The sequence below is a fragment of the Sorghum bicolor genome, chromosome 4, assembly GCF_000003195.3.
Source record: "Sorghum bicolor cultivar BTx623 chromosome 4, Sorghum_bicolor_NCBIv3, whole genome shotgun sequence".
In the NCBI taxonomy this organism is placed as follows: Eukaryota; Viridiplantae; Streptophyta; class Magnoliopsida; order Poales; family Poaceae; genus Sorghum; species Sorghum bicolor.
The window spans coordinates 60,063,439-60,124,992 of record NC_012873.2 but is presented as its reverse complement, the minus strand read 5'-3'; the positions used below and the strand labels follow the sequence as shown (position 1 = coordinate 60,124,992).

Genomic DNA, 61,554 nt, shown 5'->3' with positions numbered 1-61,554 from the left:
TAGCCCCACCATGTCTAAGACTGAATGACACTATGACAGACATTATGCATGTTCTGAAATGGATCTCCAGCATTTTTCTAGCCTTGTGACTAGTTCTTGCTGCCTCCTACAGTCCTACAGCAGTTTTCTTTGGCCAACCGTTTTTCTCAAGGAACTAAAAAAACAACTGAAAAAACGGCCGGTTGTTGGACAATTATTGCTTTAACTATCGAGACTGCAGCAACAAGCGTTCGGCCCTCCTAGATTGCTTAGCCGCCCTAGAGCAGTCAGGAGTTGACTGGATTGGTTTTGATGTACTTAGAATGTTGGGATGTCTAGCTGTAGCGATTAATGATGAAGAGATAGAATGTTGGGATGTCTAGCTTAGCCGCCTTTGTTGATGATACCCCGGTTCATAAATAATTGATGATTTTTTCAAAGTGAATGGGGAAATATATCAAAATTGCATATATATATATAGATCCCAAACTACACATGAAAAAAAATCTGAAATAAAAAAGATACAATATTCCTTCAGATTCTTTCATCTTCTTCTTCTTCCCAATGGGTTTCTCGATATGGCAAAGTGCAATCCTTATGTATGCTCCCAAAATATTTACATGTCGCAAGATCCGACATTGCATCAGTAGATGTAACATAGATTGCAGATTATCACTATCACCCTTGATTCGTCATGTATACCGGATTTTTTTCCATGACCATCGATGATGATATCAATGATCCGGAGTTCCTATCCTTGTGGGGAGTGTCGAGAAGCACCATCCCTTTGTTGATAATGGCTACAGATCAGATAATATCGACATTGTCGCGACAATGACCAAAGCCATCTCACAGGTAACAATATCTTGATAAAAAAATATTTGAATTCCTTCATAGATTTATTAGAGCTAAAAAGAAATTACAATAAAAGAGCGATGAGTCCCCTCTTTTTTTGATCACGGATAGATTCACCCTAGGAGGGGCCTAGGCGGCAGCAACAGTGGTGGCAAAGAGCAAAGGAGGGGCAGCAGCGGCTCTCTGGAACCTGCCCTCGCTTTTGTCGCTGCATATAGTTTCTAGCTTTTAACTGTCTAGATCTATATGATTGCAAATAATTGATGAATTTAGTAGTTCAAATCAACATTTGTTGTACGGACTAGATATTACAGTGTGCTGCATTTGGATAATAAATATGACAGGATAGAACTAACTCAAAAGTTTCATGCATAAAAGTACATTTTTCTATGTTCTATAAATATGTTGAAAAAAGTAATAGGCCAAGTTATATTTTGGAAGCCGTGACGATATCCAATATTTCTTCTATTTTTACAAACAGAATGGAGAGGAGCTTGCCGCCTTGCCCCATATATAGCCTAGAATATATGTTTCCAAATTCCGGCAAGGATTCAAAGTCAGAACTTGTTAAAATCTCTAAACATGTAGTCTAAACTTAGCTCTAAACTTTAGTTTACATTATATTAGAACTTTAGAGCTCAAAACTAAACTAAAGTGCTCTAGAATTTTTAGAGCTCTTGTTGCGTAGGTGTCGGGGCACCTGGGTTCACGTTGCTCCCTGCGGCCCTGCCTCCCTTGCTCTATATAAGCAGGCCGGGTGCATTCTGAAGCGGCAACTCACTGCATCTCTGATATCTCAGCTCCTGCAGCATTGCCTGGGAAAGTTGGCAAGCAAGGAGGAACCGCAAGCTGGCTAGCCATGACATCTGTTCCGAAGCTTCTTCTTCTCGTCCTCTTTTTTCTCAGCTATCGCTCTCCCATTGCTCACGCAGGTGATCATGGCAGCTACAAGGTTCTGTCCATTGGCTCTCTGAGGACCAAGTCCGTCTGTTCCGAGTCCAAAGGTGCAGTACTGTCCGTGCACGCACCAGCAGTTTCCTTTCCACGCATGGTTAATCATTTTGTGCACACTCTTGTAATGATATATGACAATCGTACGTTTCCCTTGCTTTGATGGTTTCAGCGGTTCGGTCATCGTCCGGTGCCACCACGGTGCCGTTGCATCACCGTCACGGCCCATGCTCGCCGTTGCCGACCAAGAAGATGCCAAGTTTGGAGGACAGGCTCCACCGCGACCAGCTCCGAGCTGCCTACATCAAGCGGAAGTTCTCCGGCGACGTCAAGAAGGACGGCCAAGGCGCTGGTGGCGTCGAGCAATCGCACGTGACCGTGCCAACGACCCTGGGCACCTCCCTGAACACGCTGGAGTACTTGATCACCGTACGCCTGGGCTCGCCGGCCAAGACCCAGACCGTGCTCATCGACAGCGGCAGCGACGTGTCATGGGTGCAGTGCAAGCCGTGCTTGCAGTGCCACTCCCAGGTGGACCCACTCTTCGACCCTAGCTTGTCGAGCACGTACTCCCCGTTCTCTTGCAGTTCCGCCGCCTGCGCGCAGCTCGGCCAGGATGGCAACGGCTGCTCCTCCAGCTCCCAGTGCCAGTACATTGTCAGGTACGCCGACGGCTCGAGCACGACCGGGACCTACAGCTCCGACACGCTCGCGCTGGGCTCCAACACCATCAGCAACTTCCAGTTCGGTTGCAGCCACGTGGAGTCGGGCTTTAACGACCTGACCGACGGGCTCATGGGGCTCGGCGGCGGCGCGCCATCGCTGGCGTCACAGACGGCGGGGACGTTCGGCACGGCCTTCTCGTACTGCCTCCCGCCGACGCCGAGCTCCTCCGGGTTCCTCACGCTCGGTGCCGGAACTTCGGGCTTCGTCAAGACGCCGATGCTCAGGAGCAGCCCGGTCCCCACGTTCTACGGCGTGCGCCTTGAGGCCATCAGGGTGGGCGGGACGCAGCTCAGCATACCCACCTCGGTCTTCTCCGCCGGGATGGTCATGGACTCCGGTACGATCATCACGCGGCTGCCGCGGACGGCGTACTCGGCGCTGTCGTCGGCGTTCAAGGCCGGGATGAAGCAGTATCGGCCGGCACCGCCAAGAAGCATCATGGACACTTGCTTTGACTTCAGCGGCCAGTCCAGCGTCAGGCTACCGAGCGTCGCACTAGTCTTCTCCGGGGGCGCCGTTGTCAACCTCGACGCCAACGGCATCATTTTGGGCAACTGCCTCGCCTTCGCGGCCAACAGCGACGACAGCTCCCCGGGCATCGTCGGCAACGTGCAGCAGCGGACGTTCGAGGTGCTGTACGACGTCGGCGGTGGTGCTGTGGGGTTCAAGGCTGGGGCGTGCTGATAATATCGTGATCGGCGTAAGGACGTTGACGATAGCCGCGTACTGCAACCGTTTGTGGTTGCGAGTGCGAGGTAACAGACATGGAAGTGCAGAACCATCAACTATACTGTACTTCGATTTTAACTATCTTTTTTTTTTTTGAGGAACAGGAGGGACTGAGGCCCCTACTGAAATTTGATTTTAATTATCTTTGCGATAGCAATGACGTGATGCAAGTGTGCAAACTACTACAACCCAAAAGGTAGTTGTAATTTCTCCTGATTGATAATTATAAATAAAAGATTAATGATATACAGTATTATGTTTGCTCTTGGCGTGATTGGCACCGACTATGGTCTATATGTCTATGGTATATACATCATACTTCATCATGTCTTTTGGGCGAGCTACTCCCTTATATATCTTATCTTATATCTTATCTATATCTATATATCCTATAAAGACAAACCCCACTAAGCTAATTCTCTTGCATCTCCTTGCACCACAACATCATCCACTTTTTCTGCTGCATGCAATTAAGTGTCCACTCACAAATGGTTTCAGTAATGGATACAGCTACCTACACATGACCATGCATGCATATTGCTAGCAATTATTCTCTCATGTGATCTTCTCTCTTCCTCTTTTAAAACTGACTACTAAAACTATATATAGATGACTTCATAGACTACAATGAGGCTCTATTTATATTCCCCCTTCGTATCCGCAGCAACGCGCGGGAAATCCTCCTAGTACTCTTATAAAGCAAAACTGTGTTATCTATTTCTCTCAACATATAAGCTATCCAACTAAACAATCCACTATAACACATAATTAAAGCAAGTTATTTCTCTTAACATACGAGCTGTCCAACAAAGCAATGCACTATTATACACAATTAAAATTTACTAGCTCATGTAATTCTTCTTTTTTTCGAAAGATACTAGCTCATGTAATTCTAATATCACGTCAGCAAGACACATATGTATTGTTGTTCATGTCATCATGCCACGCAGTCCACTAATCTCAACTCCCGCAGCAACACACGGGGTATTCTTCTAGCTACAATAAGCGAGACCACACATGTGTATCTGATGAATGCTCAAGATAGTTAATTAGTTAACATTCACACTAAATAATTATTTTTTAACCAAATAGTTTTGAACATTGACTCGAATTTGAAATTTCGTTCCGGTGAAGATCTAAACTTCCAACTCTTTTCACTTGTAACATTTAGCTCAACGATTCAAATGTTCACTAGTTAAATGACTGGCGAATACATATGTAATAGAGTAGAAGCTAGAACGTTGTCAGATGAATTTATCATCGACTGTAATTATGGAGCACTGCACGGATAGCAAATCTTGATGGTAGCATATGAGACATGATGTTTGTATTGGTTCAAAGAGAGGTGCGATATCTAGTATTTGTAGTTCTATTGCTGGTCTGCCAAGTAAGGGATGTATGATAAGATGATGATGTATGCCGACAAGGCTATATAGAATATGGACCATGGTGGACATTCGATAATTGTCTATGATGATTCGGTAATGATACAGATCGAGCGTTCGGAAGGTCGGACGTACTGATCCAGCACACCCCCTTCTTATTCTATCACATATGCACCCGATCCCACACTAACCGACCCATCCATGCCGCACGCTATCTCCCTCACTCCTTATCCTTTCCTCCATCGCTCACTCCCACGGTGCTCGTGCGCCCTCCCCTTGTTGTCTCACCTACTCGTCGAGACAGACACCACACGCTATAGCTGCACGCCACTTCGCTGTCGCCCTGCGCCGCTCATCGACGCTCCATCCCTCCTTTCCTCCTCCACAACCTCCATACGACCTCGCTCCCACTCTCTCTCCGGAGACGAGGACAACGACGGTGGCTTTGACAAGGTAGGTCGGTTTTCTCTAGATCTGAGCCATTCTTCTTCTCCTCCTCCTCCTCCTCCTTCTCCTCCTCCTCATCCTCTAGATCTGAGCCTCCTCCTCTTTTGGATCTGAGGGACACAACGGTGGCTAGGTGAAAGGTCCAAATGGCTAGAGGGGGGTGAATAGCCTAATTAAAAAAACTACAAACTTCAACTAGACAAGTTGATTAGTAAAACAAAAGGCGAAGCTATTCTAGCACTAGCACAACTAAGCTATGCAAGCCACCTACACAAGTCTAGCAAGAAAGCTAAACACTAGTTACAACAAGAAAGCACAACTAGAAGCTTGCTACACTCCTAAACGAGATAGCTAAGCTAAACAAGCTACACAACTAGCAAGGTATACACAAAGGTAAAGGAGAGAGGAGTGATTGTTATACCGACGTTGTAGAGTAGAAATATATCCAATCAATCACGTGCACAATCACAAGAGAAACCTCGGCAAGAGATGACACAATATTTTTTACCGAGGTTCACTTGCTTCCCGGCAAGCTACTCCTCGTTGTGGCGATACACCCACTTGATGGATCACGAGCTAATTGGCAATCCAAAGCCAAACCCTCAGCGGGTGCCGCACATCCACTCACAAGATGGGGATCCTCCAAGCCACGAGCAATCCACTAGAGTAGCCAATTGCGATCTTCCGCGGGGAAGGCTCAAGAACCCCTAACAAATCACTTGGTGAGGCTCGAAACAATCTCCAATCACGAGCTCAACACCACCGCTGCTCCAAGCCGTCTAGGGCGTCGGGAAACACCCAAGAGTAATAAGAAATCCGCAGCAAACTCAAGAATCAAGTGTCACTAAATGCAACTCTCAAAGCAATGCACTTGAATCTCACTCAATCTCACTAGGATTAGCAATCAAGCAAGGAGATGAGTGGAGGGAGTGTTCTCTAGCTTAATGTATGTCTCAAGTAATCCAATGTACCAGAGAGAACCTCCCAAAGCCGGCCACCTTCTATTTATAAGCCTCTCAAAGAAACTAGCCGTTTGCTGTTTTCACTGGGCTGAAAACGGAGGCACCGGACGCTACTAAGTGATCACCGGACGCTCGACCCCCAGCGTCCGGTGCTCAGGGGTAGGCCACGTGTCCTACTTGAATCCCGCGTGTCAGATTCTAACGGTCACCTGCGCACCACCGGACGCTCTGTAGATTCACACCGGACGCGTCCGGTGCACACCGGACCCATGCGTAGAGAGGGTTGCAAACTTGCAGGGTCACCGGATGCTAAGCACCGGTAGCGTCCGGTGCTCACCGGACCCATGCGCAGAGAGGGTCGCAAAACGCCCTCACACCGGACGCTAACCAGCGGACGCTCTCAGAGTGCGTCCGGTGCTCAACCCTAGCAGGGTCAAGCACACCGGACTCTGAGGCCAGCGTCCGGTGCCTCCGCACTCAGTGTCCGGTGAGTTTTTCTCAGTGAGAAAACACTTTTGCGACTTCTCCAAAATTCCCATCGGCGCAATAGAAAATATACACTTATTTTTCTCAAAAGCGCCGAATGTGCTAACACCTCCTTTGCAAATGTGCTAACACCAACAAGTGTCCACCACCAAAGTGCATGTGTGTTAGCTTTTCACAAACAATTCCCCAAAGGAGTTAAGTTAGCACTTTACTAGATCCTAATGCATATGCTCAAGATATAGACCTAGTAGCACTGGATTCGAGAGATGACCGTGATTTCCCCTCTTGATAGTCGGCTATCTATCCTAAACCCGGTCAATCACTTCTCTACTCATCTTAGACCGGCAAAAGTAAAACCCTATGTTTATACCTTTGCCTTGATAACTTTGCTCCTCGTCTATCACCATGATCTTCACTTCATGCTTCATCCCTTTGTGATCATGTGGCCACCTTTCCATGCCACCATGCACCTTCATCACATGTGTTGCTATGCGTAACTCAAATTACTTAAACATAAGGCATTAGCAACTTGGTGTCATTAATTACCAAAACCAAACTTGGGCTTTCACTAGGGTTCCAATGAGCTCTGAGTCTTATTTTCTCCTTCCTCCAGCGAGTTCGAAGGTGATGGGCCAAGGCTAGAGCATCCTGCACATCGAAACCCATCCTCTTGCTGTTTTATACGTTTTTTATATATATTTCTCCGTGTTGTAATAGATTTTTGGATATGTTGCAAAAAATAATTTTCAAATGTTGCAATAGGTGTGAATCATGTGTTGTAGAAAGAGAGTACTATTGCTGAGATTGTTGCAATAAGGGATTTCAATTATTGAAATTACCTTTTATAAATGTTGCAGCACTAAAAGGTGATTATTGAGTTGTTTCCATCTTTTCATGTTTCATGTTCGATTTTACCATATGCAGTACTACTGCATGAGATGTTGTAGTACTACCGTATGAGTGTTGCATTAGTTTTTTTTTCTGATGTTGCATCTTGCATTGTGTTTTTTTGTTTCTGTCGTTGTAGTAGCTTTAGTTTGATATTGCAACAAGTAAATTTCTCTAGACATGTTGCAAGCGTTTTGATCTAGATGATGCATGGTGTTTTTTGCAAGTTTTTTATTAGCATGTTTTGAGTGTTTCAACTATTTCGTACTAATATTGGAAGTGTTTCATCTAGACGTTTCAAAAGTATATCTGGTGTTGCATATAGTGTGTTTCAGATGCATATTTTATATGTTTCATCTGTCTTCAGACGTATGTTGTAAATGTTGCATCCGGATGTTTCAAAAGTAGATTGGTGTTGCATCTTTGTCTTTGCTTTTCTGCTTCCTTACCTTCACCTCATGTCTCTTTCTCCTCCTTTCGTCACAGACTGCGCATCCTTTTGCCTCTCCTCTTCTTCTGGATGCTGGCTTAGCCACCTTTCTGTAGTCACCTGTTGCAGTTGTTGGTCATGTGCATGCGCGTGAGCAGTGGAGGGTGTGCGAGCCGGGACTCTCCGGGTGCAGTCAAGGCAGCACGGGTAGGTCCAAGCGGTGTGAGCCTACGTGGATGGACACGAGATGCAGGTGCGCATGGCGAGACAGAGTGTAGGTCTAGGCGCCCGGATGTGCGCGTCCGTCCGGACGTCCGAGCGCTAGCAGTACCGATGATGATTGGGTTGTCCCAAATCTCAACCTAGAGACTCCTTATATTATATGGTCCAGGGGTAGGATTATAACTTACATAGCTGGTTTTCTTTCCTACTATGATGTTAAGTTACAATAAGATTTCCTAAGATATCGAGGATGATACCAACTATGTCTTTTCTTTGTATCGGTGAAGATACCTCTAGTAGATATAGGACTCCGAGTAGTCAGGCCCAGTTCACCCTATGTCCAGGCCTCCAAGAAAATGACTATGTCCTCCATAATAATATCCAGGGTCATGTTATTGTCAAGTATGAAGAAACACGAGCAAGTCCAAGACTTGTTGAGGTTGACATCTAAGCCATGGCCATGAACTACCAATTTAAGATTTATGTCTTTGAACTTGCTGATTTGCCTTCTTGGCATAAATACGGCATGTGTCACTTAGATTTGCCGACTTAGCATTTGTATTATTGTTTCACCCCACATTGCACTTAATAACAAAAAAAATCCAACAACACTCACAGAGGACCTAACTTTCTGGTATTGACAAGAGGAAGATATAAGTGAAATGGATAGGGGGTAGAATAAATATCACATTGGCATGTCAATTTGGTAAGTGAAATGCATCTAGGCTAGCCAGCCATAAGTGGGTTTTAGTGAATTAAATGACAACACGATTATAAGAACAACAGTGGTGGGTGAGCTGACTTTTGAAGGAGAGAGGGGACATAGATACAAAATAGAACCATTGAAAAGTCGACTCAAACTTCTCCAGCAATGTGGGACCTATACTCTTAGTCCATTCCCCTTTTCAATACCTACTGCAACCTTTCCCCTTTCTCTCACCCTATTCTTGCCTAAGCGCATGCGGCTGCGATCCATCTATAGACACGACGCCGTGGTGAGACCTTTCCCCTTTCTCTCACCCTATTCTTGCCTAAGCGCATGCGGCTGCGATCCATCTATAGACACGACGCCGTGGTGAGGTAGCGCCAGTCCATCCTTGCCGAAGGCCACGATTGGGTTGTCCTCCATGACGAGTCCGACGAGTGTCGTGCAAGGTCCCTTGAGCGGCGTGGGTCATGACCGGGCGAGCTCTTCAAAGCGGTGGCGCGGGTCGCGGTCGGGCACCGCGAGTGGAACATCGGTGGAGGAGGGGCCCAAGCAGCGCAGACGACAACACAAGTCATAGCTAGGTGAGGCCGAGGGCTCGTGCCACACATCCTCGAGCATCACATGCAAGACATCAATTCATTTTTTTATTCGGGTGAACTCATGCAAGATCTTGCATCAACTCCTCACTCTCTCTCCTCGACGAGTCGACATCTCTAGCGATGAAATAGACTCATCAAGATGAGCATGGGTTTTGTAAAAGCCACAGTAGAAACCCTAAGGATTAACAATTTTGATGAGATTATGTAATATTTTTTTTGAACTCGGCACAGTGGCATAGACACAAATAAGAATTAAGACAAATGATAAGCAAAGTTAAGTTCATATAAAAAAACTTTTCACTTCATCTTATCTTATCGAATGTTTGGCCACGTGCATAAACTATTAAATATAGATAAAAAATAATTAATTATATATTTGAATGTATTTTACATGACAAATCTTTTAAATCTGATTAGTTTATAATTAGATACTAAATAATTAGCCTAAAAAATTTTGTTTTCGCGAAGTAAACAAAGCCTTAATTAGCCTAGAAATGATAACTCCTCTGCTTCCCTATCGACTCTGCTTCCCATCACGCGGAGCAGGCAGGCCCGGCCACCCCGCCGGCGCGGCCTTGCTCTTCCAGGTGAGGCGCCTGGGTGCGCATCCTTCGCAGTTCGGATCCACCTCCATGGCTGCGGCTTCCCACCTCCTCTCCTTCTTCCTCCTCCTCCTTCTCCCCGCTTCTAACGCCATCTACTGCGACGAAGACGACTGCTACGACCTCCTAGGGTACCATCTCCCTCCTCTTCCCCTCCATTTGACTGGTTCCTTGTCCCGCTCAGCAATCGATGTGCCGCAGGCTTAAGCAGGACGCGAACGCGTCGGACATCAAGAAAGCGTACTACAAGCTCTCTCTCAAATAGTGAGTTCCTGGCTTCCTTCCTCGGTTCTTGCCCTCGATCCGACCCGACGCTGATCGTTTCTTGCAATTTCTGTGCTGTGCAGCCATCCGGACAAGAACCCGGATCCGGAGTCGCGGAAGCTCTTCGTCAAGATCGCCAATGCTTACGAGGTCTGGGGTGGAGACACCTGCCCATTTTGATCTTGCTTGCATATCTACTAATTTGTGGTGCCCAAGATCTCTTCTCTGCCTAGTAATTCCACGCTTTGGTGCCAATGGTGGAAGATTGCTCACGTCACGTGCACTGATATGTTAATGAATTCCATTCGTCTATTTTATTCAAATCGGTACAGTAACCACAGTATTTGGAATGCCACTCCAAAATGGTAGGCACTTATCAAGCTATGAAACCTGCAGTAGGAGCTAATTGAACTTCTTGGCATGGATACTTTTTATACTTTGGGTAAAGTCCATAGCACTAGATGTAATCTGAACAGACTACCATAATACCACAATTCTGAAGACATATACCATGGAGCTACATGTTTGTTATTGTATTTTAATGCAGAACCACAAATTTAAGAGTTCTCTTTCTTAAGTTCATTTCTGACAAGTGACAACTGTTATCTGAGGTATTTTAATGCAGAACCACAGATTTAAGAGTTCTCTTTCTTAGGTTCATTTCTGACAACTGTTGTTTGAGGTGACATAACACATCTTCTGTTACTTGAGGTGTCCTTAAGTATGTAATTCTGTGATAAAATGAGTTAGCAAATGCATGATTCCTTCTCCTTGATACATGTCCTTATATTTGCAAATTGTGACAATTTTTCATTCTTACTTTTTGAAATTTAATCTTCCTTAATTTATTTGACTCCTCTGAGTTTTAGTTTTTTCCTTTGAGGTTTGATCAAATAACTCATTTTTATGAGTGACCTCTGCTGACATGAAATTGGTAATTAATGATTTCGTTTGCTGGCTCAAGAACCATTCCCATGGCAAGAACAGAGCTGAGATTATTCTTAATTGCTGATCATATCGTTTGCTGGCTCAAGAACTTCTACCTCTGGATAAATAATTGAAATAACATTTGCAAATAGTTTGGCATATTTGCCAAGTTGTTCATGCAAGCAGGCTTGTTCACAAATAGGCCACCTTTTCTGGATTTCGCAGAATCCACAAAAATGGCCCATTTGTGGACCCGCGGACAAGCCTGCTTGCGTCAGAAGCTGTAACTTACAAAACCAACTTTCATTGCAGTTGGTCGAGGTGATTTGTGTGGATTTCTATCTCCTTTCTAAAATGGAACCATAATAAACATACTGATCTTGCACAATGAAATTAAATAGTTCTAGTTCCTTTGTATGGCATGTTGCTGCTGACTAATACTTGCATCTTGCCTTGCCCTTTGTTTGATTCTTAATTTTTTATATCTTTGAATTGGTAAACCCATCCCCTGTCCTAATTTGCCCTTCCAAATGTTTGGCTCCTGAGTTGTTATAATTGTTTTTTATCCATCAGATTCTGAAGGATGAATCCACTAGGGAGCAGTATGACTATGCCATTGAACATCCGGAGGAGGTAAACATGCATTCCCTCCCTGTCATGAAAATAATGTAACTATGATATTATCAACTCTTCATCATTCTATTAAATGCTTTTCTGCTTCCTGTCACTAGAAGCATTTTGACCTGTAAGAATGTACCCACCTTTTCACATTCCATGGTCACATAGTTTTATTTGTTTCAATGATTATTTGCAGTTAATTTCTATTATCTACCTATTTACATATTACTTACTGCTATATGCTTTTGCTTTAACATTATTAGATATGAATGATTGAGCTATGGTCCTGTTTGGATTCTAGGAGATTTTAAAAGCTAGCTTCTAGAATCCAGCTTGGAATCCAAACACACATAGCTTTTGGCCAGCTTCTACAAAGAAGACAAGTCAAGCTTACACAGTCTATATGGCATCCAAACATCTGCCAGATGTCCAAATCGATTTTTTATGAGTGAATTACACTTAACTAGATCTTTAGCCTTTTTAGACCTCAGTAAACACATATTAGATGACGAACATTATTTTTCCTTTAATCCCATCCGAATTTGCCATCATTTGTTTCATTATTACTTGCTAGATTTCTTGTTATGCCTTCATCTGAATTAAGAGGTCCACTGGAACCTTGTCGATTTTTTTAGCTGCTAAACATACCTTCCTATTACATTTTTCGAAGCAGCAATAGTCAATGATGTTTGTTCCATGTTGTAAATACTATTCTCAACTAGACCTTTAGCCTCTTAGGACTCAAGAAACACTTGTGCTTATAAAAGAATTGTGTTGTTTCTTTTGATTTGTTTCATGTTTCATGCTTATCTGGTTTTACATATCATTTCCCAAAACATATCTTTCTGGATTATTTTTTATGTGCTCCACGGAAGCTGATTAGTTATGTGGTTTACTCACTATTATATCTGTCATAGCTATTGTGGAAATACATGTCCAGTATAGCCTAGCAAGGGCAGCAAAACTAGCAGAAGTATGCTACATATGTACTATTTTAGCTTATATACATGCTATATCTGTTTTATTTGTTAACTTAATTACCTCAAGGCTTCATCCTGGGTTTAAGTTCGAATTTGAAAATACATAGAAATCATTTTTTCTGAAAAATAGTTACTTGCATTGAACAGACCTAACTTTACTTTTTTCTAAAAAAATGGATACCCAAAACCTGAAAACTGGAGCACTAATTCAGAAATCAATTATTTCTCTCAATTTATTTATTAAAATCTAAGAAATTTCAAATTTGTGTTTTCCACAAGATTTCATATTTAATAATTATGAAGGTAAAATCTAAGAGTGGTTCTGTGTTTTTTGTCTGTGACATTTGCGCACTGTTACTGATTGTGTCCCCCCTTCATTTCAGGTTTTTTATAACACAGCTCAGTACTATAGGGCATACTATGGACATAAAACGGTTTGATTTTTCCATCCATGAAAAGTTTGTGCAACAATGTTCCTTGATAGTACTACAACTAACTGCACTGCCTATGTGTAGGATCCTCGTGCTGTATTGATTGGTCTTCTTCTAATTGTTTCAGCATTTCAATACATAAATCAGCTAACAAGGTATAACCAGGTATGAACAGGGAATTAAAGGAAAATATAAAGTTGTCAACTTTCAACTTTTTAGCTGTGTTTCGTATTTGTTGTTTATGGACCAAACGCTCAACACATTCAGAATTTTAATGCTGACAGACAGCATGCTTTAAGAAATTTGTACATACCATCAGTTATATTGCTTCAAAAGAGTGGATGCAGTTTTTTTAGTTTATTGACTATTTTTTATTTATTTTCAGCGTTTCCACATAATTTCTGCTGAACTTTTTACTATACTATCTCAATGTTGCTGTCATCTAAAGTTTAAAATTAAAACTGTACACACAGTTTTGATCATGGCAAAACGTAGCAAGTAGGTTGAACTAGTTTTGTTGAATTAGATACGGTATTAAGCTTCATCTGTAATTTTTCTCTAATCAATATTGATTTTTATGTTTACATGGGAAAGCTTTGCAACTAGAGAACTATCTAATATCTAATGCATTATTCGTCTCTATATATGCTCTATTCTCATGAATTTCAACATAAAGCAAATGTGGTACTATATCTTTGCTCACTCACAAAGTGGAAACACAAACAAATGCTTGAGCATGGCCTCGTGCAAATGTTGAAAGTGTAATACCCCTATTGCAGGCCATGGAAAGTGTCAAGCAAACTCCTGCTTACAAAAATAGGTTAAAAGCTTTGGAGTTTGAGCGAACAGGAGGAATAGCTAGCAAAAAGAAGGGCCACAAGCAGGTGGATAAGTAAGAAAAAGACTTCTGATAAGCTTGTTTCTTTTTTGGCTTATTTTCTTAAGGCTCCTAGCTCTAGTTATGCTACTTTCAAGAGATCTAAAAGTTTAAAGATGTCTTGTATATTGTCAATTTGATGTTGGAAATTGTTTAACAGGCTTGATTGATTACTTTGCTTTTCAATTTCTTTGTGCTTTTAGAAATAGTATTTTCAGGAAGGTACATGCTGATATCATGATGGGTTCTGAATGTACATAAGTTTTCTTTCTACTGATGTTGTTTACATGCAATCTATCATAATCTGGAAGGTGTTCCTTACTGCTTAATTTTTCTGTCACTTATCAGTTTATGTTTAGTTTTTGATAGTGGGTATAATAGTATTGTTTCTTATAATTGTTTTATCTATAATGTAGGAAAGTTGAAGAAGAGCTAAGTAATGAGGTTGAATTGCAAATTCATGGGGTTGAAAAACCGTCTGTCTGGAGGCTGTATGGTGTCCAATTTATACTTTTGCCTTACTCCATTGGCAAGGTCAGTTCATAATCAAACCTTCTAAACCTGTCCATTTTGAGCTGAGCAAATTACAGGAGACCCACTTGCAACATCAACCGTTTTAACTTACTCGCCCTTCACTAGAAATTTGACATGAAGCATATTGACTGAACTTCATCTGTAACTTTTATTGTGTCAGGTGCTTTCTTGGAAGATTTGTTGGTTTTGGAGATACCGGGTAAAGAAATTACCATACACATGGGAGGATGCTTGCTACTTGACTTGTATTTCACTCCAGATACCTGTGAATACATGGAAAAATATTGGTAATTATACAAACTGAACTCATCTAACAAATTTGAGATTCAGTTTGCGAGGTTTATGGTGACAAAGGTTGTTCGATAGTGTAATCTAACTAGAACAAATGCTAACAAATAAATGTATAATAGAACCCTACTGCTGATGAGGCCCTGACTGACTGGGGTCGAGCTGTTGGGGACTTGGGCTGTCAGCTGTGCTTAGCATACCATGATGGAGTTTTGTTGTGCCAACTAGTTTAAACATGCCCTGTATTCCATGGGACATCATCAGGTACAACAATGATTTTTCTTTTTTATCTTGCTATTTTACATGGAAAGCTCTATTGTGCTGTTCATCAAAAGGCTTGGAAAAATACTTCATTGGTGTAGTGCATAATGTAGTCTTAATAGCTTAATATCAAAATACATTCACCATAAAATCATCTCAAAGGTACAAGAGAGAACTCTTGTAGACAACATTTTCCCACTGTAGAAATGTTGTTGGTTATTTGCGTTCTGCTTGTTATTCAATCATTAAATGCCATTTAGACTAATTGCAACCAACTCACACCATGGCGTGTTGTGTTATCTCTGAATTACATGGATCCGTATTATAGACATCAGTCAATGGGAGTTGTTGGTTGGAACTGTATGGTCAAGCGTGTGCTGCTTGTCAGTGTGGCCAAGCTTCATACTCTTAATAGAGATATTGAGCAAACTGGCCTAGTTATTGAGCTACACACTTATATTTGTATTACTGGAATGAGGATAGCCTGTATAATGTGATATGTTGTGTTTCAGATGAGTCTAGGAAGGAGGACCTTGTGAGAAGACACCTTTGGGAAAAGAGCAACATGGAGAGGTACACTGCAGAGACGAGAAAGGAATCAAAGCGTAGGAGGTAGCAGTGTATACCTGAGACTACAGCAACTTTCAACAATACAACATGTTGAACAACATATTCGAGTGAAAAAGTTACAGACCAGGTTGAGTTCACCGATAGCTAATTGCTAGGGGAAGAAGTCCAGATACTGTTGTTTTGTTAAGTGTCACGTCACCATGTTGAGGAATGAGGATCCCCCGGGAAGTGCCATGGTGGATGGTGCAGAACTAAGAAGCATAGCGATTTCGTAACTCGAAATAAGGAATCATGTTTGGACTTTATTTCTGCATAACAAACTTGTTTTGTCTAGGGAATGAACCATGAACCTATTATACACATGTGCACGGGAAGACACGATTGAGGTAATCAAGTGATCTGTTTTGAAGGCGACTTTTATAGGTGATTTAAACCAACTTGTTTCTTAATCTTGTTTTCTGAGTAATAGTAAAATCTCTGTCCGCGGGAGGATTCGCGCATGGAGAGGCAGCGCCTTCTGCGGTGCTCGCGAATGTCCAAGCGACGCGTGTCCAAAGTCGTCGATGCCTCGCAGGAAAGAAAAAGAGGTTGCTGCTCTTCCTTTGCCGTCAATATCACTCGGCATAGACGACTTTGGCCACGCGTCGCCTGCAACAACCGTTTTTTGCTGCCTCCGGCCATTCAATCATCGGTTGCTCGTCTCCGCTTCCTCCTCTCCCGAGTCCCGAATCTGGTACGCGAAGAACCCGCGGGCATCGAGGGTCGAGGCAGCCGTAGACCGGCGGCTCCTTGGCGTTCTCCGGCTGCGCCATCAGGGCCGTGTGCTGCCAGTACGTCGGTGCAGTCCGGCCGCCGTAGAACTCAATGCGCAGCGCCATGTACGTCTTGCCGCCGAGCCGTTCCAGCAGCTGAGCTCCGTGAAGGTGCGGCCGTGACGGCCATCTTGGACCGGCGCCTCGGTCGCTCTCTATCTGCCGCCGCGTCCCGGACCGGTCGCTCGTGTCGTGGAACACCGTCGTCGACGTGCTGGCGGGCAGCGGGCACCACCTTGCGGCGCTCGACCAGTTTTCCGGGAGATGCAGCGCGACCGGCCCGACCTCGCGCCTGACACCTACACCGCGCCGCGCAGAGCATGCTCGGCGGCGTGCTGGTTGACTGCACGAGCTCATCCCCTTCCCTCGCACGCGAGATCGCCGCACCTCGGCATGGGCGCGCCGAGCAGCGGCCAGAGGAGCAAGAATCTGTGCACCTTGACATGCATGCATCTGGACGTGCTCCATCGATCAGTGTTATGATCATCGGACTATCGTCCTCGTCCTAACTAGCAGTCGATTAGGCTTCTCGATTTGATCAGAGCGATCAAAAACCTGTCAGCACTAGGCTAGCTATGATTAGGCTAGAGCTAGGCCTATTATAATTCTTCTTTTATACCTCTTCTACTCTTTCTCTCACACCCCCCAGTCCTCACCCCAAGCAGCATGCACGATTTTCTCTCCGACTTTGATCTCTTGATATTTTGTTAACTATAGCTCCTGGATCTGGACTCTAATAAACAGGCTAGGAAAAATAACGCACAGAGATCAAAATCTCTTTTAACATACTTATTATAAATCATTAATATCTCAAAGATTGCTTTCTAAAAAGCAGAGGAATTCTCCTCCTTTTAAAAAATTAATATCTCAAAGGCGAACATGCGTTCCAACGTACTACATGAACAAAAGAATGCCCCCAACGTTCCGTTTCGTTTTTCGTATGCCTCCCCAACGACGGAGGTGGCTCGGGAGGTGTAATATGCAGTAGTACCTGTACCAACAAAACTGGAATTGAACAGTCCAATATCCCGTGATATTCCGAGGTGCAAATCTACGTCGCAGGTTGCACGACAAAATAAATTAAGCTGATGACAACCGTAGATAAATCATCATTTATTGCATTACACAAGTCTTTCACCCTGACAATAACAAGCATGCGACTGGCCAGTGGCCCCTACCAATTCTAACCGAGACGTACTTCACCTAGAGATCTCGAAAAGCTAACATTACTTCTTAAACCGATTAAGTATGGATCCGAAAACCAAACTAGACGTCTAATAACTTCAAGCAACCACGGACAGGGTGATGGAGCTGGCAACCAACACCACAAGCCCTACTGCAACGGATGACACGACGCCAAGCACGCGCCTAGACGACGCACCACTGGCCTGCGGCATCGGGCTCGGGCTCGGACTTGGGCTCGTGCTCGGGGTGGGAGCAGTGGAACCGGCACGGGAGCCGACGACCGGCGGCACGGCGGGTGAGGAGACCGGGCTGCGCCTGGGCGCGCCGCCGCCGCCTCTGCCACTGACGGCCGGCGGCATCCCCGGCGCCGCCGCGGGGGAGCCGTACAGTGCGGAGGGGGCCCTGACCCGCACGATCATCCGCTGTCCCGCCTCGCAGTGGCCGGCGGCGCCGCTGACGAAGTAGAGGGGCCCGTAGCTGTCGAGCTTGAACTTGGTGTCGCCGCTCGAGAACCGGCTCACCGGCGTCTCCGTGCTGCACTGCTTGTAGTCGTCGTGGGACACCAGCAGCACCGAGTCGTTGTTGGCGTACTTGAAACCTGCATGCACGCACCACGTCCGCGAACGCGCGCGACGACATGGATCGATCAAACACGCGCGATCATGCATATCGGAAAAAGGTAACCCAAATAACAAATTTCCTCGCTACAGACACGGTACAAGAATGAATGAATGAATAACCAAGTGCGCTTATATTAATTAAAATTATTACTCAGGACGTCGCCGACTTGGACGCGGTTCCTCTTGGCCCAGTGGTTGTACGTCTCGGTGCCATTCGCCGGCACCGCCCACCCACGCTCGTCGCCGACTTTGAACACCGCCGGTGGCGTCGACGACACGGACGCCACGAGGAGGGCGAAGGAGACGGCGAACACGGCGGCGAAGTGGAGGGTGGACGACGCCATTGGCATGCAGCGGATCGACGTACGGATCGGAGCCCTACGCGATCGGATCACAGCTTCGCCGAATGGGACGACGAATGCTGCAGCAGCTCTAGAGAGAAAGTGGAGACCTGAATTGGTGTTGCGCGGCGTGGTGAGGAGGACTGACCAGTGCGTAGGGTAGGGGTGTTTATATAGATCTAGATAGACGGATCGGAAGGGAGCGGCGGCGGCGAAAAGAGGAGGGTGGAGTGGAGTGCGTGGTGGACTGCGTGCGTGCGTGCGAAATGCACGGGTTTGTTGGAGTCGTGGAGAGAAGAGACGTTGCTTCTCCTGCAGCCGTTGATTGGCGGATCGGAGCTTCCCGGCGCCCGTTTGGACGGCCCGAGATCGCCGCTTGACTTGGTAAGAGCCGCGGCAGAGAGATTCGTGCGTGGCAGTTCAGGTTTCAGCCTCGGTTTTGTTACAGTTACAGCCGGCGCTTGGCTTTAAAAGCGACCCAGAACTCGGAGGTTAAGACCAGTCAATCGGTTTTGTTCACAGGGGCTCAACTTTCTTTTGGGCCGCTTTTACAAGGAAGTTTGGGCTGTTTTCCTTACTAGTGATCTGCTTCCTCCGATTCTTCTCTGACGAAAAAAAGTACAGTTATGCTTCCGGGATGATGAGATTCCATAATCTCCGCGAGAACACGGGTTTCCAGGAAACCGCCAAAGGTCATTTTGGTCAAGTCGCCTCTCTCAGTCGAAACCCACAGAAAAAAGAACCCTCTACGAACACAGAGGCTGCTCCGGCGGGCGGCGGCGGCGCGGCGAGATGGCTGACGAAGCGGAGACCGAGAAAGCCACGCTGGCAGCGGAAGACGGGGGCAATCCCCCGGAGCTCTCGAAGAGCGCGAGGAAGAAGCTGCAGAAGCAGGAGCGGCAGGCGGAACGTAAGGCAGCCCGGAAGGCGGCGGAGAAGGAGCGCCGGCGCGCCGACGTGGAGCGGCGGAGGCGTGAGTGGGAGGACGCTCTCGCCGCCGCGCCGTCGGATGAGGCCCGGGCCGAGATGGTGGCGGCGCGGCGGGAGACGCGGCGCGAGCGGGTGGGCCAGCGGGCGGAGGAGCGCGGCGCGCGAGCTGACCGGCTCAGGCGCGCGGCCGAGGGCGCGGGCCAGAAGGTGGTGCTGGACCTCGAGTTCGCGGACCTTATGCGGCCCAACGAGATTCATAGCCTCACGCAGCAGGTGAAATTGCCCTTCTCTTGTTAGTGTGTTCTGAACTCAATGAAACCGTAGTCTTTATGATTTTGAGGGAGCCTGTAATAACTGAGTAGTTTATGTGAAGAGACCTGACCAATAGATATATGGAATTACGGACTAAATGTGTTTGAAAGATCTCATAATTTGGTAAACCAGGTAACCAAGACTGATTGAACTGATGCCGTTTTGTTAAAATCATTATAGTTGAAGTGTCTGTGCAAAGACTGTAAAGTGTAAACTGATTACAAATTGCAGATTTGCTAGAGAAACTAATGGGCCGTTGATTTATAAAACCACACCTAATCTCATTTGTAGTAATTAAGTAAGCCTGTGGCCATATCCAACGCCATTCTTAGAGGTCTTGTGCCCATGTTTTGTTCCTTGAATGTTTTTAGAGGTGAGAAGGGCACTAGTACCTATGTCTGCATTGCGTGTAAAATATCTCTGTCAAGCTCCATTGCTCCATATCTTCTGCAAGCACAACATTTAATATTACCTTGAGAAAATTTTTTACATATTAACTGATGCGTGTTACAGATTATGTACTGCTATGCAGTGAATGGGAGATCTGCAAACCCAGCTCACCTGTGGTTGACAGGTTGCAGTGGAGAAATGGCGACCCATCTTCAGAGAATTCCTGGGTATGATAAGTGGATCATTGAAAAGGCGGCCAAGCCTTATATCGAAGCATTTGAAGATCGTAAAGAAAACCTTGTGTATCTTACAGCAGATGCTGAAACAGTGCTTGATGATCTAGACATGTCGAAAATATACATCATTGGTGGCCTGGTGGATCGAAACAGATGGAAGGGCATAACGCTGAAAAAGTCAGCTGAGCAGGGAATTCAATCTGCAAAGCTTCCTATTGGAAACTACCTAAAAATGTCAAGTTCTCAGGTATATCCATTTCTACATTTCACACAAAAAAATATTAACTCGACTTTCAATAATCTTGTGTCTGAATGCATCATCTTGTGTTTCAAATTTGTCTCTGTGCCCATTATATGGCTTGGCTTTGAAATGTTCCAACATGTCCATAGATTGTGGTTTTGTCTACAGAGTCCTTTGTCATGAGGCCTTGTCTCACAACACATTAAAATATGGAACATTTCGTTACCATGGCTGTGCCTTTTGCTAAAATTCTGAGTATTCAGGCTTGAATGCACACTGGAAAAATGAGACCAATGTATTTATATTTGTGCTTGTTATTATAAGGTACTGCACAAGTTGTCAGATTAGTTCCATTAAACTGGTCTGAATATCCAGCTATCTCAACTGTTACTTTTATTCATGGAAAAGCTGTTGGCATTAGAATATCTGATCTTTCTGAGTAGCTTGTACTAAGAGTATTGATCTCTTGTGTATCAATAATCATGCAGGTTCTTACAGTTAACCAAGTGTTTGAGATAATGTTAAAGTTTGTGGAAACAAGGGACTGGAAGACGGCATTCTTCCATGTGATTCCACAAAGGAAGAGGGGAGAAGCTGAAACTGGAGATGATGGGGACAAAGGTAGCTTGGATGACAATGATGCTGCCCCCAAAGGGGCTGCAGATGGAGACCATTCTGAAGAAGACATGAACAAGGGTTTGGATGAGGAGGTGGGCGATGATGGGGATGAAGAGCTGGAAGAGGAAGAAATGGATGCCTCCAACAAGAGGCAGTGTGTTAGACTTGAAAACGGGGAAGTTGGGGATCACTCCTCTGGCGCCGTAGCAGAGGCCATACCCATACCAGACGGGGACGCCACGCTCCAGGCTGAGCAAGCCAAGAATCAAACAACGTTGGCCGGGACTGATGAACAGTGAACAATACGTTTGCCACTATTTTCAGAACAGCATTGGTTTTGGATTTTTGAGCGTTCTCTCTGGTATTCCATGTATTTTAAATAATTTCTGTTGTACTCGTAACTGATTGTTCTAACGGTGGCGGGGACTGATGAACAATGAAACCCACGTTTGCCACTGTTTTGCATAACAGCATCGGTTTTGTATTTTTTGGGGGGGCGTTTTTTTCTGGTATTCATGTATTTTAAATAGTTTTTTTCCTTTTTTTTGGGAAAAAATAGCGGAGCAATGCTGTATCATATAAGACGGAAGCAAACTAGTTACAACAATTTGGTTCTTACATTATTAAGACTACTCAAACTCATAAACATGGAGATAAGAAAGAGGATACTTATGGTTGTAACTCTAATTTCCTCAAAGCTTTGCTGAAGAGAGCCAGCTCTTCCTTGATCATTCCTAGTACTTTTTTTTTATTACCCCCAATACTTGGACCGGTGTTCTCGTTGTCCCCTCGAAAGTTCCTCTTTCCAAAGTTCCTCTTTCCAGATATTCCAAGCCAAGTATAGCCTTGTTTAGTTCACTCAAAAACCAAAAACTTTTCAAGATTCTTGGTCACATCGAATATTGCGGTATATGCATGGAGTATTAAATATAGGCGAAAACAAAAATTAATTATCCAGTTTATCTGTAAATCGCGAGATAAATCTTTTGAGCCTAGTTAGTCCATGATTGAATAACATTTGTCAAATAAAAATAAAAATGCTACAGTACCTAAAACGAGAAAGGACGCGACGAGGAGAGAGGAGGGGAGGCGGAAGAGGCTGTCACTCTTTTTTTTATGGTGGGTGGGTTCTGGAGAAATCTAGAGAGCTATAGATCGATGAGAGGATGAAACACCAGCGTATAATATAGGATCAAACGGTCATAAAATATTTCTCTAACGTGGCCTAGCTGGGAGCGCGCCGTCGCGTTCCCAATTGTAGGAGTGAAAGTGAGGAGATTGGGCAAGACCAATGCCTCAAACAAGTTTATCAGCCATTAAGATTTTTGCCTCCACACCAACAGCCACACAAAGAATTTTAGTTTGCCTTCAACATGAGCCTACCAAATTGAATTCGCCACTATATCTAAGTAAGATCCGTCGAACTGAGTCAAGTATGCAGACTTTGTAGTATAGGTCTCATATGTTGTCCATCTCCATAAAATTTGATCATCTTGGTCGTTATTAAGCCTTTGTTTGGTTCAATGGTTGAAAAAGTTTTTTGGGTACTATAATACTTTCGTTTGTATTTGACAATTATTGTCTAATCATAGGCTAACTAAGTTCAAAAGATTTATCTCACAAATTATAGATAAATTGGTTATTTTTATAATCTATATTTAATGATGTATGCATTTGCCCTAAGATTCTATTTGATGAAGGATCACTTTTTTAAAAATTTAGGTACTAAATAAGACCTCAGTTGTTGGGCTACTGTCCATCCCTTAACTTCACAAATTCGGCTACCTGATGCACTTTTATCTCTCCGTGACCACTGTGTTGACGCTTGAAATAGCGGTCTATCCAACAGTCCCTGCTGAAGGCCTGTCTAGACTTCCCACTCCTGCCACAGCCATCTCGCCACAGTTCTCGGCTAAGGCCTTGTTTAGTTTACTCTAAAATTCTAAAAAAAATGTAAAATTTCTCATCAAATCAAATCTTTCAACGCATATATAAAATATTAAATATAGATAAAAAGTAATTAATTGCATAATTTATCTATAATTTACGAGATAATTTTTAAAATCTAATTAGTTTATAATTAAATAATAATTATCAAATTCAATAGTTAAATCTAAAAATTTTCACCAACTAAACCAGGACGGAAGCTTGGAGGCTATCCTATGGATTAGCGGCTGTTGGTCACAAGCTCTAGTGTGCAGCGGCAAGCCCAAATATTTAAGGAAAATCTTTGAATTCACAAGGAATTACGTTGTGCAGACCCCTCCATCTGTACAGTACAGGGGATTGCACCCTCGGCGAAATTTGTGACGTAGACCCGAATGTATTGAATCCATCTATTAGTGTCATTTCTGGTGACTGGCGTGGTGTCATTTCCCTTTTCAGAGTAGGAGCTTCCGTCCGCTTGTTGTCTCAAGGTTGTCTCAAAAAAGATAGAATGAACCACTCCGAGATTTGACAATCAAACGTACGTAGCGCACAATGTAGCCATACTGCGTGTAGTAACAATTGGCATGGGCGCTCGCCGCTCGGCGTAGGGTGCTGCCGCTGTAGTACCGCTGTAGTACTCCGTATGCATGGCTACAGGCAGATCTTTCGTCACGCACGCAGACGCAGGCTGTACGTGCAGCCGTGCCGCAACAAAAATAGACCTGACCTCACGCGGTCGTGCGTACAGTAGAGAGAGAGAGAGAGAGAGAGAGAGAGAGAGAGAGAGAGGAGCATGGCGAAAGAGCCACATGCAGAGTGTGAGCGAGAGGGGTGTGAGAGAGAGCTCAGAGCTCACAAAACAAGGCAAGCTGCGGTATTCAAGTTCCCGAAGCGCGGCAGCGAGCAGGGCATGCACTGGAGCAGGGGAAACGGAGCGAAGACCTGCCGATACATACATCCATGCATGCAGGATGCACAGCACAGGGTCAGCAACAGCCAGAATACATTAAAGTAGCCATCGAGCCTCCACGTAGGAATCAGATCCAAAGAAGATGGTGGTGGTGTATTGTTGGACAAGAGAGCATGGACATGCATGGCCGGCAGAATTAGAGCGGAAGCTGCGCGATTGCCGGCACTTGTCGCGCGCAGCGGCGCAAGCCAACCGCGCCCCACGCCCGCAAGGGTGTCCCAACCCATGGCGTTTTGACGTACTATAGACTATTGTACGTACTCTACGTTACATTAAGCGATAATCAACAATATATGGCCTCGTTTAGTTGCAAAGTTTTTGCAAAATTAATCTATGACACTTTCGTTTGTATTTGATAAATATTATCCAATAATAAACTAACTATACTCAAAAGATTTGTCTCACAAATTGTAGTCAAACTGTACAATTAGTTATTTTTGTATCTATATTTAATACTCCATGCATGTGTTGCAAAATCGAAAAATCTTTTACAAAAATTTAGAAAAGTAAACAAGGCCATAGTTGTGTGAATCCTGTTCTGCTGTATACTTTTTAGCAAATGAACAATATTTTCTTCCCCTCACAGAATTTTAATGTAAACACATCAGCATAAGCCAAATTTCAGTGAAACAAGAAAGAAGAAACACGAACAGTCAATAAGAAAATCATGCAGGAACTAATTTCATCGATGGTTACCCGAACACAATACTACATAGTGGCAAGCATTGAACAGTACTACTACTAAAAACTAGAGACTGACATTTTAAGGAAAATAATAAGCTGCTAGCCGGGGACAATTCAACTTAAATAGCAGTGCACACACTAGCTAGGACCTGCATGCGCCCGGCCGATACATGCATGCGTACGTGCAGATCCTCATCAGCAGATCGATGGCTTTATTTGCTGAGCGAACTCTACTTGTACGCGAACGGGTGCGGGTGCTCGAATCCGCCGCTGCCCTGCGGTGTGTGCGACGCGCTCCCGCCGCTGCTGCCACTGCCGTCGCCGCTCCCGCCGCCGTTGCCGGGCGCGTACGCGGCGGCTCCTCCGTAGTACGCGGCCATGGCGTGCTCGCCGCCGTACGTGGGCTCGTAGGGGTAAGGCAGGTAGTGGCTGCCGCCCTGTGGGTGTGGCATCAGGAACCCGTGGCCGTGGCCGTGGTGCGGAGGCCCCGGCGCCGGGGGCACGGTGCCCCCGTACATGGCGGCGTGCATCTGCATGTCGTGGTGGTGGTGGTGGTGCGGTAACATGGCGGCTCCGGAGCCGCCGCCGGGACCGCGGGACTTGAGGGGGTGGTGGTGGTGGTGGTCGCCGCCGCGCGAAGGGGCGGCCCCCGGGGCGAGCCCGACGCCCCGCGCCTCGCCCTCGAAATCGCGGTAGCGGTGGAGGTAGACGCTGAGCGGCTCGACGTAGTCGTCGAAGCCGAGGCGGCTCATGGCCCACAGCACGTCCTCGGCGGTGATGGTCTTGCGCTGCTCACGCTGGCACCGCTCGTTGGCTTCCCCCGTGATGAAGCTGATGTACTCGGACACGCACTCCTGGATCGTCTCCTTGGCGTCGTCCGAGATCTTGGCGTGCGCCGGCAGCACGCGACGCATGATGCGGATCACGTTCGCGATCGGCATCAGCCGGTCCTGCTCGCGGATCAGCGGCGGCGCCTGCTGCTGAGCCGCAGCGCCATTGTTGGCGCCGCCCGACACCACCGAGCCACTCTCCGCGCCGGCAGGGAGGAAGCTGGAGTCCATTGGCCGGCGCCCGGCTCGCGCTCTCGCTACCTGAAGCTAGCTAGGGTTATTGCTCGATCGTGGTGAATGGAGTGGTGTGGTGGCTACTGGCTGCGCTAGTGCGTGCCGTTCTTGTGATGTGTGAGGATACGTTAAATAGGAGGCTACGATGTGTTGACCAGGGTAGCAAGCACAGGCTACTATACTCTAGCTACCGTCTACCGAGGCACGGCATCGGCACTCAAGGGACGATGGCATGCATGCATGCACACCAGCGCCAGCGCGCGCCCTGTTGATGACAAGTGGCGGGGGATTCTGTGAAGTACTGCTCCGTCGTCGTCTGCGGGCGTGGCCGAGTTGTCACACGGGAAAGATGGAACGTGAAAATGGATGAATCGGGTACTACTGTTGTTGTTGTATCATCGTACGCCATTGTGTCACGGTGTCAGAGACATACTGTATCTGTATGTGCTTGGTACGTCGTAGTGGTACGCGCGGAGTACATTTCAAACGTGCGTGGCACGTGCGTGCCTAAATTTTCGCTTTTGACAACGTACGTTGATCACGGATATTATGGGATCGTCAGTATTTCAAAGAAAGTTACTTTTTGCATCACTACAAAAAGTTTCGATCTTTTGAAAATGGGACGTGTCCGTGTATATTCAGGGGGGAGGGGGGGATATGGGCACGCATGCATGGTGCATGAATCGTCGCTGGCGATTGAAAAGGCCAGTGACCAGCCAAGCAATTGTGCTGTTTCCCAACGCATACTTCTGACTTCCTGCTCTAGTGTGGCAGTGTTTCTACCTCAGTTAAAAAAGATGTAAATAATCTAGACCATTACTATTTTGGTTACTCTTGATGTGCGGTATATATGCAGTAGTATGCTGTATGCAGTATGGACGCTGACGTGGCAGACATGCTTCGTAGCAATAGCAGCATGCATGCGTGTGCATACTCAGAGCAAGCTACCGAGGTTAATAAAACACCAGCCTGTTTGTTAGCGGGCTGCCGGGCTGCATCCCAATGCCATATCACTTGCATAAAAAGGACCCGAAGTCCAAAGTTCAACCACATGCTAATACGATTATACGAATACAGTACACAGTTCTCATGAGGATCGTGCTCGCCTGCTTGTTCTACGCATTCCAGCGTTAATAATCTATCTATATACTGAATTTAGAGGAGCCGCTGTTGAGAAGCTTGCGTTGCATCTAGCAAATCTATGACCCTTTCGCTTGCGTCTTCTAAAACGAGCACGGCTGAAATCCTTCAGGCGGTCTAACTTCAGAGCTAGACGGGGCTGTACGCTGACAGACGGTTGCAATGCTCTCAGCAGCAGCTTCTCTCTTTTCTGAACTGATGGGGTGACGGGGCTGTTTGGCACATCAAAAGAAGAAGAACAAACTCCTTGCATCTCTAGCCATCACAGGATTGTAGTTGCATTATTTGCATTCATGTACTTAATAAAAAAGCATAATGGAAGTCTGAAAGGCACATCAATAGTGCCCTTTGGCATTTGTTATGCAATTCTGCAAGCATCAACTATTTTTTTTAATACTCCCTCCGTCCACGAAAGAATCAATTTCTAAGACCCGTGCCAGTCAAACTTTTTAAAGTTTGACTAACTTTATAGAAAAAAGTAACAACATCTATAATATAAAATACACATTATATGAAAATATATTCTATGATGAATCTAATAATACTAATTTGATACTATAAATCTTAGCATTTTTTTTCTAGAAATTTGGTCAAAGTTTAAAAAGTTTGACTTAGGACAACTCTAGAAATTGACTCTTTCGTGAACGGAGGGAGTAATAAGTTTCCCCTGCTTTACTACCATAAAGTGATATACATCGTTCGGTTAAGAGTATACTGTGCATCAAACGCAAAACCGCCTTACGGCCAAATGAGCAACACAAACCAGAGTCAAAGCACCACACTAAGCCCTATTACACAGGGAACTGATCACATTTCTTAAGCGTCAACTAATTATGAAATATACTCAAACTAAATCTAGAAGTGACTGCTGCCCTGTCATGCTACTAGCCACTTATTTTCATTAGACCTTGTTTAGTTGGAGTACGAAAATTTTTTGAATGTCACATCGAATGTTTCGTAGAATATCGGAAGGAGTATTGGGATACTAATAAAAAAACTAATTACATAACTTGCTTAGAAACTGCGAGACGAATTTATTAAGCCTAATTAATCAATCATTAGCACATGTAGGTTACTGTAGCACTTAAGGCTAATCATGAACTAACTAGGTTTAGGGCCTCTTTGGTATGGATTCGGTTGGCTCTAGCTTTGGCTGACACAGTCCCTGTAGCTTCACTACAGATAGAATATGTTTTTTTTCTCTCATCTTCTTCTCTTTCACTGACACACAAGAAGCTATTGGAGCCAAAATTTTTAGCTTTACCTTCTTCAATTAGCTCTGTGAGAAGAAGAGAGAAGAGAGAGGAATTCAGCTCCAATAAACAGTAAAGCAAAAGGAAAAATGGCAGTGAGAGCTGGAGCACCAGGATTCCTACCAAAGGGGCTCGTGATTTCCAACTAAACTTATAATTAGTTTATTTTTTATCTATATTTAATACTTTATGGATGTGTCCAAATATTTGATGTGATAAGTGAAAACTTTTCGTGGAAATGGCCTTGCTCAGAGGGTCTCTGGTACGTGTTTGCTGGTGAACTTTTCAGTGGAGAGCCTCTCAGGCCAGTAAAGTAGTTTGAGATGCTGGCCCAACAACTGCAGAGGGGTTCTCGATGGTTCCAAATAAAATCTCAGGAGGGGCCTGCTTGACTGAGAATCTGAGATTGTCACTGGATCGCTGAACAACACGGACTGCTGAAACCATTCACAAAATGATTCAACGGCACCCATGTACTACTAAGAAGTAAGAACCAATGAGTAAAAGGGCTTCCTTAATGCTTGGCACTGCGCTGTATGCCTCTGATCAGTTTAGCTTCTTCTAAACTTGAGTAAAAGGGCTGAAGCTCTTTTGGTGGTCTCACGAGACAACTAGTTGCAGGATCATTTTCAAGAAATGATTTGACTTGGTTATCCATAACGCTAAGAAAAGTATTTCCCTTCGATTGATTCATGGCTAGAAGCTTTGCTGTAATATTGCTTATTTTCTTTCTCACCTCTTTTTTTTTGTTTCTTAGCTTCTTAGCTGTACTTGTTTTGTTTTAACAATTCCAGTAGGCGAGCTCTCCCTCCTGTTTACCTAGAAAAATGGCAAAGCCCATTTTCAGCTAGCTTGCCTAGCATCTGTATTAGAATGAACGTGTGGTGAGTAGAGCTCATCTACATGCTCCTATTCTAATCTTCACGAGATGATTCTTCCCCCTGTATTCAGCTGCCTTACGACCGATCTGATGATCAACGGCAAGACTAATTCGCATTCGCTACACCACGGCCTCTTGTTGTCAATGGCTGCATCACCACATGATGATTCTTTTTGCAAAATCCCTGTTAGTAACGAATTGATGGCTACCTTATCTCTAAATTCTTGTGCAATGCTCTTTTCTAGCTGCTGCTCTGATATGAAAGAGAGATCCACACCAATTGTTTGGAGTCTCTCTCTCTCTCTCTCTCTCTTCTCTCTCTCTCTCTCATGTTGTGTGGCTCTCTTCTGAATTGATGGCTACCTTGTCTCTAAATTCTTGTGCAATGCTCTGTTTGGAGTGTGGATCTCTTCTGAAATTTTGATGCGGCCTCAATATTTCAAGCCAACTTGTAACTTCTTTTTCTCGAATATGCAAAAGATTTACGTATCTTTATATTAAGCAAGAGAAGTTTTACAAGATGCGCCACAAAGTGCGCTAAGGAGGACAAATAGATTACATTTAAGCATATCCTCTCCAGCAACATCACATCGCAACCGATCCCAGGATGCAACAGGATTTGGAAGACATGGGCTCCATGAGTGAAGATCTTTCTCAAGCTAGCCATTCGAGGAAGACACTGGACAGTGATAGGAGGCGACACCATGGTCACGCGGCCGACGTTTGCTATCTCTGCAACCAAGTGCCCGGGACGATCGACCACATCATCGCATCATGCTCCTTTGCGAACACAAGGTTGAAATGTGCCCTTGTGGTTCGATTTGTGATGAGGAGTGATTGTCAATATGGTCCATAACCTAGGTTGAGTTGGTGACTAACCATTGGCTTGAGTTGGATCGTGCGACATGCCCCTTGGCTTGTGTTGTATAGGCGTAGAGCTCGGAGGCGGTGGTCGACGGTAAGAAGGTCAAGTAGAGACGTGCGTGCCGATGGACCTAGAGCAGTAAAGGGCGGACGTGAGGCTTGGACTGACAAACCAGGAGGCCGGGTGACCAGCCGCAGTGGCTAACATCTGGGACATCGACAAGTGCAAGACTGTGAGTGTACATAGGAGTGACCATGTTGACCAAGTTAAGACAACGGACATGCGAGTCGAGCAAGGCTCAAGAAGACTTGGCGAGCCGGCTGGTCGAGGACAGCGGCGACACGCGTCGAGTGGTGGGAGAAGCGTATGGAGTATGCTACGCACAATGGATTTTGGGGATTTGGGCCTCAAAACCTAGGCGGGGGTTCCGAGGAACGGACGATACGTTGCAGCATCGAGGAGTTGGCGTCGAGGCTAAGCTACCTCATGAAGGGCGTGGTGGTCGTCGGATCTAGGTTATGTCGAGTTGGACTAGAATGCCCCTGTAGTTAGCTAGTTCGCTCAAAAATATCTAGAAGCAATTGAGGAACGTGTAATAGGCCTGTAAATAAGAGATGACTGCCTCCAACCCGTCTTACCTCCTCTATTTTTCATTTTCTGTCATCCTTTCTAGGTTTTCCCCCTTTCCTTAGTCTTCTATGTGTGTGAGAGAGGTGTCCACAAATCCAAGAATTTGTGTATACACTAAGATTTGCTACGAAAATGGAGGCCTTAACCTCCTCGTGTCCTCCGGAATTTGATTTGTGAGATGCTTTTGTGAATCGCGTTTGTATTCTTTGCATTTTTCCCCCTTCTCGTTCTAGCCTCGATTCGCTGTTCTGAGACCGATTTAATTTATTCTTTTTGCGTTGGCTTCAGCTATAACGTGAGTTGAGGCATTCTACTAAAGGAAATCAACTAATTCTTCACGAGCTCATAGATCTTGATTTTCTGGCTAAGTTTCAAGAAACCTCTTTTTTCTTCCCTTTTGATTTTCTATTGATTGGCTTCAAGTTGGGCGATGATCTTCTAGAGGTAGCTCACCTATTCCCTTGTGATCATATGGTTAAAATTTCGTGTCAATTGGTTCTAACTTGGTAGCCCAACAATCGGATTTTTGATTGGAGGCGATTTTCGGAGCTCTTTGTTCTTGCTGATTCGCGATTCGCGGACTATCCGCTAGTGAACTGCGGACAGTTATGGTGTTGGGGACAGTTTTGCGTGGTTTTTAGGCCTTGTTTAGTTCCGAAAAATTTTGCAAAATCGACACTGTAGCATTTTCGTTTGTATTTGACAAATATTGTCCAATCATAAACTAACTAGGCTCAAAAGATTCGTTTCGTCAATTTCAACCAAACTGTGCAATTAGTTTTTATTTTCGACTATATTTAATACTCCATGCATGCGTCTAAAGATTCGATGTGACGGGGAATGTGAAAAATTTTGCAAATTTTTCTAGGAACTAAACAAGGCCTTAGTGTTTCTAGGTGTTTGAACTGCAGACAGTTCGGGAATTATTCATGAATAGTCTACCGTTCATTTTTTCACCAAGACTCAGAACCGTGAAAGGATCAAGATGCCCAAGAGGGGGGGTGAATTGGGCTTCTCTAAAAATTTAAGCAACCTATAAGCTCCAATTTCACCCCTTGTGCCTAGAGTGTCCTAGAGAGCTACCGGATAAAAGTTTTGCAATCTAGTTCCAATCCTATTCTAGCATGGCAATTCTAAGAATGTAAAGGCACAAAGTAAATGCTAGAATGTAAAGGAGTAGTGGAAGAAAATGCTTGTCGATGTTTTGCCGAGGTATCGGAGAGTCGCCACTCTCCACTAGTCCTCGTTGGAGCACCCACGCAAGGGTCTTGCTCCCCCTTGGTCCGCACAAGGACCAAGTGCTCTCTACGGGCTGATTCTTCGACACTCCGTCGCGGTGAATCGCCCAAAACCGCTCACAAGCTTGACACGAGCCACCCACAAGAACTCCGGGCGGTCTTCGTGCCTCCAATCACCACCGAACCGTCTAGGTGATGGCGATCACCAAGAGTAACAAGCAACGAACTCTCACTTGACCCAAACAAGGCTCTAGAGAGTGGTGGATGCACACTTGACTCTTGGAACTCACTAGAGGAGGATTCTCTCAAGAAATCACTCAAATCCCAATCCTCTCTAGGCTCTTGCAATTCTCTTGCTCCACAACAAGTTTCACTGATGTTCAAATGGGCAAGAGAGCTCTTATGGATGAGGTGGAGGAGTATAAATACTATCCACGAAGTTCAAAGGGCGGCCAACCGTTTTCCACTGAAAACGGGGTCACCGGACGCACATTATGTTGCACCGGACGCACTGCACCGAGCGTCCGGTGCTTCATAACGGCTACCTGCGCTTGTCTCTGACAGGTCACCGGACGCTAACTCTCAGCGTCCGGTGCACCGTCCGGTGCTCGGGAAAACTTTACATGCTCCCTGCGCATGGGACCGGACGCTACCCGGCGCGTCCGGTGCTAGCGTCCGGTGCTTAGGGAAGGCATGCAACCTCCCTGGGTAAGAGACAGGACGCTACTCGGTGCGTCCGGTGCTAGCGTCCGGTGCTCAGGGAAGGCTTGCAACCTCCCTGGGTAAGGGACCGGACGCTACCCGGTGCGTCCGGTGCTAGCGTCCGGTGCTCAGGGAAGGCTTGCAACCTCCCTGGGTAAGGGACCGGACGCTACCCGGTGCATCCGGTGCTAGCGTCCGGTGCCTAACCCTAAGCACGGCACTGTTCTAACGGCTAAGGACCTCACCGGACGCACTCACAGAGCGTCCGGTGCAGCGTCCGGTGCCCCTTTGGGCACCCAAACTTCGTCGAAACGCGATCGCTCCAAAACGAAGTTGGTTCCTCTCGATCTAAGGACTATCTCTGAGCTGCCTAGTGCTAGGTTTACCAAGTGTGCACCACACCTAAACCTAAAGCCTTGCCTAAGTCAAGCTACTAGATCAAAGCCCCTCTTAATAGTACGGTCAAAGGAAAACAAAGTCCTAAACTACTCTAAGTGCCCTTCTTCACCATATGACACTTAGACCTAGTCTAGCCTTGATGATGTCCATCCATCCTTTGAAAACCGAAACGATTTCCACTATTAAGTAGGCATGTACGTCCCTGTCCATCGAGTACCTATTTACCATGACCTTACCTATGACTTTGCCTCTGCAAAACACACGTTAGTCATAGTAATCAACCATGTCATTAATCACCGAAACCACTAGGGGCCTAGATGCTCTTTCAATCTCCCCCTTTTTGGTGATTGATGACAACCTCGAGTATGAAAAGAGTTGAGGATTTTAAAGAGACTTGGTTTCAATAAGCATGATACAATAAGAGCAGAAAGGATTAGGCATGCTTATATCAACCAAGTCCAATACCCTGCATCCGAATATGTGAGTGAAATACAACAGGATATAAACATAAGGCTCATAGATACATCGGAGTAAAACGCGGAAGCAAAGGTAATATGAGCCAAAAAAAAACATGACATTAAGATATCACAATAACCACAAGTCATGTCTCACAACCATAGTATCTCACACAAGTGTAATGCATAAAAGTAAACGTGATGCATGATAAAGTAGCACACATAGCACACATAGAAAGTATCTCAAAAGAATAAACTCCCTCTCTAGCTCCCCCTAACTCCCTAACTCTCTCATACGCACTCTCTCCCCCTTTGGCATCAAGCGCCAAAAACCTAAGAAGACGGCGGAGGAGGCGGAGGAGAAGAGTCCCTCGGCGCGGCCACGAAACGAGCTGCAACATCTGAACTATCGGCCGTCGAGGCGGAGGAGGTGGAGTGACCCTCTGAAGCTGCAGGTGCTGGTGAAGCGGTCCGGGTCTGCTCTGGAGCTGTCACAGGCTGTGCTGGCTGCTCGAGTCCGGCTGACGAAGCTGGCACAGACTCGATCGCTGTAGCTGTCGTCTCTGGTACGGTAGTAGATGGTGCAAGCTGCTCGGACGACGCTACGGACGACGACAGAAGCTCTGTAGTGGTAACTGGCGCCGTAAAGACTGCAGGAGCCTGCAGAGGAGGAGGCGTAGGGTCACCAGTCAGAGCACTGTAGGTGAAGCTGAGGTGCGGATCTGTCTGCGAATCCCACACAAGCTGTGACGCTGACGCTGACTGAGGAGTGAAGCCTGAGCGGAGAGGAGTGAACTGAGGTACCTGCTCAAAGCCTGAAGAGATAGCACCCTGAGAGACCTGGTGCTGTGGCATCGAGAACGGCTGACTCTGAGCTGGTAACTGAAGCGGCTGCTGAGACGGGCTCTGAGTCTGGGGCACTGGAGTAGGTGGCCTGACAGTCGACGTGCCTGGGAGCTGGATCTGCGGTAGCTGAATCCCTGAGGCGGCCATGAGAGCGGCCATCATCGCTGTCTGCTGGGCCTGGAAAGCAAGCTGCTGCTCCTGAAAGGTGAGAAGCTGACGCTGGAGCTCATCCTGCCTGGCCTGCATGGCTGCATTGATGGCAGCCTGATCCCTGTCTCGCCTCGCCTGCTCCTCAGCTGCACAGCGCTGATCTGCCCTCATCCCCTCTAAGATAGCAAGCAGGGCGGGGTCTGAAGTACTCGAAGAACCGCCTGCCTCGTGGTCGTGAGCTCTGGGAGGAAGGTCAGTCACTGGCAGCTGATAGTCGTCGTCTGAACTGTCTGAGGCGAAGTCAAACTCGCCCTCTGCCTCTGCATCGGCGAACGCCCCAATAGCCAAGTCCTGCTGCTCCTCTGTCTCTGCAACAGCTGCTGTACTGCGGGTGCCCCTAGGAGAAGGTGGGGGCACTGGCCCACGTGGAGCACGAGGAGGAGGTGCACCTCTGAGGTCGTGGTGCGCTCTCAACATCTGCCTGGGGTCGTAGTGGGAAAAGACGGTGTCGGACTCTGTCAACTCCCTTTGCAAGTGGGCTGGCAGGGGCAGTGGCCTAGCACGAAGTATAAGCAGAGTGATCCAATGTGCATACGGCAACTGACGCCGTCCCCTGAAGCTCTCTGAGATGGTGTCCTCTATCTCTGAGACGATCAGATCCCACAAATCAAACTGCGCCTGGGAGATAAGGTGAGCGACGAGCCACTGCTGCATACGAGTGAAACCGTCTCTGTAGCCTGTCCTGGGGAGAAGAGTCTTCCTCAACACAAAGTCGAGGATCCTGGCTGGGCGTGTCAGATCTGCCACTGTCCGGCTGGAGCCCTCCCCAAAAGGTGCACGGAAACAGGGAGCCACGAAGTCAACCGGTGGGATCTCACCACCGTGAGGACGACGAGGGGGATCCACGTTCCCATAGCATAGCTGGTGAATCCTGGTGGGAGAGGCTTGCAGTCCAAGCACCTCTCTAGCTAACTGAGCTGTCACTCGGTAGTCCGTGCCTGCCAGTGCGTAGTGGATATAACTGTGATCTGGAGAAACCCACACTGACGCATAGAACTCTCTGACCCACTGCTCACAGTAAGTGCCGGGGAGTGCTAGTAACTCTGGAAGTCCGTGGAGGTAGGTAAAGTACTGACAAATATCTGCTCCAACCACGTTCCCCAGTATCTCTAGGTCGATCACTCTGTGCTCCCTGAACTGAGCCTGAGAGCGAACCAGTGCCTCGTAGATGTCCTCCTGGACGACTGTGTAGAACCTGGCACCGGCTCTAGGATCCCTGGCAGCTGGAAACCAGGTAGGAAACGGAACGAACCTCAGCTGCTGGATCTCTCTGGCTGACACAAGAGAGAGATCCCTGTGGATCCTGACTGGCCTCGGGCGTGAAGCTGGTGTGCCTCTCGCTGGTGTGGTACGAGCTGTGGAAGTGGACTGACCCGGCGTGCCGGTCCGAGGAACGGCCTGGGTACGAGCACGTGTCGACCTCCTGAGTGGCTGCTCCTGCTCCTGCTCCTGTGCTGGACCCTCTGCCTGGGTCGCTGTCTCAGTGTCTGGATCCTCCTGAGCTGGATCCCTGACCACAAGCCTAGCCCTCTATCCTCCAATCGTCACGGTGCCTGGAGGAGATCCATGGAATGCCTCTGCCTCAAGAACTACACGCCGCTGCCGTGGCGTGAGGTCATCACCTATCCTTAGAGCACCTGAGCGACCACCCCTCTCGGCTGCCTCAGCCGCTGCTGCAACTGCCTCTGTGACCTCTGCATCTCTGTCACTGGCCTTCCGCTTCTTGGTGGCCAGCTTCTTGTCTTTCCCCTTCTCTGCCGCTGACAGGCGACGGGGAGGATCACCTCCACCATCACCTCCTAGGGAACCTCCTGAGCCAGCTGTCGGACCACTGACATTCTTGGTATGAGCCATTGCAAAACAAGTGTCCGACAAACAACTGACTGACAATGGAGAACAACGCACTGCAGAGAATTGACAAGATAGGGTCTATATAAGCAAATATATCGACTAGAGATGAGATAAACCTATGGATCGCAAGAAGAGATAAGATACGGGCTTAAATGGCTTACGAACCACGGACGAGTCGCGTTCCGGATGATTTTTATCGATCGACAACCACCGGAGCACGCAAACCTTCTCCTCAAGATGCTGCAGCGAGAGGACGGTCGAGATTGGAATCAAAAACCTTAACTTAATCCATTGAAACATTAAATCAAGCACCTTGAGGGCATGGTTCAAGAACCTTACCCAAACCCTAGCTGCTTCGCAATGGAGAGAGGCTCAGGCGAGGAGAAAGAAGGGAAGACCTCCCTAAGCAGATCTGGCGCGGGGAAGACTCCAAAGGGCGCCGGGGATCTGAGGAGACCTGACTGCGGCGGCGGCTCGACGACTTAGGGCAAGGCGCGGGCTCGGGCAGAGAACGGGAGAAAGAAAGGAACGGCCGCGAGATGCCCCTGGGCGCGGGCTTTATGCGCCCGCCGCGGGGTCACCGGACGCTCTTAATGTGGCACCGGACGCGTCCGGTGACCACCGGACTCATGCGCAGAGAGGTTTGCATTTTGGCATTGCACCGGACGATGGGCACCGGACGCTGGCTTTAGCGTCCGGTGCTTCGAGTCACGCCAGGTGAGCACCGGACGCACCTCACCGGACGCTGCATGGACACTGTTCCTGCGTCCGGTGAGTGCAGTCTGGCACACTCACCGCACCGGACGCACAGAGGCAGCGTCCGGTGCATCGTCCGGTGCTCCTCTGAGCACTTTAACAACTATGCACCACGTCCGACTTTGACCCAACCAAGTTCCATCACCAAAAGCACACAAATAAACACCAAATGGAACTCGTATGAGTGACTTCTCTCAAACCCTCAAATTTTCACAAATATTTAGCCTTAGACTTAGTAGTTTTTATGAAAATAGTTCGAGAAAATCATCAAGGAGCATCGTATGGCCATAAAGCTAGGGGTTTGAATCACAATGAGCTTTGAATGCTCCCCCTATCTATGGACGAACACAGCGGATGCTCAACGAATAACCGAAAAGAAACGGTCAACTAACAAGCATGCAAATGATATGAGTTGAAATGCAATACTTGAAAGTAAACTAATGCTTGTCAAGTTTGATCCAAGGTTAAGCTTTTTCACACACACAAGGGGGTTATCTTAACCATGTTAGACAAGCCCTACATGCAAGTTATATTTTTAGTTTTAGTATGCATGCTATGCAAAGCAAGAGTTATTTACAAGATTCAACACACAACATTTATCTTTTAGTGAAGTTGGATAGGTCAAGCACATTAAGTTCATTTCTCAACATACAAAACCTAGCTTCATCTAGGGGTTTTGTGAAGATATCCGCCAATTGATTTTCCGTTCCCACATTCTCTAAGGATATATCACCTTTAGCAACATGATCCCTAAGAAAGTGGTGGCGGATGTCAATATGTTTTGTGCGGGTGTGTTGAACCGGGTTGTTTGCAAGTTTTACGGCACTTTCGTTGTCACACAACAAAGGTACTTTGTCTAGTACTACTTCATAGTCTAGCAAAGTTTGTTTCATGTAGAGTATTTGTGCACAACAAGCACCGGTGGCAATGTATTCCGCCTCGGCCGTTGACAAAGCAACACTATTTTTTTCTTTGACATCCAAGAGACAAGTGATCTACCTAGGAAGTGGCACCCTCCGGATGTGCTTTTTCTATCAATCCGGCACCCGGCATAATCCGAATCGGAATAGCCTACAAGTTGGAATCTTGCACCTTTGGGATACCACAAGCCTAGGCAAGGTGTGTATTTTAGATACCTAAGAATTCTCTTGACCGCAATCAAGTGAGATTCCATAGGCATTGCTTGATATCTTGCACACATACACACACTAAACATTATATCGGGCCTAGATGCGGTGAGGTAGAGTAGACTTCCTATCATGGAGCGATAGAGAGTCTTGTCAATTGGGTTATGCCCATTTGATGCCATGGGAGTCTTGATTGGCTTGCAATCCATCATCTTGAACCTCTTGAGAAGATCTTGAGTGTACTTCTCTTGTGAGATAAAGACTCCTTCCTTCATTTGCTTGACTTGAAATCCTAGGAAGAAGGATAGCTCGTCAATCATGGACATCTCAAACTCCTTGGACATTAAATCACCAAATTCCTTGCAAAAATCTTCATTAGTAGAGCCAAAAATAATATCATCAACATAAACTTGGCAAATGAAGATTTTCCCATTCATTTTCTTGGTGAAAAGTGTTGTGTCAACTTTCCCAATCTTGAAGCCCTTCTCAATGAGGAAGTCCCTAAGCCTCTCATACCAAGCTCTAGGAGCTTGCTTGAGACCATAGAGAGCCTTAGACAACCGGTAGACATGCTTGGGGCACCTAGGGTCTTCAAAACCGGGGGGTTGCTCAACATAGACAAGCTCATTAATATAACCATTTAAAAAAGCACTTTTCACATCCATTTGAAATAACTTGATATCATGACTAGATGCATATGCAAGTAGGATACGGATTGCTTCAAGTCTTGCCATCGGTGCAAAGGTTTCACCAAAGTCAAGACCTTCCACTTGTGAAAAGCCTTTTGCCACAAGTCTTGCCTTGTTGCGCACCACTTTGCCTTGATCATCCTTCTTGTTCCGGAAGACCCACTTTGTTCCAATCACTCTTGCATCTTTGGGTCGCTCTTCTAGTGTCCATACTTGGTTGCGAGTGAAGTTATTCAACTCCTCTTGCATGGCCATGATCCAATACACATCACGAAGAGCTTCCTCCATAGTCTTTGGTTCATCTTCAAGAGACACAAAAGTGTGATGTTCAATAAATAAAGCATGTTTAGAACGAGTAGTTACACCACGTGAAGGACTCCCGATGATGAGATCTTGAGAGTGATCTTGGAGGAGATGTGATGTTCTTCTTGGTGCCACTTGAGGGGTTGGTTGGGGAGCATCAACATCTTGTGCTTGTGCCACCGCTTGCTCACGAGTGACTTGGGTGTCCTCATGAGCATCTCTCACATCCTTGTCTTCATCTTGTGGTACATGTGAGGTGGATGATGGCTCAATGACTTGCACATCATCATCATCTTCTTTAGGCTTGATGTCTCCCACCGGCATGTTCTTCATGGCATCCCTCAATGGTTCACCACCTACATCATCAAGATTATCACTCGCTCCTTGGGAGCCATTAGTTTCATCAAATTCAACATCAGAGGTTTCTTCAACCATGTTTGTGGCATGGTTAAAGACTCTATATGCCTTGGACTTTGATGAATAGCCAACCAAGTAACCAATGTCACATCTTCTTTGGAACTTTCCCAAGTGTTGGCGCTTCTTGTATATGTAGCATTTGCATCCAAACACTCTAAAGAATGAGACATCGGGCTTCTTCCCATTGAGCAGCTCATATGGTGTCTTCTCTAGGAACTTGTGAGGAAAGAGCCGGTTTGAAGCATAGCATGCGGTGTTGATTGCCTCGGCCCACATCTTCTCCGAAGTGTTGTATTCATCTAGCATTGTTCTTGCCAAGGTGATCAATGTCCGGTTCTTTCTTTCTACAACCCCATTTTGTTGTGGTGTGTATGTTGAGGAGAACTCATGCTTGATTCCCACTTCATCACAATACTCTTCAATGTTGGTGTTGTCAAATTCTTGCCATTGTCACTTCTAATTTTCTTGATCTTCACATCAAATTGATTTTGGGCATTCTTTGCAAATTTCTTGAATATTGATGCAACTTCGGCTTTGTCTTGCAAGAAGAATGTCCAAGTGTACCGGGAGAAATCATCAACTATGACCAAGCAATATTTGTTGCCTCCAAGACTAGCATATGTGGTTGGTCCAAACAAATCCATGTGAAGTAGCTCAAGCACTCTTGAAGTAGAGAGATAGGCTTTAGTTGGATGAGTGTTTGCAACTTGTTTGCCCGCTTGACATGCACTACAAAGTTTGTCCTTTTCAAATGTCACATCCTTCAAGCCTCTAATCAATTCTTTCTTCATCAACTTCTTGGGTGTACCCATTCCAACATGTGCTAACCTTCTATGCCACAACCACCCAAGTGAAGTCTTGGTGAATAAGCAAGTCTTGACATCAACTTCATTTGATGAGGAATCAACTACATATAAGTTGTTGTGTCGGAAGCCTTTGAATATCACTTCATTGTCATCTTCCTTTGTCACAATTACTTCCTTTTTCTTGAATAGGCATTCAAATCCAAGATCACAAAGTTGTCCAACCGAGAGCAAGTTGAAACTCAAAGATTGCACATAGAGCACATTGGTGATGGAGTTGTCATTTGAAATAGCAACCTTTCCTAGTCCCTTGACTTTCCCTTTTGAATTGTCACCAAATGTGATCTTCTCTTGGTTGTCAATATCTTCATCAAGAGAGGTGAACATCCTGGGATCTCCGATCATATGTTGAGTGCAACCACTATCAATTACCCAATGTGATCCACCAGTCTTGTAGTTCACCTACACACAAGAGATCAAGCTTGAGATTTAGGGACCCACATTTTCTTAGGGCCCTTGACCTTCTCTACTAGTTGCTTTGGCACCCAAATCTTCTTTGGCCTTTGCTTGTTGGGCGGCCCCATGAAGCTAACCTTGACCTTGCCACTCTTGTCTTTCCTTACAATGTAGTGAGCATTGAAGGCAAATGGTCTTGCATGCTTGGGCAAGGGTGGTGGTAGTGGTACCTTACACTCATGAGCAAAGTGTCCTTCTTGACCACACTCAAAGCATCTCTTGGGCTTTGGCTTGCTTGGTTGATCATGAGTGGCTAGTGACTTGATGAGCTTTGTTTGATGAGCCTTATAGCCAATCCCACTCTTGTCCATCTTCATGACGGTATTCATGAAAAGCTCACTTTGAAGGTCCTTCCCCTTTGTGAACTTTGCTAACCCCATGGTTAGGTGTTCCTTCTCTTTCTTGAGCTTGTTGTTCTCCTGAGTTAGCTTCTTGATGATTGGGTCATTGTTGCTAGCTAACTCTTCCAAGATGAATGTCTCATCTTCTTCTTGCTTGTCATACATCAAACCAAGCTTGAGATATTGATTTTCTTCCTTGAGCAACTTGTTCTCATATGCAAGCTTCTTGTCTTGATCAAGTGACTCAATCACATTGGTCTTGTGCTTGGCTTGTTCTTGCAACTCTTTCTTGAGCATGACAATTTCATCCTTGAGCTTGATAGTGTCCTCATACCTCTCGGCCACTACCACTTTCTTGCCCTTGCAATCAACACATTTGCTTGTGCTCTCCACAAGTAAGTCATCACAAGATGTGGCTACATCAAGCTTAGCAACATTGTTAGTAGCAACATGTGTTTCATCAATTGCAAGTTCATAAGCAATCTCAAGGTTGTCATAGTTTGCTTTTAGAGTTGTTAGCTCTTCTTTCATTGCTCTATATCTAGTGATAAGCTCATCATGAACACTCTCAAGTTTATCATGTTTTTCTTTGAGCTCTTTTAGAGAGAGTTTGAGCTCCTTGAGCTTAGTGGTCATGATTTCATTTTGATCTCTAAGCTCATCACTAGACTTAAGCTTTGCTAGAAGTGTTTCATTTTCAAGTTCAAGCTTTTCATTTTCACTTCTAGATTTTCTTATGACTTTAGTGTACTTATTTAGCAATTTTACAAGTTCATCATAAGAAGGTGATTCATATTCACTATCACTTTCACTACTTTCATCCTCACTTTGTACCTTCCGGTCACCCTTAGCCATAAGGCATAGGTGTGTAGAGGATGTAGATGATGGTGAAGATGATGGTGATGGAGCATCGATGGCAATGGCGGCAACCTTCTCATCATCACTTTCATTGCCGGAGGAGTCACCACTTGAGCTCTCAATGTCAGTGAGCCAATCACCAACAATGTAAGCCTTGCCATTTTTCTTCTTGTAGTGCTCCTTCTTCTTGCCACCTTTCTTCTTGTATTGCTTCTTGTCATTCTTCTCATCATCACTTGAATCATCTTGCTCTTTGTTCTTCTTCTTGTACTTGTTCTTCTTGGGCTTTGGACATTGATGAGCAAGATGCCCAAGTTCACCACAATTGTAGCAATCCATCTTGGAGATGGGCTTCCTCTTGCTACTTGTGAAGAATTTCTTCTTCTTGGAGTCAAAGTTGACTCCATTCTTGTTGAGCTTCTTCAACATTTTTGTGGTTCTTCTCACCAAGAGAGCAATGGATGCATCATCATCACTTGAAGTTGATGACTCAACTTCTATCTTCTTGGCTTTGCCCTTGTGAGAGGCTTTGAGAGCCAAGTCCTTCTTTTCTTTCTTGGCCGACGAGGAGCCATCTTGAGGGTTCATGTGCATGTACATCTCATGAGCATTGATCTTTTCCCCAATATGGTGGTTGGTGTAGCGGTGGAAAGATCGCCTTGATGAAGCACGGTTACTATGTGCCCATATTTTTCAATGGGAAGCACACATAGTATCTTCCTTGCTACATCCGCCGTACTCATTTGTGTAAGCCCAAGTCCATTTAGCTCCTCTACAATGACATTCAAGCGAGAATACATTTCATTAGCATTTTCTTTAGGAAGCATTTCAAATGTATTAAGCTTGTTCATCACTAGGTGATAGCGTTCCTCGCGTTCACTCTTTGTTCCCTCATGGAGCGCACAAAGTTCCTTCCAAAGTTCATTGGCGGTTTTGTGGTTTCGAACGCGGTTGAACACCTCTTTGCAAAGACCTCTAAAGATGTGGTTTTTGGCCTTTGCATTCCACTTCTCGTTTTCTTGCTCTTGTGGAGTCAGAGCGATGGCTCTTTCCGGAGGGGCAAACCCTTCGGTCGCGGCTTTTAGGCATTTTACATCGCATGCCTCAAGGTATGACTCCATCCGTATTTTCCAATACGGGAAGTCATTCCCATCGAACATGGGTGGCGGTCCATCCCCGTTAGACATCTTTCTCTAGGCGGTGAAGCCTAAAAAATGAGCACTATGCTCCGATACCAATTGAAAGGATCAAGATGCCCAAGAGGGGGGGTGAATTGGGCTTCTCTAAAAATTTAAGCAACCTATAAGCTCCAATTTCACCCCTTGTGCCTAGAGTGTCCTAGAGAGCTACCGGATAAAAGTTTTGCAACCTAGTTCCAATCCTATTCTAGCATGGCAATTCTAAGAATGTAAAGGCACAAAGTAAATGCTAGAATGTAAAGGAGTAGTGGAAGAAAATGCTTGGCGATGTTTTGCCGAGGTATCGGAGAGTCGCCACTCTCCACTAGTCCTCGTTGGAGCACCCGCGCAAGGGTCTTGCTCCCCCTTGGTCCGCGCAAGGACCAAGTGCTCTCTACGGGCTGATTCTTCGACACTCCGTCGCGGTGAATCGCCCAAAACCGCTCACAAGCTTGACACGAGCCACCCACAAGAACTCCGGGCGGTCTTCGTGCCTCCAATCACCACCGAACCGTCTAGGTGATGGCGATCACCAAGAGTAACAAGCAACGAACTCTCACTTGACCCAAACAAGGCTCTAGAGTGGTGGATGCACACTTGACTCTTGGAACTCACTAGAGGAGGATTCTCTCAAGAAATCACTCAAATCTCAATCCTCTCTAGGCTCTTGCAATTCTCTTGCTCCACAACAAGTTTCACTGGTGTTCAAATGGGCAAGAGAGCTCTTATGGACGAGGTGGAGGAGTATAAATACTATCCACGAAGTCCAAAGGGCGGCCAACCGTTTTCCACTGAAAACGGGGTCACCGGACGCACATTATGTTGCACCGGACGCACTGCACCGAGCGTCCGGTGCTTCATAACGGCTACCTGCGCTTGTCTCTGACAGGTCACCGGACGCTAACTCTCAGCGTCCGGTGCACCGTCCGGTGCTCCGGAAAACTTTACATGCTCCCTGCGCATGGGACCGGACGCTACCCGGCGCGTCCGGTGCTAGCGTCCGGTGCTCAGGGAAGGCTTGCAACCTCCCTGGGTAAGGGACCGGACGCTACCCGGTGCGTCCGGTGCTCAGGGAAGGCTTGCAACCTCCCTGGGTAAGGGACCGGACGCTACCCGGTGCGTCCGGTGCTAGCGTCCGGTGCTCAGGGAAGGCTTGCAACCTCCCTGGGTAAGGGGCCGGACGCTACCCGGTGCGTCCGGTGCTAGCGTCCGGTGCCTAACCCTAAGCACGGCACTGTTCTAACGGCTAAGGACCTCATCGGACGCACTCACAGAGCGTCCGGTGCAGCGTCCGGTGCCCCTTTGGGCACCCAAACTTCGTCGAAACGCGATCGCTCCAAAACGAAGTTGGTTCCTCTCGATCTAAGGACTATCTCTGAGCTGCCTAGTGCTAGGTTTACCAAGTGTGCACCACACCTAAACCTAAAGCCTTGCCTAAGTCAAGCTACTAGATCAAAGCCCCTCTTAATAGTACGGTCAAAGGAAAACAAAGTCCTAAACTACTCTAAGTGCCCTTCTTCACCATAGGACACTTAGACCTAGTCTAGCCTTGACGATGTCCATCCATCCTTTGAAAACCGAAACGATTTCCACTATTAAGTAGGCATGTACATCCCTGTCCATCGAGTACCTATTGACCATGACCTTACCTATGACTTTGCCTCTGCAAAACACACGTTAGTCATAGTAATCAACCATGTCATTAATCACCGAAACCACTAGGGGCCTAGATGCTCAATCAAACCGGTCCTGCAAGTTCGCGTTTCTGATTTTTTAACTGCAAACAGTCCGCGATACTGTAGCACAAGGCGCGGTATTGTAGAGGAAAGTATGAGGTACTATAGCAGATGGTACAAGGTACTGTAGCGGACAGTCCGCCACCTCCAGTTTTGTACAATTCGATCCATTTCTTTGAGAGATTGTTTCCATCGGTGCTCGAGTACTTTTGGGTGTGCCTAAGACTTCACATGTGGTATATTGCTACCAGTTAGCACGTATATCTCACGGCTTTGGTGAGTGTTTGTTTTGGGTTGTTTGTGAGCCAAGGACCAAAAGTTTTGAAAGAAATTTAAGGCTCCCATTCACCCTCCTCTGGTCGTTGTTTCTGGTCCTTCATCCTTCTCCAGGCAGATTTGGTGGACCATCTTGGCGGTGCTAGGCGTCGATGCTTCACAAGTAGGTGGACCGTCCATACTTAGTTGGTGGGAGCATTGGCAACGAAGATGGCATGGGGATAAGAAGAGAGGCGCAGACACCCTATTCGCCTTAGTGGCTTAGAAAATTTAGAAGGAGAGGAACGCCAGGTGTTTCCGCGACACCCCTTCTACTACCAACCACCTTCTCTCCACCATCAAGCAAACCGTTGACCAATGGGTCGAAGTCGGGCATCTAAGCTATGTTGTCTCATGCGCGAGTAGTCTGTTTAGAGTTTTCATTTAGGGAGGACAAGCTTATTGTAATATCCCAACCTTCTAAATGCGCCACGGTGCATGATGTAAAAAAACTCTTCTTCTTAAATACAGAAATGCATAAACTTTTTGCATATTCGAAAATATGTGTTGTGTACTAGACAATCTAACTTGCACGCTCTAGTGTCAATGCATTAATTGTTTGGCAATGTGCTTGATGGTTGATAGCATTTGTTGTACTATGGAGGTGGTATTATGAAAGCATCTTGCATTTTGCTCTTTACTTCCATGCCACAAGAGTGAAGAGCGGGTCCGCTCTCTTTCTTCTGTCGCCATTCCAATGCAACCTCCATGTGCTCCACTATGCGAGTATGGACTCATCATCGATATACGTTGTGTCAGTCCCGAGCACCGCTAGGATGTTCCATCATGCCAGTTCAGCGAATGAACATCGTACTCACAATGGCGTCCCTTCCATACCCTATCACATTCTGGAATCGGGTGACTCCAAGTGAAGAGCTCTGTAGGCTGAGCGCGCAGAGTATACCCGATCAGGCGTCTACCGCCATACCAAACCATCCTCAGAACTTGTAACTTTTTCAGCACAACACATCAGACATGTGTGTTGTAAATTTGTGGTACAGACAAACTATACAATTAATTATTTTTTATTTATATTTAATGCTTTATGCATGTGCTATAATATTTGATGTGATGAAAAATCTAAAAACAAGGCTACTGCTTGGGCACATGCAGGCCCAGACGCAGGAAGCAACACATCAGACGGTGGGGTTCCGCGTCATGGTTGCGACTTGCGAGGCCCCCCGGCTCCCCGGCCCCCGCCACACCCGGTACATGGATCTATATGCCCGGCTCTTGCCCTAGCTGCACGGTCTACGTCGTTGCTGCTCGCCTCCCAACTACCGGCAATCCGACAGACACAACGCAGGGCAGGTCGACGAGCGGAGAGCACCGTTCATGGATTAATTAATGCCCATGTATCTCGATCCCCTGCCGATGTAGTCCTGGAGGGGCAACGTCCAAAAGTAGGCGCGACAACATTAACGGTGAGGCGGGCCGTGGGCGTGGGTGACGACGTCGTCGGGTGCGCTTGGCTTTCGCGTGTTGCGTGCGTCCGTTTTGCGCAGCCTACGGAGTTGACCCTATGGACTCGTGTAGTGCAACCGTGCTGTACTAACCGGAACATCTGTTCGCTTTCAGATCTCAGCAAGCCCTGTCCTCTTTTTCTTTTATTTTTTTAGAAAAACAGTTTGATGCCCCAAGTATTAATTGTAAGAGCTATTGTTTAGTGCACCTAAGTATTGAAATCCTCTCAAGTAGATACTCTATATTTTAAGTCTTGAATATATTATGTCACCTTCTATCCTAAATTATAGATAGCATTGGCTTTTCTAAGTACACAACTTTTGCTATGCACAATATGTCTAGATGTATAATGAAAGTTGTGTATTTAGAAAAGCTAAAACGATCTATAAATTTGAATGGAAGAAGTACCTTTGAACAAAATCTTACCTAAAGCTAAGTGTCGAATCCTGCCCAAAGATATCATACCTTGCAAGCAATAAATTCTATCAAGCAATTACAATCATTTAAAATATCATCACAACAAAAAAAGTAGTGTTTGAAGTATTATTAAAAGATAAGGTATTTTAGGAAAAAATGGATAGAATATTCAGCTACTACTATTTTAAAAAGAGGTGTGAGAGTCAACCCTCATCTCCCAAGCTACCTCGTCAAGCGCTTGCAACCAAGCTAGCATGACCACCACCTCTGAGTCCTAGAAAGCTCGCCCTAGTGAACTCCCACCTCAAGACGACAGCAAATCTCTCGCCACTGCATACTTTGGTTGTCTCGAACCTTTAGCTCTACCAATGGTAGCAGTGGCCACCAACCCGCTACGTGCTAGCAATTGGTTGCCCGCAACCTTGGCTCACCAAGCTCCATGCTGATTGTGTTGACAATGTGGAAGCCCATACCGAGGCAAAGGAAAGGACGCCAACTGTGTATCATCATTAACATGCCCAAGCTAGGGATCACCTTCTGCAACCCTATTCTCTATGGCACTGACTCTGATGCATTATCCTCCATTCTTCGCTCACCTCTAGGCGTTCATTGTGTTACTTCCCTGCCTAGCTCGATCATCTTACTTTTCAGTTGCTCTACATTTCTAGCATGCTCTCCTTCCACCTCTGCATGCCACCTATGCCTCTTCACACCACTTTGGCCTTATCTTGTCATTTTTGAACTACGTATCTTTAGCCGTAATGTTGCCAATCTTATCCTCGTGCATGATGTGCTCATCTTGGGTGTGAACCACTTTTGATTGCATCGTAACCTCAACGGTGCCCTACCAATGACTGAGAGTCTGAGACTCTAGAGGAGGAAGAAGTGCTTTCAATAGCCCCAAAATCCACCGCTCCTAATAGCCTTAGGAATCAACACTGGGAGTGTGGCTCGTGGAGACCAGTGATATTCCCAATCAATCTTGCCAGCTCAAAGATATCCTACCCTTGATTGAACCCTCTCCTCATGTCTAGTCTCCCTCAAGGAAGTCTGTCGCTTAGGAACACTACAAGCCACTGCCACACCAAATGGGACATTGTAGGGAGTCGACTTATCCTTTAGTCTACCCCAACTAACCGCAACGTCATACTTGGAAGCCCTCCTTCCTTTACCCACTTCCCAAGCTCAAATGTCGAAGCTTTTCCAGATGCCCCCTCCTTAGTCGGGAGCTTTTGCTACCTCTCGCAACTTAGTTTGTGCTAGACTATCACTTCATTGCCAACCCAAGTGCGTCAATGCCACCCTATAGGTAGATGCCCTACCTAAGGGTTGCTCCAACTGCCCCAATCGCCACCGCCCATGCCCTCCTCGCCGTGCCCCCATGGCCGGCCTCCGTGCTATGGCCCCCGCTGCAGCCGGTGCTTCCGGCAAGCTTGTTGGTCGGGGCCATGCTCGCTGACTGGGTCCAAGCTCGCTCTCGTCGGTCGGGGCTACACCCATGACAACTGGCTACTAGGTCCGCGCTTGCTCCCGACGAGGCCAGGGCCACGCTCTGTGCTCGCGCCCACCAACTGGTCAGCCCATGCCCGGCGAGGTCAGGGCTGCGCCCGACACTCTCATGTGTGTGTCGGAGGATTTGCGTTGGGAGGAAGAAGAGAGTTTGTCTTTTTTTTCTTTTTTTCTCATGTTGTCTCCTGACACATGGGTTCAAGTTGGTAGTGAGATAGAGGGAGGTGGAGTTGTATTAAGCACTTCGGTGCATCCGTGATTCACATTCACTTTTAGGGATGGTGGAGCTCTACCAAAGAGGTTCTTGTCTAAAATATAAGATTATTGTGAGTTTCTAGCTAGATGTCGTGTGATTTCTATATTTGATATGGGTTACCTATGTGGATTTTTGAATACCTACATTTTTTCTCATGTACGTCTAATGTAATGTGCGCATCCGCCGGCAGGCACACAATTTGCGACATGCTTTTTTTTTGTGGGCCCAATGTCATGAGCATCGGTCATTACTCATTACTCATTAGCATATGGTCGCGTGTTCACCTATAGGAGCACTGCTTTTTTCCGGCCTATGTCCTATGTCTTTCGAAAAAACAGAAAGTCAATTAGTTTATTTCGAAAAATAGAGTGGGTATCGAATCGTAGGTTTCCAGGAGCCAACGTTGTTGTACAATTCATAAGATAATATGGAACCAACAGGCTTTATAGCGTTTTGTAAGAATGTAAGATTTAGCGTATAATGAAAGAACCACAACATAAAGCAGGTTTAATGTCAATTAATGCCTTTCCTACGGGTTGGATAATGGTGTGAAGTGATCAGAAATCCAAAGGCCGAGAAAATGTTAAGATCACATCAGTGTTGCAATTAAATGCTATGAGATCCAACTTCTGCATATCAAGTACCAACAAGAAACGATATATAGGAACTCCAGAGAGGAGATATAATGGGAAGAAGCATAGAGAATGCATTAATCTGACTTAATATACTGTTGGTACTTTTCCATGATATACAGATGTGATTTTTTATTTTTTTAGATGTTGTATGATTTCTACTTCATCCGTTCCAAACTATAAATTATTTTATCTTTTCTAGATAAATAGCAAAAATAATAACTCTATATAGTGTTTATCTAGATGTATAGTAAAAGTTATCTATATACCTATTTATAAAGAGCCAAAATTTCAGTCTGCCCAATATTTTCTGTCTGCTCCTATCCGCCTTCGGTTTGCCGAATCGATCGCCTCCTCCGTCCAACGTTTGTAGAAGAGCAAAAAGAAAATAAAATTCTTGTTAGGGTTCCCAATACCCCTCCCGTCGATCGCCTCTGCCGTCGATCGGGCCAATCAACCCATCCAAAATCGGTACGGTGAAGAGAGAAAAAAGAATAAAAATTTTTCTACAATTCTCAATGTAAAATCTCTAATTTACTTTTCTTTTATTCTTTAAATCAGCTGAAAATTGATAAATACATAGTAATTCATAGAAAAATCTAAAAATTATAAAACAAATTTTGTTCAACTCCACATATGTAGATTCATGCAGTAAACAAAAAATATCACAAATTTTAGTACACTTTTTTTGTTGGAGATGCTTGCCTATGCTTTTTACATAGAATAAATTTTTTCTAGGGTTTCCAATGTAAAATCTCCAATTTATTTTTCTTTTATTCTTTAAATCGACTGAAAATTGATAAATGCGTAGCAATTCATAGAAAAATCTAAAAATTGTAAAACAAATTTTGTTCAGCTCCACATATGTAGATTCATGCAGTAAACAAAAAATATCACAAATTTTAGTATACTTTTTTTTGTTGGAGATGCTTGCCTATGCTTTTTAGTGTAAAAATTAAAATTATAGTTATCTTGCTCTAATTATTATAAAAAAAATATGGTAGCCTATTTAATGTGATGTTTGATTCATATTTCATAGCAATCCTAATCTAAATAAAAAAATAATGCTAGCAACAAACTTCTCATGTTTTAATAGAGGTATATTAAGAGGTAATATTAGAGTGAGATAAGGTTTAACTAATTTCTATTTTTATTATTTAATAAATATGTCTTCAAGCTACATATTATTGTAATTATTAACTATCTAATCCATAGATGTTATGGTTATCAATAAAATAAATTATGGACTTTAAATTTTATAAAAAAAAGATAAATATAAATAGATATATAACATTATGTCATCACTTTTTAGGGTCATTTGATGTTTTTCTTCCGTTGCAACGTACGGACATATTTGCTATTAATCTTAAAAAACCAAATGACTTTGAAACATAGAGAGTAGATCTGATATGAAAATATAGTAGTACATTAATACTTTTGGTAAAAGAAGACCTTTTCGTGTGGGACTAACATCATGAGCGGCCCTTGTTCGTGTGTGGTCGTGCATGCGCCGGTTAGTGTTCGTTTTTTTTCCCACGCGTTCGTTTTTTCAAAACCGGAAAGAACTTTTTTTTACAAAAGCAGAGTGGACAGTTAGATCACATTTTTCCTGCGCTGTAAAATAAGTTATAAGATAATATAGAAACATCATGTTTCACGTACTCTCTCCATTCTAACTTTTTTGAAGAGTTAATGAATCTCAAGTTTTACCAAAATTATAAAAAATTACAAAGATTTATAATATAATATAATATAATATAATATAATATAATATAATATAATATAATATAATATAATATAATATAATATAATATAATATGAAAGTATGGGCCTTTTCGCTTGGCTAAAAAGACATAATTAAAAATATTAATTGTTAATTTATTTTTTAAAAAATTCTGCTGAATGGCTGAGATAGGCTCAAGCGAATAAGCTCATAATTAATAAAAAATCTAATAATACTTTTTTGGTATCATAAATATTATTATTTTATTATATAAATTTTGATCAAACTTGATATAACTTTCAAAAAAATAAAATGAATTATAGTTTGAGATAGAGTCATAGAGAGCCTTTTATAAGACTCATCAGATAACTTTATATTTTCTCTGATATGATTAAAGAGTCACATTACATGACAACGAACATCGGCATACATACGGCGGTAGCCTATTTCTTCTATTTTATTTGCGATTGGCACTACCTATTCGTAGTGCATGAACGGCTCTAATCGCTATATATGCTCGCAAGCCGATCGTACAATCATGCATGATGCAACGGATCAAACTGTGAAGCTGTCACATGTTATCAGGTGAAGTGTGCGCACTCGGCGTGGGCGCGTGCACCGACGTGCTTCCGCCATCATCGTACTCTCCATGTCGGGGAACACGACGCTGCGTCTCCTCATCGGAAACGCATGGCGCCGCCGTGACGTCCGCCACCGTCGCAGGGGGAGGAGGAGGGCGGCGCGCGAACCCTCTGTAGCCGGCGGGGTTGACCTGCTCGCGGTAGCGGCTGATGTAGGTGTTCATGGGCTTGACGTAGTCGTCGAAGCCGAGCGCCTGGAGCGAGCACGTGAAGTCCTCGGGCGCCATGGTGCGGCGGTGCTGCGCGGTGGCCCGCTCGGACGCCTCGCCGGCGAGGAAGCCGACGAACTCGAGGGCGCAGTCGTGCGTGAGGTCCTTGGCGCGCGAGGAGATCTTGGCGCTCTTGGGGATCACTTGCCGCATGAGGCGCACGAGGTTAGCCATCGGCAGGACGCGGGTGCCGCCCGTGCCTCCCTCCCCGTCCGACGACGACGCGCCCTCTGCCGGCGGCGGCGGCGGCGCGGCGGCCTTCTCTTCACGGCCACCCTTCTTCTTCGCAGGACCTGCACGCACCCCAACCAACAAGAACGAAATTGTTAGCTGCATCACAGCGTGCTTCTAATTTGCAGCCATCACATTAAGTAGAGATATATACTATCACTTCCGTACATTGCTTCGCCTTGCGGCCCATCCTCTCTCCCTCTCTCGCACGAACCCCCGTGTGTGTTGTAGACTTGTGGTGGTGATGAGTCTCTTGCCATGGGATCCCCCCTATTTATAGCAGCCGTCGTGCCTGGTTTTTGAGTGTCTGCTACTGCTTGGGCACACACGCAGGCCCGGACGCAGGAAGCAACAGCACATCGGACGGACACGGTGGGGCGCCGCGGCGATGCGGCGTCACCGCGTCACGGTCGCGAGGCCCCTCGGCACCTGGATCCACGCACGGACGCGTTAACCCTGCCCTGCCCCGGCTCTTGCCGTGGCTGCACGACGGCACGGCCCGTGCTGTTGCTGCTCGCGTCGTCCCAACTACCGGCAGACGCAACGCAGGGCAGGTCGCCGAGCGGAGAGCGCCGCTCATGAATTAATGTCCATGCATCTCGACGGCCTGCCGATGTAGTCCTCCAAAAGTAGGCGCGACGACAGACATTAACGAGGAGGCGAGCCGCGGGCGTGGGTGACGACGTCGTCGAGCGCGCTTGGCTTTCGGCGTTCGCTTGCGTTGCGTGCGTCGTCCGTTAGGCGCAGCGCAGCCCACGGAGTTGACCCTGTGCAACCGTGCTGTATTAGCCGGAACATCTGTTCGCTTTCGGATCTCAGCAAGCCCTGCTCTCTTTTTTTTTCAGAAAATCAGTTCGGTGGCCCCAAATATTAATTGTAAGTGCTACTTATATTGTTTAGTGCACCCAAGTATTGAAATCCTCTCGAGTAGGATACTCTATCTTTCAAGTATTGAATATATTGTACCAGCTTCTATCTTAAATTATAGATCGTTTTGACTTTTCTGTATATAGCAAAAAAAAAATGCACCTAGACATACGATATATGTCTAGATATATAATTAAAGTTGTGTATTCAGAAAAGCTAAAACAGCCTATAACTTTGAACGGGAGAAGTAGCTTTGAAGAAAATCTTACTTCAAGCTAAGTGTTGAATCCTGCCAAAAGATATCATATCATGCGAGTAATACATTATGTCAAGCAATTACTATCATTTGAAATATCATCACAACAAAAAAAAGTATTATTTGAAGTATTATTAAATGATAAGGCATTTTAGGGAAAAATGGACTGGATATTCAGCTTCTATTATTGTAAAAAAACACTAGAGGGGTGAGAGTCAACCCTCACGTCCCTAGCTACCCCGTCAGGCGCCTGCGACCAAGCCAGCACAACCCTCGCCTTTGAGTCCTAGAAAGCTCGCCGAAATGAATTTCCACCTTAATACTGGAGCAAATTTCTCGCCACTACCTGCTTCGGTTATCTTGAACCCTTAGCTCCACCAATGGTGTAGTGGTAGCCACCAACCTACTATGTGCTATTGGTTGTTCACGACCATGGCTCACCACAAGCTCCACTGTTGGTCGTGATGACAATGTGGAAGCCCATACCAAGGAAAAGAAATTTAGGGCGCCAGCTGCGTATTGTCATCAACATGCCCAAGCCCAAGACAGGGATCACCTTCTACAACTCTACTCTATATGACCTTCACTTCGATATATTACCCTCAATATATCCTTCAGTCACCTCCAAGTGTTTTTTGGGTTACTTCCCTGCCTTGATCACCTTATTTTTCAGTCGCTTCCGTTTCTAGCACGTGCTCTCTTTCCACCTCCGCACGCCACCTATGCCGCTTCACGCCACTTTGGCCTATCTTGTCGTTTTTGAACTATGTATCTTTAGCTCTAATGTTGCCAATCCTATCCTCGTGCATGATGTGCTCATCTTAGGTGCGAATTGCTTCTTGCTACATCGTGACCTCAGCTGTGCCCTAGCCACGACAGAGAATCTGGAAGAGGAAGAAGAGCTTTCAATAGCCCCAACATCCACAACTCCTCATAGCCTTAGGAACCAACGCTTAGAGCGTGGCTCGTGGAGACCGGTGACATTCCCAACCAATCTTGCCAGCTCAAAGATGTCCTACCATTATTGCTCCCCCTTCCGTGTCTTGTCTCCCTCAAGGAAGCTTGTCGCTCAAGGACAAGGCATACCTCTACCCCACCAAATGCGGCATTGTAGGGAGTTGACTCATCCTTTACTCCACCCCCAACTAACCGCAATGCCATAATTGAAAGCCTTCCTTCCTCCACCCCCACTTTCAAAGCTCGACACCAAAGTTTTTTCAAATGTCGCCTCCTTAGTCGGGTGATTTCTATGCCTCTCCAAAACTCACATTGTGTGGGACTATCGTCACCCCGTGAACTGTTGTTGTTATGGGTGCCACATTCATTGCCAACCCAAATGTGTCATGTCGCCCTGTAGGTAGATGCCCTACCCAAGGGTTGGTCCCGCCGCCGCAATCGCCTCCACTTGCATGGCATTACGCCCTATTCCGTACACTACATGTCCCACCATAACCCTGCCCACACCATCGGTACTGACACCAACCCCCAATCACTCCATCCCACCTGTGACCACCAACTTCGATCCTCTCTATCCAGTCGGCTCTCTTGCTACCACATGAATCACCCCACCAACCGGCTCCTCCAGTTCCTGCTACCACATGAATCACCCCCACCAACATATGCTGTCTCTCCCCCTCAAACACACACCCCTCACCGCCGACTTTTGCTACCTTTTTCTTCTGGGCTTTTGTGACAACCCCTGTGAAAGGCCTATGACTTATACACTTTGAATGATTATATCTAGGCCGCTAGGCTAAAAGGAGGCAATAACTTGGGCCAACCATATATATGGGCCAAGGTACATGACCCTTGCGTCCATCATCCAAGCTGTAGCATGCTCATGAGTCTCCACTCTCCGGTGACTGAAATCACCATCTTTGTTCACATCAAACTGCACCCATTGGAGGTGCGGATGGCCAGTCAATTAGTACCAACTTAATCAATAACCATGGACCAGATTAAAAGCTGTTGTAGCAAGCAAAGCTAAAGCCGCTGCTGCACCAGAGGATAACGTACCAGACCTTCCGAAAAAAAAAACCCAACCCGGTAACATGGCCATTGGCCATTGCACAGGCCAGCTCAGTTTGCAGGAACCGCTTTGCTGCTCTTCGGCTCTCTTTAGTCTTTACCGCTAACACTTCAACAGAGCCGCGCAACTTCTTTGAACGGCAAAAGAGTACGTGTTCTGTCTACCATGTACGTATTCTGCACTCTTTCGGAAAGTTTCACAAGATCCTAAACGTACTAGGTAAGCAAAATGCAACCGCAGGCCTGCAAACTGAAAGGAGATTGCTTGGAGCTCTTCGCCCTTTGGGGGGTCTGTTTGATTAACGGCCACAGGTTTTGCCACGTCTAACCTGTACATGAAGGTATTTTATTTGGTTATTAGCTGCCACTCCTGAGTTAATCCATGGCAAATTGAGTGTTGATTGTGTGTTGGGTTTCCACAACAACAATATTTGTTTGAGAGGCATATGTGGCAACCGTTTGAACTTGGATATGCTACATGAGTACATGCAACATGCCTAGTTGTGATCTGTACAAACGAACCAATGCAATGAAGCCTTTAGTTAGTTTGAACAGAGGCTCAGAGCTTTGGTCCCGGCCAGCTTAGTTCGGGGTTGGCTACTTTGGACCAACGTCGCAAGAAAAGACAGGCAAAAATACAGAGAAAAGGGTCGTCGTAGGTTCGGCATGATTTCCCATCTTTCATTTTTCATGCTGAGCCTTGGAAACCATTTCCGCGCATATGCACAGCACAGCAAGGCTATAGCGAATTCCAAACCAGACATCTGCAACTGCCAGGAGATAATCTCTGATGATCATTGGTCACTTAACTCAAAAGCATAACAACAGTTTCAATGAGACTAACACAGAGTCGACGAAAAATTAAGCAGAGACGACATGATCACACCACACAGATGCACAAGCATACGCACACAATCACAACCTAGCAGTAACAATCGATGGTGAACCAGCCGACCCACTGATCGGTCAATCAACCAGACGCAAACGCCGCCAGAAGAGTGAACAGAAGCGCCGAAGTGGCGAACCATTCACGCGGTAGCCAGCACGGAGTCGGAGCCGAAGCCGTCGAGCCACTCGTCTGGTGACCACCTCCGCCGTCTTTCCCGCCCGAACGCCCATCGGAACCGGACGAGAGCTCGCCGTGCTCCGTTCCCCCTGTTCCTTGCGCCGCCGTGAGGTCACACGGCACCAGCACCGCGTCGATCATGTACACGGCGACGTCTTCCTCGTACGCGAGCGTGCGGGTGACCCTGGCCACGTTGTGCGTCGCGGACACCAGCGTCAGCTTGTCGCGGACGTTGCGCACCGCGAAGTCGAAGTTGGAATTCCCCCCGTCGAGCGAGGCCAGCGTGCCCAGGTCTTGGTCGCCCGCCTTGAGCGCCTGCATGGAGTAGTGCCCCAGCGCGCCGTGGTACAGCACCACGGCGAGCCGGGCGTCGGCGGAGAGCCTGTTGAACGTCGGCTGGAACGCCTCCACCGCCTTGTCCGCCGGGCAGAAGAACGTGAAGCCGCCGTCGTCGTGGGCCTTCTTCTCGAACGTCGCGGCCGCGTCGCCCGTGGTGGCCACGAGGCCCGCGAAGCGCCCGCACCCGTTCTTGGACATGACGTCCGAGACGTTGCGCCTGCTTGGATCGGCCGTCGCCGCGGGCGCCTCGGCCGCAGGGGACGAGATCACGCCGCTCACCTGAAGAACCGAGATGTTGTAGGGCGTCTCGTGGACGGACCTGACGTAGAAGACGGCGGTGCTCCCCGCGTCGTCGTCCTGGGGCACGAAGGCCACGCGCCCGCCCCGGCGCTCGGCGACCTTCACCATGCCGGCGCTCCCGGGCGCGTCGCCCGAGGCCTGGAACAGCGTGGACACGTCCGCGGAGCCGCCGGGGAGGCGGTGCAGCTTGGCGTCGTCGTAGTAGTCGACGAGGACGTGGAGGGAGAGCACGTGCCGCAGCGTCTCCCGCGGGAGGCCGCGCGCCTTCAGCGGCGCCATGTGGGCGTCGTCCACGGCGAGGACCGTGATCGTGTTCCGCCCGTTGATGTCGTCCGCGAGCCCCGTGGCCGCGAGCTCGCGGCTGAACTCGGCGAGGTCCCGGCGCCCGGAGAGGATGGCGGTGATATTGTGCGCGGCATAGCATGCCGGCGCCGAAGTGGCAGCTAGCACCACTGCGGTGACGAAGAGGGCGACGAGGGTGGACGGGGCGCCGGCGGTGACCGGCATTGCTGCGCTGGGACGTACGCCTCCGGCCTCCGGGCACTAGACTGTGTGGGGTTTCGCTTTCTCAGGTCTCAGCAGTGCAGGAGGTGCTGACGGACACTGGACATGGAGCGTTTCACAGAGCGTGGGATGCCTGTGTTTTTATGGGAACCAAGTGGCTCTCAAAACGAGCGCGCCGGCACGCCGCGCGCTGTCTTGTGCCTGGTGTAATAGTTCCGTGCAGCTAATAATTTGGCTTTGTTCAGCATTACATTGGTGCAATATATGGACATTCAAAATGTTCAGAGATCTAGCAATCTATACCTTCTAATTGGAATCATATATACAGTTATAGCATGGGACATGTTCCCTTCGCCATTTCATATGGTGGTCAATCGAGCTGAAGTGCAGAGTTTCAGGTTATGCTGGCATGGCTTGATCGGTAAAGAGTGGTGGTGCAGAAACGTCGCTACTCCTAACAGAAGATATTCATCCTAGTGTCCCGGTGCCCCCGTATTGTTTAGTGCTCTAGTCACCTAATATTTGCTCAGCATTAGTACATTACACTTGTACAATGAGCATCTAAAATTTTCAGAGACCTTTCTTTCAAAAAAACATTAAGAGACCTTATCAAAATTCGTATCATCATAAGTGACATCGTTATCATCACATATAACCCTTTCTTTATATTATTTATATGGACATCATATATAACCTTAAAACCGTTGCCCATCCACTGTTTGGAATTTCAGATATTCAATCGCTGTCAAGAGCAGAGTCTCATTAGGTGACGACAGCTCGTCACTCTGCTGCAGTGGTAGAGTGGTGTTGCAGAAAAGCCACCAATGTTTCTACAAGCAGGTTCTTTCCCTCTGAAACAATGAAATTGTTCGGCCCGTTTAAATCCTCAATTAGCTCGGCCCATTTCTGAATCTTGTCACTTGCTGCTGTTGTTCATCCCGCATAAACTCGCGAGGTTCTCCTGACGAAAAGGTATCAAAATCGTTCAATGTCCCTCAAGAATGATTCAATGAACAGCTCTTGGTTAAAACTTATGCGTTGCTCGCGTTCGTTTCAAAAAAAAAAATAAATAAATAAATTGAAGTTCATGCCTGCCGGGAGATGAGATGAGATGAGATCAATGAACCCAATCCAAAGAGGAGGGCAGGAGGCTCCATAAACTTTGTTCCAGAATTGTGCTAGACCACTCTGAATAGGCGAGCACTGAAGGTGTTCCTTATTCGTGTACAGTCAAGGCGTACAGCTAAAGCAGCGTTTCTACCGCTGTGCCTTTTGCCCTCACCTCACATGTCTTGGCAAATGCGTCTCCAGGGCCACGGCGAGCTTGGGGAAACCTGTCCTCGCCAGCGACGTCGCTTTAGCCATGCCGGTAATGGCTTCACTTGGACAGAAGCATGTGGGAGTCGGTGGACGAAAGGTGAAACGCGAGCGCGCGGCAGATCGGCCACATGGCGGCCGAGATCGATCGGGCATTCGGGCTGGCCGGCGCGTATGGCCTCGTCTCGTGGCCCCTGCACTGTGCAGACTGCAGAGCTTGCACGCTACTACTGCTTACTACAGGGGGCACTGTGCAGAGCTTGCACCATGAATGAACGTGACAAAGCAGCATATATAACATATACTGATATACAGATACAAAGTTAGCAATTTCAAAGATGATAATATGTTGTGCATGGGCTAACATACCCTGATACATAAATTTGCACGTTTAAACTGCGTAACATATTGAGTATGTTAGAGTTCCTAAACACTGGAATGTCTCGTATCAGACAATGTTTGCTAACATCAAATACAAAATCATTGTTCCAAGCGGGGGAAAAAAACTTTCATCCTCGGCCCCGCACAGCATACGATGGCCGCCTTGACTGTCTGGGCCATGCGCGCCTGAGCGGCTGGAGGCTGGGCCTTGGGACAGCCAAGCGGAGTGGGCTGCTTCCCAGCAGCAAGAAGCCGAGCCTTAGGCCGGGCTAGGCAGCGTGGGCCTTATACCCTGAGCTGCAGGCCGCCAGGCCGAAATCTGGGCCGGCTAAGCCGTTGGGCCAAGCAGATTTCGGCTTAGCAGTTTAGTTCTAAAAAATTTTACAAAATAGAAATAATACCACTTACGTTTGTATTTGACAAATATTATCTAATCATATACTAGCTAGACTCAAAAGATCCGTCTCGTCAATTTCGACCAAACTGTGCAATTAGTTTTTATTTTCGTCTATATTTAATGCTTCATGCATGCGTCTAAAGATTTGATGTGATGGGAATCTGAAAAATTTTGCAATTTTTTTTTGAACTAAACAAGGCCTAAGCCGATTTCGAACAGTGCAGCAGCAGTTTTTTTTGTGTGTTTCTTGAGCTCCTTTGATCCGTTTCGCGTGCCGTCTTGGCATGCTGTTGAGCCCGGTGTGGACGGACAGCCCGCCAGCGAGGTCCGGCGGTTGCGTATCCTGGTCGGCGTTACCCGCAGCAGCGGACGACCAGCAAGAGCTCGCCCATGTTACTTGCTCAGTTGCTCGGCCTGAAATAATACTTGTTCTCTCGAGTGCTGGGTGCCAAAATTAACATATTCGATCCTTTTATTCATCTCTGGAACTGGAAAGGCGATGCATAATGGAGCCACCGGCCAGGGCAGAAATGGTTTGTTGTTGGCTAGCGATGATATTTGGCTTATTTGCGAGTCTATTATGTACCTGTCGAATTTACTAGTCATTTAGTCTGATAATGATTTTTAAAATTTTAGTAGGTGCTTGAACACCCACGGTCTTCAATGTAGCTTTGATTCTGCATTTAGTAGTATTTTTTTTTCTAATAATAAATCAACGAACAATATTTTCAATTATAACTCTTGAAAAAAGTGATGACACACACTACCGACGACGTTGCTGAGCTGCGCCACGGCAGAGACGCGGTCAAAATGCTAACTGACGTGGATAGCTAGCTATAGCGGCTACTGCCTGCATGCAGCCTAGCTATGTACAGCCTACTGGCTAGCTAAAGATGGTCTAGCTAGCATCGGTTACAAATAGAACCTTTGCTATGAACAATCACGAGGCCAAGAGGAGCTCTGCATCTCTCTGAAGCTGCCAGCCAAGTTGCTGGTCGCAAACGCGGCAAAAAAACTGACCATATTCTCCTTTCGCCAACGTCAACGAGCAGGAGGCTAGCACATGCTGGAGGAGGCAAGTCCCATCGCATACACATCATTCTTCACCATGTATGGATTCAATGAGAGAAAACCTTAGGCCTTATTTAGTTTCCAAATTTTTTTCAAGATTTCTCATCACATTAAATCTTACAACACATGTATGGAGCATTAAATATAGATAAAAAAGATAACTAATTATATAATTTACCTGTAATTTACGAGACGAATCTTTTTAGCCTAATTAGTCTATGATTAGATAATATTTGTCAAATAAAAACGAAAGTGTTACAGTAGCAAAATCCAAAAAATTTCGCGAACTCAACAAGGCCTTAGCGGATGAAGATCATTTGGCGAGATGCTCCAAGCCGAAGCTAGCTACTACTGTATTGATCAAGCGCTCACAAAGCATCCCCCTT

At 46.2% G+C, this 61,554-nt stretch overlaps 7 protein-coding genes across 8 annotated transcripts; 3 read left to right on the top strand and 4 right to left on the bottom strand.

Moving 5' to 3' along the window:
* Nucleotides 1,694-3,260, top strand: LOC8077713 (aspartyl protease family protein At5g10770). Its single transcript, XM_002454314.2, has 2 exons — nucleotides 1,694-1,838; nucleotides 1,958-3,260. The coding sequence occupies exons 1-2, from the start codon at nucleotides 1,694-1,696 to the stop codon at nucleotides 3,193-3,195; spliced, it is 1,383 nt and encodes a 460-aa protein (XP_002454359.1). The 3' UTR covers nucleotides 3,196-3,260.
* LOC110434925 (dnaJ protein ERDJ7) lies at nucleotides 9,872-16,153 on the top strand. Of its 2 annotated transcripts, XR_002452497.1 has the most exons (11): nucleotides 9,872-10,101; nucleotides 10,172-10,234; nucleotides 10,318-10,384; nucleotides 11,735-11,794; nucleotides 13,143-13,193; nucleotides 13,275-13,355; nucleotides 13,970-14,082; nucleotides 14,484-14,601; nucleotides 14,762-14,888; nucleotides 15,012-15,153; nucleotides 15,663-16,153. XR_002452497.1 is itself a non-coding variant. In XM_021459934.1 (10 exons), the coding sequence occupies exons 1-10, from the start codon at nucleotides 10,001-10,003 to the stop codon at nucleotides 15,764-15,766; spliced, it is 885 nt and encodes a 294-aa protein (XP_021315609.1). In that variant the 5' UTR covers nucleotides 9,875-10,000; the 3' UTR covers nucleotides 15,767-16,153. The 2 variants fall into 2 exon arrangements, 1 of the variants encoding a protein (XP_021315609.1); XM_021459934.1 differs by lacking the exon at nucleotides 15,012-15,153 and having other exon boundaries at nucleotides 9,875-10,101.
* On the bottom strand, nucleotides 17,583-18,823 carry LOC110435077 (early nodulin-like protein 1). The gene is made up of 2 exons (XM_021460419.1): nucleotides 18,489-18,823; nucleotides 17,583-18,315 (listed from the first exon to the last, which is right to left on the bottom strand). Exons 1-2 carry the CDS (start codon nucleotides 18,685-18,687, stop codon nucleotides 17,816-17,818), a joined length of 699 nt encoding a protein of 232 aa, XP_021316094.1. The 5' UTR covers nucleotides 18,688-18,823; the 3' UTR covers nucleotides 17,583-17,815.
* On the top strand, nucleotides 19,354-22,023 carry LOC8077712 (tRNA (guanine(9)-N1)-methyltransferase). The gene is made up of 3 exons (XM_002454313.2): nucleotides 19,354-19,881; nucleotides 20,434-20,793; nucleotides 21,276-22,023. The coding sequence occupies exons 1-3, from the start codon at nucleotides 19,471-19,473 to the stop codon at nucleotides 21,702-21,704; spliced, it is 1,200 nt and encodes a 399-aa protein (XP_002454358.1). The 5' UTR covers nucleotides 19,354-19,470; the 3' UTR covers nucleotides 21,705-22,023.
* Nucleotides 24,997-26,049, bottom strand: LOC8077711 (nuclear transcription factor Y subunit B-2). The gene has a single exon (XM_002452582.2). The coding sequence runs from the start codon at nucleotides 26,047-26,049 to the stop codon at nucleotides 25,219-25,221; it is 831 nt and encodes a 276-aa protein (XP_002452627.2). The 3' UTR covers nucleotides 24,997-25,218.
* On the bottom strand, nucleotides 51,928-52,874 carry LOC8077710 (nuclear transcription factor Y subunit B-1). Its single transcript, XM_002452581.2, has 2 exons — nucleotides 52,811-52,874; nucleotides 51,928-52,704 (listed from the first exon to the last, which is right to left on the bottom strand). Exons 1-2 carry the CDS (start codon nucleotides 52,830-52,832, stop codon nucleotides 52,133-52,135), a joined length of 594 nt encoding a protein of 197 aa, XP_002452626.1. The 5' UTR covers nucleotides 52,833-52,874; the 3' UTR covers nucleotides 51,928-52,132.
* On the bottom strand, nucleotides 56,565-58,103 carry LOC8071751 (fasciclin-like arabinogalactan protein 2). The gene has a single exon (XM_002452580.2). It carries the CDS (start codon nucleotides 58,003-58,005, stop codon nucleotides 56,764-56,766), a length of 1,242 nt encoding a protein of 413 aa, XP_002452625.1. The 5' UTR covers nucleotides 58,006-58,103; the 3' UTR covers nucleotides 56,565-56,763.

What these genes read in the sequence shown, in the direction of transcription:
- LOC8077713 (XM_002454314.2), top strand. Translation starts at nt 1,694, where the DNA reads ATGACATCTGTTCCGAAGCTTCTTCTTCTCGTCCTCTTTTTTCTCAGC. An exon ending in CGTCTGTTCCGAGTCCAAAG is followed by an intron (nt 1,839 to 1,957) that starts GTGCAGTACTGT and finishes TGATGGTTTCAG; the next exon opens with CGGTTCGGTCATCGTCCGGT.
- LOC110434925 (XM_021459934.1), top strand. Translation starts at nt 10,001, where the DNA reads ATGGCTGCGGCTTCCCACCTCCTCTCCTTCTTCCTCCTCCTCCTTCTC. An exon ending in GACTGCTACGACCTCCTAGG is followed by an intron (nt 10,102 to 10,171) that starts GTACCATCTCCC and finishes GATGTGCCGCAG; the next exon opens with GCTTAAGCAGGACGCGAACG. An exon ending in AGATCGCCAATGCTTACGAG is followed by an intron (nt 10,385 to 11,734) that starts GTCTGGGGTGGA and finishes TTTATCCATCAG; the next exon opens with ATTCTGAAGGATGAATCCAC.
- LOC110435077 (XM_021460419.1), bottom strand. Translation starts at nt 18,687, where the DNA reads ATGCCAATGGCGTCGTCCACCCTCCACTTCGCCGCCGTGTTCGCCGTC. An exon ending in CCAAGTCGGCGACGTCCTGA is followed by an intron (nt 18,316 to 18,488) that starts GTAATAATTTTA and finishes GCGTGCATGCAG; the next exon opens with GTTTCAAGTACGCCAACAAC.
- LOC8077712 (XM_002454313.2), top strand. Translation starts at nt 19,471, where the DNA reads ATGGCTGACGAAGCGGAGACCGAGAAAGCCACGCTGGCAGCGGAAGAC. An exon ending in TTCATAGCCTCACGCAGCAG is followed by an intron (nt 19,882 to 20,433) that starts GTGAAATTGCCC and finishes TGCGTGTTACAG; the next exon opens with ATTATGTACTGCTATGCAGT. An exon ending in TAAAAATGTCAAGTTCTCAG is followed by an intron (nt 20,794 to 21,275) that starts GTATATCCATTT and finishes ATAATCATGCAG; the next exon opens with GTTCTTACAGTTAACCAAGT.
- LOC8077711 (XM_002452582.2), bottom strand. Translation starts at nt 26,049, where the DNA reads ATGGACTCCAGCTTCCTCCCTGCCGGCGCGGAGAGTGGCTCGGTGGTG.
- LOC8077710 (XM_002452581.2), bottom strand. Translation starts at nt 52,832, where the DNA reads ATGGGCCGCAAGGCGAAGCAAT. An exon ending in GGGCCGCAAGGCGAAGCAAT is followed by an intron (nt 52,705 to 52,810) that starts GTACGGAAGTGA and finishes GGGTGCGTGCAG; the next exon opens with GTCCTGCGAAGAAGAAGGGT.
- LOC8071751 (XM_002452580.2), bottom strand. Translation starts at nt 58,005, where the DNA reads ATGCCGGTCACCGCCGGCGCCCCGTCCACCCTCGTCGCCCTCTTCGTC.